At 43.4% G+C, this 62,121-nt stretch overlaps 1 protein-coding gene across 1 annotated transcript; it reads right to left on the reverse strand.

Moving 5' to 3' along the window:
- Positions 1-28,393: 28,393 nt before the first annotated feature.
- Positions 28,394-60,233, reverse strand: LOC100675237 (zinc finger protein 343-like). The gene is made up of 5 exons (XM_023538741.2): positions 59,912-60,233; positions 53,509-53,761; positions 53,269-53,327; positions 42,954-43,080; positions 28,394-32,731 (listed from the first exon to the last, which is right to left on the reverse strand). Exons 2-5 carry the CDS (start codon positions 53,621-53,623, stop codon positions 31,317-31,319), a joined length of 1,716 nt encoding a protein of 571 aa, XP_023394509.1. The 5' UTR covers positions 53,624-53,761; positions 59,912-60,233; the 3' UTR covers positions 28,394-31,316.
- Between the last annotated feature and the right edge of the window lie 1,888 nt (positions 60,234-62,121).

Here is a 62,121-nt window from a genome sequence, read left to right on the forward strand (position 1 = left end):
AAATTGTGGTATATTCACACAATGGAATACTACGCATCGATAAGGAACAGTGACGAATCTGTGAAACATTTCATAACATGGAGGAACCTGGAAGGCATTATGCTGAGCGAAATTAGTCAGAGGCAAAAGGACAAATATTGTATAAGACCACTATTATAAGATCTTGAGAAATAGTAAAAACTGAGAAGAACACATACTTTTGTGGTTACGAGGGGGGAGGGAGGGAGGGTGGGAGAGGGTTTTTTACTGATTAATTAGTAGATAAGAACTGCTTTAGGTGAAGGGAAGGACAATACTCAATACATGGAAGGTCAGCTCAACTGGACTGGACTGGACCAAAAGCAGTTTCCGGGATAAATTGAATACTTCAAAGGTCAGCGGAGCAAGGGCAGGGGTTTGGGGACTATGGCTTAAGGGGACTTCTAAGTCAATTGGCAAAATAATTCTATTATGAAAACATTCTGCATCCCACCTTGAAATGTGGCGTCTGGGGTCTTAAATGCTAACAAGCGTCCATCTAAGATGCATCAATTGGTCTCAACCCACCAGGATCAAAGGAGAGTGAAGAACACCAAGGTCACACGATAACTAAGAGCCCAAGAGACAGAAAGGGCCACATGAACCAGAGACTTACATCATCCTGAGACCAGAAGAACTAGTTGGTGCCCAGCCACAATCGATGACTGCCCTGGCAGGGAGCACAACAGAGAACTCCTGGGGGAGCAGGAGATCAGTGGAATGCAGACCCCAAATTCTCATAAAAAGACCATACTTAATGGTCTGACTGAGACTAGAGGAATCCCGGCGGTCATGGTCCCCAAACCTTCTGTTGACACAGGACAGGAACCATTCCCGAAGACAACTCAGCAGACATGAAAGGGACTGGACAGTGGGTAGGAGAGAGATGCTGATGAAGAGTGAGCTAATGATGTCAGGTGGACACTTGAGACTGTGTTGGCATCTCCTGTCTGGAGGGGGGATGGGAGGATAGAGAGAGTTGGAAGCTGGCAAAATTGTCATGAAAGGAGAGACTGGAAGGGCGGACTCGTTAGGGGGAGAGCAAGTGGGAGTAAGGAGTAAGATGTATATAAACTTATATGTGACAGACTGACTTGATTTGTAAACGTTCACTTGAAGCTCAACAAACGTTAATAAAAAAAGATTTATGTATTAATTACATATTAAAATGATAATATTTTTTATATATTGGGTTAAATAAAATATATTATTAAAAAAAAAAAACCTTGTAGCAGGTTCATTTACTGGTTGAGACAACCCTAACTGCCCACCAAAGGGTGTTTGCACTTGCTGCCCCCTCGGCCTGCACTCTAACACTGAATGCACAACACAGGAACACTCACGCTCACACACACTCACAGGCAACACCATTACACACACAACGCAGGCACACTCACGCTCACACACTCTCAAACATGCACACCATCACACACAACACAGGCACACACTCACACACCATCACATACACAACACAGGCACACTCACACACACAGAGTCAACATCATCACACTCAATGCAGGCACACTCATGCTCACACTTGCACAAAAACACAACATCCTCACAGCAAGCACACTGACATTCACACACACTCAGACACACACACCCTCACACACAACAGGCACACTCACGCTTGTGCACAAGCACGACAGCATCACATACAATACAGACACCCTTGCATACACTCACACACAAACAATACCCTCATGCACACAACTCTGGCACACACACACACACACTTCCAGATACAACATCCTCACACACAACACAGGCATATTCATGCTCACACTTGCACACAACACCCTCCCACACACAACACAGGCACACTTACACTTGCACACAAACACAACCACTCACACACAACACAGTCACACTCACGCATTTGAAGAACCTAACATCCTCACACACACAACACAGGCACACACAAGCTCGTGCTCTCTCACATACACCTCACACACACTCAACAAGTTATGTGCACTCACCTTTACACACACACATCCATGCACGCACACATGCTCACACTCACACACACTTTCCTACACACTCTCTCTCTCACACACACACCCATTCAAACACTCCTAGGCGCTCACACACACATAGCCTGTCCTCCTCCTGAGAGCTGGCTGTGCACCCCCCCAGGCATGCAGGAGTCAGTCAGACCTGCTGGCAGGTTGCTGGGCTCAGGACTCCATTTGGGCCCCGACCCGCGCTGCACATGTGAGCAGCTCCACAAGCCTCCCACCTCCGTGGACACCACCCCGTGATCTTCACAACCACTCCTGGAGCCGGGCTGTCACCGTCCCCACTTGCTGGTGTCATGAAAAGTGTAAGCCTCTGCCCAGAGCCTCGGGAGTTCGGTGTGCCGAAAACGGCACTGGGTAGAGGGCTAAGAACCTAACTCAGTCCTGCCTCCAGGGGCTGTGTGACCCAGGTAAGTCACCTCACCTCTCTGGACCACATTGCTCCTCTCTGCTTCCCTCCTTCTCGTTCTGTTCTGTTTTCCCATTGCTCAGGTTTGGGCTCCCCATCCCAGCCCCCAGCATCACCACACGATGGCACCTCCATTGGCCTGGGCCCTGAGTGACCACGATGAGCAAAGCCCCTCTGCCAGTCGTCAGTGAACGTGTGGTTCTTTCAGCCCCTGAGATGAGGGTTGTTTGTCACTGCAGCCTGCCAGCCCTGCCTGAGAGGAGCTGTGCCCTTCCACAGGGCCTTCGTGAGGGTGCACAGGAGACCACGGCTGGGTAACAGTGCCCTGGAATTTGCTGGAAGCAGGAAAAAAAAAAAAGCAGAAAAGCCCCCATAAAAATCCTCCGATCCCTCATATTCAGTTTCATGAACCCAAGGCCGGGTAATTTTGGAGAGCTGACAGGCTTCAATGTGCCTCCGGCCCCGTCCTGGTGGGTGGTCAGGAAGGGGGCTGCCAGGGCCAGCAGATGGCACATTTCCTCTGCCTGTGGTAGCAAGGTACTACTGAGTGAGTGTGCCATCCCCAAGACTGTCTGTGGGATGCCGCCCCTCCCCACGGGCTCTCTCAGTGAACTGGGGAGACAGGAGGGCAAAAACCCCTGGATCTCTGCTGACTCGACCTCCACACAGAGACCCTAATGGCCCTTGCCAAACTTCGTCAGCACCTGGCCTGGGCCACCTCCTTCTTTTCCCTCCACATCAAGTTCATCACACCATGTCCCCCCACCAGAATAAAAGTAACCATACTCCAGGTCCCCCCACCAGAATAAAAGACCCACTGCTTCAATCACATGACACATCTCACAACATGAATGAATCTAGAGCGCGTTATGCTAAGTGAATAAGTCAATCACAAAAGAACAAATATTGTATAAGATCACTGTTATAAATGAAAGAAAGGTCATTGATTGGAACCCATAAGCTACTCCATGGGAGAAAGATGTGGCAATCTGCTCCCATAAAGATTACAGCCTAGAAACCCCTGTGGGGCAGTCCTACTTTGTCCTATGGGGTCGCTATGAGTCAGAATCGACTCAACGGCACACAGCAACAACAGGATTGAAAGTGCCACAGCCTCTCTTCTGCCACGTTCTACTGCCAGCCACACAGCCAGTCCGTACTCAGGGGACGGAGTGGGCTCACCTCTGCCACATTCTACTGCCAGCCACACAGCCAGTCCGTACTCAGGGGACGGAGTGGACTCACCTCTGCCGCATCCTACTGCCAGCCACACAGCCAGTCCGTATCCAGGGGACGGAGTGGACTCACCTCTGCCGCATCCTACTGCCAGCCACACAGCCAGTCCGTACTCAGGGGACGGAGTGGGCTCACCTCTGCCGCATTCTACTGCCAGCCACACAGCCAGTCCGTACTCAGGGGACGGAGTGGACTCACCTCTGCCGCATCCTACTGCCAGCCACACAGCCAGTCCGTACTCAGGGGACGGAGTGGGCTCACCTCTGCCGCATCCTACTGCCAGCCACACAGCCAGTCCGTACTCAGGGGACGGAGTGGGCTCACCTCTGCCGCATCCTACTGCCAGCCACACAGCCAGTCCGTACTCAGGGGACGGAGTGGACTCACCTCTGCCGCATCCTACTGCCAGCCACACAGCCAGTCCGTACTCAGGGGACGGAGTGGGCTCACCTCTGCCACATCCTACTGCCAGCCACACAGCCAGTCCGTACTCAGGGGACGGAGTGGGCTCACCTCTGCCGCATCCTACTGCCAGCCACACAGCCAGTCCGTATCCAGGGGACGGAGTGGACTCACCTCTGCCGCATCCTACTGCCAGCCACACAGCCAGTCTGTATTCAGGGGACGGAGTGGGCTCACCTCTGCCACATTCTACTGCCAGCCACACAGCCAGTCCGTATTCAGGGGACGGAGTGGGCTCACCTCTGCCACATTCTACTGCCAGCCACACAGCCAGTCCGTACTCAGGGGACGGAGTGGGCTCACCTCTGCATGGGAGGAGCTCCAAGGTCATATGGGATGAGGGCACAGGGAGTGACAGAGAATGTGGCCATTTTTAAATCTACCCCAGGGCCCCCACCAGACTTGTCCGTTGCCACACTGAGGCTTCCGACAATGGGTGCCAGCAGGCTCCCAACTGCAAAGTTGCCCGAGGATTACTCTGCTTAGCTTGTTTTCTTCATCACCAAGTGATAGAAGCTTCCACGGAAACGGCCAGGAAAGCCCAGAGTGCCATTCCACGGGGCTGGTTTCTGCGTTGGCCTGGCCAGCGAGGATCCTCCCAGATTTGCAGTGGAACCTGACCTCTGGTTCAACTTGACTTAATGAGTACGGGAGACTGACAAAGGCCCAGCCGGTCCCCAGAGCTGCTTTGGGGTGAGGCCTCCAGCTATGGTGCCAGCCCTTCCCTGTAATGTCAGCTCCCCCCTCCCGCCAGTCCCCACAGAGCCAATGGGGGCAGCTGGGGGTGGGGGTAAGTGTTTGGGAAAGAGACTCCAGCACCCTCTGGAAGGTGGGAGTAGAAATGCTAAGGGCTGGGGGCAAACTCTGGTGGTGCAGTGGTTGAGTCTGGCTGCTAACCAAAACGTCGGCAGTTCGAATCCACCAAGTCCTCCTTGGAAACCCTATGGGGCAGTTCTACTCTGTCCTATAGGGTCACTATAAGTAGGAATTGACTCAACAGCAGTGGGTTTGGTTTGGGTTTTTTGGGGGCAAACTCGGCTAGGCTGGGACGTCCACACGGGGTCAGCCAGACTGCTGGGAGCCCATGGAGACTTGGATGGAGCTGGAGGGTCTCAGACTACTTCGATTGGTGCAGTACAGTGTGGCCGGTAACAGGGCTCAAATCCCAGCTCTGCCACCCACTAGCTCTGTGCCCCTGAGCAAGCGACTTAACCTCTCTGAGAGCACACTGGTCATCCTCAAAATGGGGTTAAGTTCCCCCACCACCCAGGGTCACAGTCAGGCTGAAAGCAGAGTTACATACTCGGTTAATATTAGTGCTGACTGTTGTGGCACCTGGGGCACACCTTGCTGAGAAGGCCATGTCGGGGCACCACACCCAGCCGCAAGGAGTGTGTCCCCATCTTCTCCCCTCAAAAGTCTCTGCGGGGAGACACACCATGGAAAGGAGGGCTCACCCCATCAGTAAGGAGAACACGCGAGAGAGGCCAAGGCTGTGCCCAGGGCCACCCAACTGCAGGGTGGAGCTGGATCTCAGAGTGCACACGGCACCTACTGCTCACCACTGGGCCCGGGCACTGTATTGGACACACCACCCAGTCATCTCATCCAGTCCCTTCACAACCTCTCCATCACAGATCAGAAGGTGAGCACAGCCAGGAAGCCCCAGGCTCCCCAGGCTCTGAAAGTCTGCAATGGCAGAACTAGGTGCTGAGCACTTAGAAAAACCAGTTGTCATCCAGACGACGGCAACTCACGGCGACCCCATGCATGTCAGAGAAGAACTGTGCGCCATACGGTTGTTTTTTAACAATATTTTATTGAGTTTTTGGTGAAGGTTTTTACAGGAAATCAGGTTCCCATTGGACAATTTCTACACAAATTGATCAGTGATATTAGTTATATTCTTCACAATGTATCAACATTCTCTTTAATTGTGCTCTGCTTGTTCTGTTCCTAGTACTCTAGTTTCCCTGCCCCCTTATCTTCTCATCTTTGCTTTAGAGTAATTGTTGACCTTTTGATTTCATAGGGTTTTTAATGACTGGTTTTTCAAAAGTAGATTGCCAGGCCTTTCTGCTCTGACACACATGTGGTCATGATGAGTTGGAGTCAACTTGACAGCTACTGTTTTTTTTTTTTTATTTTTATTTTATTTTTTTAACTTTTATTGAGCTTCAAGTGAACATTTACAAATCAAGTCAGTCTGTCACATATAAGTGTGTCACATATACACCTTACTCCATACTCCCACTTGCTCTCCCCCTAACGAATCAGCCCTTCCAGTCTCTCCTTTCATGACAATTTTGTCAGCTTTCAACTCTCTCTATCCTCCCATCCCCCCTCCAGAAAGAAGATGCCAACACAGTCTCAAGTGTCCACCTGATACAAATAGCTCACTCGTCATCACCATCTCTCTCCTATCCACTGTCCAGTCTCTTTCATGTCTGATAGGTTGTCTTCGGGAATGGTTCCTGTCCTGTGTCAACAGAAGGTTTGGGGACCATGACCGCCGGGATTCCTCTAGTCTCAGTCAGACCATTAAGTATGGTCTTTTTATGAGAATTTGGGGTCTGCATCCCACTGATCTCCTGTTCCCTCAGGGGTTCTCTGTTGTGCTCCCTGTCAGGGCAGTCATCGGTTGTGGCCGGGCACCAACTAGTTCTTCTGGTCTCAGGATGATGTAGGTCTCTGGTTCATGTGGCCCTTTCTGTCTCTTGGGCTCTTAGTTATCGTGTGACCTTGGTGTTCTTCATTCTCCTTTGCTCCAGGTGGGTTGAGACCAATTGATGCATCTTAGATGGACGCTTGTTAGCATTTAAGACCCCAGACACCACATTTCAAAGTGGGATGCAGAATGTTTTCATAATAGAATTATTTTGCCAATTGACTTAGAAGTCCCCTTAAACCATGGTCCCCAAACCCCTGCCCTTGCTCCGCTGACCTTTGAAGTATTCAGTTTATCCCGGAAACTTCTTTGCTTTTGGTCCAGTCCAGTCCAGTTGAGCTGACCTTCCATGTATTGAGTATTGTCCTTCCCTTCACCTAAAGTAGTTCTTATCTACTAACTAATCAGTAAAAAACCCTCTCCCACCCTCCCTCCCTACCCCCTCGTAACCACAAAAGTATGTGTTCTTCTCAGTTTTTACTATTTCTCAAGATCTTATAATAGTGGTCTTATACAATATTTGTCCTTTTGCCTCTGACTAATTTCGCTCAGCATAATGCCTTCCAGGTTCCTCCATGTTATGAAATGTTTCACAGATTCGTCACTGTTCCTTATCGATGCGTAGTATTCCATTGTGTGAATATATCACAATTTATTTACCCATTCATCCGTCGATGGACACCTTGGTTGCTTCCAGCTTTTTGCTATTGTAAACAGAGCTGCAATAAACATGGGTGTGCATATATCTGTTTGTGTGAAGGCTCTTGTATCTCTAGGGTATATTCTGAGGAGTGGGATTTCTCGGTTGTATGGTAGTTCTATTTCTAACTGTTTAAGATATCACCAGATAGATTTCCAAAGTGGTTGTACCATTTGACATTCCCACCGGCAGTGTATAAGAGTTCCAATCTCTCCGCAGCCTCTCCAACATTTATTATTTTGTGTTGTTTGGATTAATGCCAGCCTTGTTGGAGTGAGATGGAATCTCATCGTAGTTTTAATTTGCATTTCTCTAATGGCTAATGATCGAGAGAGAGCATTTTCTCACGTATCTGTTAGCTGCCTGAATATCTTCTTTAGTGAAGTGTGTGCCCACTTCTTGATTGGGTTGTTTGTCTTTTTGTGGTTGAGTTTTGACAGAATCATATAGATTTTAGAGATCAGGCGCTGGTCGGAGATGTCATAGCTGAAAATTCTTTCCCAGTCTGTAGGTGGTCTTTTAACTCTTTTGGTGAAGTCTTTAGATGAGCATAGGTGTTTGATTTTTGGGAGCTCCCAGTTGTCTGGGTTCTCTTCGTCATTTTTGGTAATGTTTTTTATTCTGTTTATGCCTTGTATTAGGGCTCCTAAGGTTGTCCCTATTTTTTCCTCCATGATCTTTATCGTTTTAGTCTTTATGTTTAGGTCTTTGATCCACTTGGAGTTAGTTTTTGTGCATGGTGTGAGGTATGGGTCCTGTTTCATTTTTTTGCAAATGGATATCCAGTTATGCCAGCACCCTTTGTTAAAAAGACTATCTTTTCCCCAATTAACTGACACTGGGCCTTTGTCAAATATCAGCTGCTCATATGTGGATGGATTTATATCTGGGTTCTCAATTCTGTTCCATTGGTCTATGTGCCTGTTGTTGTACCAGTACCAGACTGTTTTGACTACTGTGGCTGTATAATAGCTTCTGAAATCAGGTAGAGTGAGGCCTCCCACTTTCTTCTTCTTTTTCAGTAATGCTTTGCTTATCCAAGGCTTCTTTCTCTTCCATATGAAGTTGGTGATTTGTTTCTCTATCACATTAAAAAATGACATTGGAATTTGGATCGGAATTGCATTGTATGTATAGATGGCTTTTGGTAGAATAGGCATTTTTACTATGTTAAGTCTTCCTATCCACGAGCAAGGTATGTTTTTCCACTTAAGTAGGTCCTTTTTAATTTCTTGCAGTAGTACTTTGTAGTTTTCTTTGTATAGGTCTTTTACATCTTTGGTAAGATTTATTCCTAAGTATTTTATCTTCTTGGGGGTACTGTGAATGGTATTGATTTGGTTATTTCCTCTTCGACGTTCTTTTTGTTGATGTAGAGGAATCCAAGTGATTTTTGTATGTTTATCTTATAACCCGAGACTCTGCCAAACTCTTCTATTAGTTTCAGTAGTTTTCTGGAGGATTCCTTAGGGTTGTCTGTGTTTAAGATCATGTCATCTGCAAATAGAGATAATTTTACTTCCTCCTTGCCAATCCGGATGCCCTTTATTTCTTTGTCTAGCCTAATTGCCCTGGCTAGGACTTCTAGCACAATGTTGAATAAGAGTGGTGATAAAGGGCATCCTTGTCTGGTTCCCGTTCTCAAGGGGAATGCTTTCAGGCTCTCTCCATTTAGAGTGATGTTGGCTGTTGGCTTTGTATAGATGCCCTTTATTATGTTGAGGAATTTTCCTTCAATTCCTATCTTGCTGAGCGTTTTTATCATAAATGGGTATTAGACTTTGTCAAATGCCTTTTCTGCATCTATTGATAAGATCATGTGGTTTTTGTCTTTTGTTTTATTTATATGGTGGATTACATTAATGGTTCAGCCTTGCATACCTGGTATAAATCCCACTTGGTCATGGTGCATTAATTTTTTGATATGTTGTTGAATTCTATTGGCTAGAATTTTGTTGAGGATTTTTGCATCTATGTTCATGAGGAATATAGGTCTGTAATTTTCTTTTTTTGTGATGTCTTTACCTGGTTTTGGTATCAGGGAGATGGTGGCTTCATAGAATGAGTTAGGTAGTATTCCGTCATTTTCTATGCTTTGAAATACCTTTAGTAGTAGTGGTGTTAACTCTTCTCTGAAAGTTTGGTAGAACTCTGCAGTGAAGCCATCTGGGCCAGGGCTATTTTCTGTTGGGAGTTTTTTGATTACCGTTTCAATCTCTTTTTTTGTTATGGGTCTATTTAGTTGTTCTACTTCTGATTGTGTTAGTTTAGGTAGGTAGTGTTTTTCCAGGAATTCATCCATTTCTTCTAGGTTTACAAATTTGTTAGAGTACAATTTTTTGTAATAATCTGATATGATTCTTTTAATTTCAGTTGGGTCTGTTGTGATGTGGCCCTTCTCGTTTCTTATTCGGGTTATTTGTTTCCTGTATTTCTTTAGTCAATCTAGCCAATGGTTTATCAATGTTGTTAATTTTTTCGAAGAATCAACTTTTGGCTTTGTTAATTCTTTCAATTGTTTTTCTGTTCTCTAATTCATTTAGTTCAGCTCTAATTTTTATTATTTGTTTTCTTCTGGTGCCTGATGGATTCTTTTGTTGCTCACTTTCTATTTGTTCAAGTTGTAGAGACAGTTCTCTGATTTTGGCTCTTTCTTCTTCTTGTATGTGTGCATTTATCGATATAAACTGGCCTCTGAGCACTGCTTTTGCTGTGTCCCAGAGGTTTTGATAGGAAGTATTTTCATTCTCATTGCATTCTATGAATTTCCTTATTCCCTGCTTAATGTCTTCTATAACCTAGTCTTTTTTCAGGAGGGTATTGTTCAGTTTCCAAGTATTTGATTTCTTTTCCCTAATTTTTCTGTTATTGATTTCCACTTTTATGGCCTTGTGATCTGATAAGATGCTTTGTAATATTTTGATGTTTTGGATTCTGCAAAGGTTTGTTTTATGACCTAATATGTGGTCTATTCTAGAGAATGTTCCATGTGCGCTAGAAAAAAAAGTATACTTTGCAGCAGTTGGGTGGAGAGTTCTGTATAAGTCAATGAGGTCAAGTTGGTTGATTGTTGTAATGAGGTCTTCCGTGTCTGTATTGAGCTTCTTAACTGGATGTCCTGTCCTTCTCCGAAAGTGGTGTGTTGAAGTCTCCTACTATAATCGTGGAGGTGTCTATCTCACTTTTCAGTTCTGTTAAAATTTGATTTATGTATCTTGCAGCCCTGTCATTGGGTGCGTAAATATTTAATATGGTTATATCTTCCTGGTCAATTGTCCCTTTTATCATTATGTAGTGTCCTTTATCCTTTTTGGTGGATTTAAGTTTAAAGTCTATTTTGTCAGAAATTAATATTGCTACTCCTCTTCTTTTTTGCTTGGTATATTTTTTTCCATCCTTTGAGTTTTAGTTTGTTTGTGTCTCTAAGTCTAAAGTGTGTCTCTTGTAGGCAGCATATAGACGGATCGTGTTTCTTTATCCAGTCTGAGACTCTCTGTTTCTTTATTGGTGCATTTAGCCTATTTACATTCAGCGTAATTATAGATAAGTATGTGTTTAGTGTTGTCATTTTGATGCCTTTTTATGTGTGTTGTTGACAATTTCATTTTTCCACTTACTTTTTTGTGCTGAGACGTTTTTCTTTGTAAATTGTGTGTTCCTCATTTTCATAGTATTTGACTTTATGTTTGCTGAGTCGTTACGTTTTTCTTGGTTTTTATTTTGAGTTATGGAGTTGTTATACCTCTTTGTGGTTACCTTAATATTTACCCCTATTTTTCTAAGTAAAAACCTAACTTGTATTGTCCTATGTTGCCTTGTATCCCTCTCCATATGGCAGTTCTATGCCACCTGAATTTAGTCCCTCTTTTTGATTATTGTGATCTTTTACATATTGACTTCAATGATTCCCTGTTTTGAGCGTTTGTTGTTTTTTTTTTTTAATTAATCTTAATTTGTTTTTGTGATTTCCCTATTTGAGTTGATATCAGGATGTTCTGCTCTGTGACCTTGTGTTGTGCTGGTATCTGATATTATTGGTTTTCTGACCCAGCAATTTCCTTTAGTATTTCTTGTAGCCTTGGTTTGGTTTTTGCAAATTCTCTAAGCTTGTGTTTATCTGTAAATATCTTAATTTTGCCTTCATATTTCAGAGAGAGTTTTGCTGGATATATGAACCTTGGCTGGCAGTTTTTCTCCTTCAGTGCTCTGTATATGTCATCCCATTGCCTTCTTGCCTGCATGGTTTCTGCTGAGTAGTCTGAACTTATTCTTATTGATTCTCCCTTGAAGGAGACCTTTCTTTTATCCCTGGCTGCTTTTAAAATTTTCTCTTTATCTTTGGTTTTGGCAAGTTTGATGATAATAAGTCTTGGTGTTTTTCTTTTTGGATCAATCTTAAATGGGGTTCGATGAGCATCTTGGATAGATATCCTTTCGTCTTTCATGATGTCAGGGAAGTTTTCTGTCAGCAGATCTTCAACTATTCTCTCTGTGTTTTCTGTCATCCCTCCCTGTTCTGGGACTCCAATCACACGCAAGTTATCCTTCTTGATAGAGTCCCACATGATTCTTAGGGTTTCTTCATTTTTTTTGAATTCTTTTATCTGATTTTTTTTCAGCTATGTTGCTGTTAATTCCCTGGTCCTCCAGATGTCCCAGTCTGCAATCTAATTGCTTGAGTCTGCTCCTCTGACTTCCTATTGCGTTGTCTAATTCTGTAATTTTATTGTTAATCTTTTGGATTTCTGCATGCTGTCTCTCTATGGATTCTTGCAACTTATTAATTTTTCCACTATGTTCTTGAATAATCTTTTTGAGTTCTTCAACTGTTTTATCAGTGTGTTCCTTGGCTTTTTCTGCAGTTTGCCTTATTTCATTTCTGAGGTCATCCCTGATGTCTTGAAGCATTCTGTGAATTAGTTTTTTATATTCTGTATCTGATAATTCCAGGATTGTATCTTCATTTGGGAAAGATTTTGATTCTTTTGTTTGGGGGGTTGTAGAAGCTATCATGGTCTGCTTCTTTATGTGGTTTAATATCGAATGCTGTCTCCGAGCCATCACTAAGATATTGTAGTGATTTATTCTATATTTGCTCACTGAGTCTTATCTTGTTTTGTTTTCTTTCAATATACGTGGATGGGCTACTAGATTGTGCTGTCTTGATTGTTGTAGCCCTTGACTTACTTATGACCTATTACCAGCTGGTTTGGGCTGTTACCAGATATATATGCCTGAGTCCATTCACTATTCTTGAGTAGACTCTGATTTTGGGTCATCAAGTGTGTGATGCACCCTAACACCTATCCACCTTGAGAAGTAGTGGTGATAGTTGTGTGCACCAGATTCTATTTGCAGCTAGGGTTCACACTCCAGAGGGGGCTGGATGCTGACAGGCTTCCCCCAAGTGTCAGTGAGGTAGGTGTGTCTCTATTCCTAAAGCACCTTGGTGGAGGGCTCTGCAGCTGTACCTTAGGCCCCCAATGCAAGTACCTCTACAGATTGGTAGGTGCCACCCTCCTTAGACCCCTAAGGCAAGAGGCTAGGTGGTCTGGGGGAGCTTCAGCCCTCAGTTCCCTGTTGTGGGTCAGTGAGGGCTCTGTTGAATAAGCAGAGATATCAGACCTGGGAAACTTGTTTTTCCAGTAAATCCACTAAGAAGAAATGCAGTCAGATCCCCATCAGAAATGCCTTTGCTTTATAAATAGCCACCTTGTTCCCTGTAGGGATGAAAGCCCGAGATATGGATCACATATGCTTGGCTGGAGCTTGTTCTGTGTTTTTAGTCCAATTAGGGAAGGATTTTTGGTCCCCGGGGTTTTTTTGTGGTTGCTTCTCTCAGGCCAGAAGAATGGGTTAGGAAAAGATCAAAAAAAAAAAAGGGAAAAGAAAAGCCACGGAGCCATTCTCCCTCTGGCTCAGGAAATTCCAATGTTAATGAAGCAGCCTGGGAAGGGGAGGATTCAGAAAAACAGGAGAGAGTAGCACCCCGGAATATGGACAAAGTTACTTATCTTGCTTGGGATGACTATTTTATCTGAGATTCCCGAGGGGCATGTCGCCTATGTGTGCGCTGGCTGGGTAGAGATTGCCCCCGAGGATCAAGCCCACAGAAGCCGTAGTCAGTTCCTCTGCTGCCAGTCCCAAGCCCAGCGTTAAGGCTCCCCGGCTAGGATGCTGCACTCCTGGCTCCAAAACCAGTCACTGCCTCCCGGCGACTTCTCCTCCCACCAGCCGCGTGACCGTGCCACTCCCGTGGACTGGCTGGGCCCCCTCCCGGGGTCAGTTTAGGGGGGTAGGGCTGCAACCCGTGTTTGCGCCGTCACAAGATGTTGTGTTCAGCTCCCCTGCGCCCAGTTCTAAGCCCGGCGCCAAGGTTACCTGACTAGGACGCTGGCTCCAGGCTCCGAAAAAACAGTCGCTGCTTCCCCGTAGTTGTTCGTTCTCTGTCTCTGTCACTCAGGTCAACTCTTTAAATCTGTGTTTGTTGTTCAGGGTTCATAGATTGTCATGTATGTGATCGATTCACTTGTTTTTCCGAGTCTTTGTTGCAAGAGGGATCCAACGTAGCGTCTACATAGTCAGCCATCTTCACCCCCCCAACTGTTTTTTTTTTAATCACCCATTTGGTATCCATCTACCTACCTATCTAAATATATATGGATATGTATATATGTATATGTCCCTGGGTAGCTCAAATAGTTAAATTACCTATAGGACAGAGTAGAACTATCCCCATAGGATTTCCAAGTCTGTAAATCTTTTACGGAAACAGGCTGCCACATCTTTCTCACGTGGAGTGGCTGGTGGGTTTGTACCATCAACCTTTTGGTTAGCAGACAGGCATTTAACCACTGTACCACCAGGACTCCTTTATATATACATGCATACATATACACAAATACATATTTTTTACCTTAGTCCTCAAAGTGGACTAAGAGGACTAAGGTGCACCTGACCCATGCCATGGTATTTTCAATCACCTCCTGTGCATGTCAAACCTGGACAATGAATAAGGAAGCTCTAAGAATAATTGACTCCTTTAAATTATGGTGTAGGTGAAGAATATTGAATATACCATGGACTGCCAGAAGAACCAACAAATCTGTCTTGGAAGAAGTACAGCCAGAATGCTCCTTAGAAGGATGGCAAGACTGCGTCTCACATACTTAGGACGTGTTATCACGAGGGATCAGTCCCTGGAGAAGGACATCATGCTTGGTAAAGTAGAGGATCAACAAAAAAGAGCAAGTCCCTCAACAAGATGGACTCACACAGTGGCTGCAACAATGGATTCAAGCATAACAACGATTGTGAGGATGGTGCAGGACCAGGCATTGTTTGTTCTGTTGTATGAGGCCGCGATGAGTCGGAACCAACTCAACGGAACCTAATAATAAGAATAAACACTACAGGAGGACCCCTGGTGCTGCTCAGCGGGAGAAAGATGTGGCAGTCTGCTTCCTTAAAGATTACGGCCTTGGAAACCCTGTGGGGCAGTTCTACTATGTCCCATAGGGTCTCTGAGTCAGCATCAACTCCATGGCAACAGTATACACTATGTATTTTTGTTATTTTGTTTATTACCCCCCTTCCCACTAGGTAAGGATGTTTGCGTATTGTCCACAGCTGCAGTGCCCAGAACAATGCTTAGCACAAAATAAGGGCTCAATAAATGTTGGATGAATGAATGAATCTTATCCAGTCTCATGACATTAAAATACTACCTATGTGCTGAGAAAGGAGCCCTGGTGGTGCAGTGGTTAAAATGCTCAGCTGCTAACCAAAAGGTCGGTAATTTGAAACCACGAGCTGCTCCTCGGGAGAAAGACGTGGCAGGCAGCTTCTGTGAGGATTTACAGCCTTGCGAACTCTATGAGGCAGTTCTACTCTGTCCTCACAGGGTTGCTACAAGTCAGGATCAACTCGATGGCAATGGGAAGATGTGCTGAGAATTACCAAATTTATTTCTCTAATACTGGTTTCTCCATTCAACTTTTAACCTTTAATATCCAGTGGCCTGTTTGACACAGGTATCTAACTTAGTTGTTTTGTGCCATTGTGATGGTTAAGGTTGTGTGTCAACTTGGCTGGGCTATCATTCTTAGTGGTTTGGCAGTTACGTAATAATGCAGATTGGCAATTATATAATGATGTAATTTGGCAGTCATGTAATGATGTAGTTATCTTCCACTTTGTAATATAATGGAGTTTCCTCAAGGGTGTGGCCTGCATTCAATATATATGGACGTTCTGGCAAAGCTTGCTGGCTTTTGCTTGCCTGGATCCTGCATCCGGCTTGTCATGATCTGACCTTCAGTTCTTGGGACTTGAGCCAGTGGCCTGCCATTTTGTCTGCTGATCTTGGATTCATCAACCTCAACAGCCTGTGAGCTAGTGGCCTGCTGTCTGACCTGCAAATCTTGGGTTCATCAGATACAGCAGCTATGTGAGTCAGAATCCTCCAGCCTAACACCTGACCCACAGACTTGGGACTTGCTGGGCTCTACAGCTATATGAGCCATTTCCATGAGATAAATCTCTCTCTGTTTCTCTGTTTATATATATACACATACTTCATTGGTTTGCTCCTCAAAAGAACCTGGCCTAAGACAGCTGCTCAGTCGATTTTGACTCAAAGTGACCCCATGTGACAGAGCAGAACTGCCCCATAGGGTTTTCTAGGCTGTAATATTTACGGGAGCAGACTGTCGTCTTCTGTGGAGCTGCTGGATGGCTTTGAACCGATAATCTTTTAGTTAGCAGCCGAGTGCTTAACCATTGCACCACTAGGGTTCCTTATGAATGTTGTCTTAGTTACCTAGCGCTGCTGTAACAGAAATACCACAAGTGAGTGGCTTTAACAAACAGAAATGTAGTTCCCCACAGTTTAGGAGGCTAGACTTCCGACACCAGGGTGCTTGCTCTAGGGGAAGATTTTCTCTGTTGGCTCTGGGAAGAAGGTCCTTGTCTCTTCTACGCTTCTGCTCCTGGGCCATCTTTGTGTGGCTCTGCATCTCTCTTCCCCATCTCTGCTTGCTGTCTTGATTTTAATTTCTTTTATATCTCAAAAGAGATTGACTTGGAGGTGGAGCCAAGATGGTGAAATAGACAGACGCTTCCTTTGAGCCCTCTTTACAACAAAGACCTGAAAAAACAAGTGAAATTAGTATATTTGTGACAAGCTGGGAGCCCTGAGCATCAAAGGCAAGCTTAGACAATGAACTGAGGGGCAGGGGGAGAAAGAGGCCGTTCAGAAGTGGAGAGGACTTACCAGACCTGAATCTCAGGGAGCCCTCAGGCACCATTTCTGGAGCGGCTGCGGCGGGCTGGTACTAGCTTCAGCCGCATTTTCCTCAGGAAGAAGTAGAAGCCACACAGCCCACTCACACCTCCGGAACCCGAGGAGAACAGCGCTCTTGGCAAAAGCTAAGTACTTGCGTATATTTTACAGTGCCCCTCCCCCCGCAAGGCGGCTTCAGTGGCTGAATCCCTGGGCCTGAGATAGACCCTGGTGCGCATCGAGAGCCATTCTCTCGGCCTTGGGGAAGGAAAAAATTTGCAACTGGGGGGAAAAGATAATTTGCTAGCTCCATTAACTGAGGGAGCTCAGGACAGAAGCGCCTCCTGTCCAGGCATAAACTGTCCGTGGACCTTGAGCACCTTTCCCTTCTGCATGGACCTGTGTGGGCCTATTTCAGGAGAATAGGCCCTTGTTGGCAAACTCCAACCATTTCAGCTTTGTGGTGGAGAGGTGGGTGTTTGACATTTGACATAGCTTTGCCTATTAAACAAGGTCCTCACCTACCCACATCAGGGACCTAATGACTGGTAGCTCCACTCAGGTCACCAAGCCACCCATGACAGGGGTTCAAAGATAACTGGTACCTCCCAGTCCTTACAACCAAAAACTTTGGGTGCCCACGGTCCCTCTGCAGAACCCACCCACCAGCATGCTCTAGGGAACAGAGACGCATTTTCCTCAGAGACACTTGGGGGTGGGTTCTCAGCCCCCTGCCTTGTTCAGAGCGTGACCCCCTGCTGCAATCAGATACCAGTATATACACCAATCACCCCTGCCCCTCTAAGACTGTAGGACAGAGCCTATACCACACACTTCATATCAGCTACCTGGAAACCTGAGCTGAATTCATACAAGAAAACTGAATGGACTCCTCGACTGATATACCTCATAACAGCTCTAGCCAGCTGGGGACAGGACACCAGAGCTCCAAAGGCGAAAATAATCAAGGTAGCTCACTCAAACAACCCACAGGGGTATACCAAAACAAAACAAAGCAAGCAGCTACAACACAGTAAGCAAGCACAAACTAATACAATAACTTATAGATAGCTTGGAGACAACAGTCAATATCAAGTCACATAAAGAAACAGACCATGATCACCTCAACAGGCTCTCAAAACAAAGAATCCAGGGATCTTTTAGATGAAAGTGCATTCCTAGAATTACCAGATGCAGAATGCAAAAGTTTAACATACAGAACCTTCCAAGACATCAGGAAGGAAATGAGGCAATACGCAGAACAAGCCAAGGAACACACAGATAAAGCAACTGAAGAAATTAGAAAGTTTATTCAGGATTCAGGAACATAATGAAAAGTTTAATAAGCTGGAAAAATCCATAGACAGACAGCAATCACAAATTCAGAAGATTAACAATAAAATTACAGAATTAGATAACTCAATAGAAAGTCAGAGGAGCAGAATTCAGCAAGTAGAAGTTAGAATTTCTGAACTCGAAGATAAATCACTTGGCACTAATATATTTGAAGAAAAATCAGATAAAAGAATTAAAAAAAAATGAAGAAACCTTAAGAATCATGTGGGACTCTATCAAGAGAAATGATCTACGAGTGATTGGAGTACCAGAACAGGGAGGGATAACAGAAAATACAGAGAAAATTGTTAAAGATTTGTTGGCAGCAAACTTCCCTGATATTGTGAAAGATGAGAAGATATCTATCCAAGATGCTCATCGAATTCCACATAAGGTAGATCTTAAAAGAAAGTCACCAAGACACATTATAATCAAGCTTGCCAAAACCAAAGATAAAGAGACAATTATAAGAGCAGCGAGGGATAAAAGAAATGTCACCTACAAAGGACAGCCAATAAGAATAAGCTTGGACTACTCGGCAGAAACCACGCAGGCAAGAAGGCAATGGGATGACATATTTAAAAAATTGAAGGAAAAAAATTGCCTGCCAAGAATCATATATCCAGCAAAACTGTCTCTTAAATACGAAGGTGAAATTAAGACATTTCCAGATAAACTCAAGTTCAGGGAATTCGAAAAAACCAAACCAAAACTACAAGAAATACTAAAGGGAGTTCTTTGGTTAGAAAATCAATAATACCAGGTATCAACCCAAGACTAGCACACCAGGCAGAGCAACCAGAAGTCAACCCAGACAGGGAAATCCAAAAACACAAAGATTAAAAAAAAAAAAAAAAGCCTAACACAGGGTAATGGCAACGTTATATAAAAGAAGACAACATTAAAATAATAAAGAGGGACTAAGAAATGTAATCATACACCTTCCATATGGAGAGGAAGATATGGTGATACAAAGAAATAAAAGTTAGTTTTAAATTCAGAAAACTAGGGGTAAATAATAAGGTAACCACAAAGGAGACAAACTATCCTACTCATCAAAATAAAATACAAGGGAAAAATACAGGCTCAGCAGAAACAAAATCAACAACAAATATGAGGAAAGGACAATATATAAAGAAAATCTACTCAGCACATAAAATCAAGTGGGAAAAAGAAACTTTCAACACACAAAAAAAGACATCAAAAGGATAGCACTAAATTCATAAAAAAAATTCATACCTATCCATAATTACCCTGAATGTCAATGGACTAAATACACCAATAAAGAGACAGACAGTGGCAGAATGGATCAAAAAACAAGATCCGTCTATATGCTGCCTACAAGAGACACACCTTAGACATAGAGACACAAACTAAAACTCAAAGGATGGAAAAAAATATATCAAGCAAACAACAATCAAAAAAGACCAGGAGTGGCAATATTAATTTCTGACAAAATAGACTTTAAAGTTAAATCCATCAGAAAGGATAAGGAAGGACACTATATAATGATTAAAGGGACAATACACCAAGCAGATATAACCCTATTAAATATTTATGCACCCAATGACAGGGCTACAAGATACATAAAACAAATTCTATCAGCATTGAAAAGTGAGATAGACAGCTCCACAGTAATAGTAGGAGACTTTAACACACCACTTTCAGTGAAGGACAGGACATCCAGAAAGAAGCTCAATAAAGACACGGATGATCTAAATGCTACTATCAACCAACTTGACCTCGTAGACATATACGTAACACTCCACCCCACAGCAACCAACTATACTTTCTTTTCTAGCGCACATGGAACGTTCTTTAGAATAGACCACGCATAAGGTCATAAAGCAAGCCTTAACAGAATCCAAAACATTGAAATATTACAAAGCATCTTCTCTGACCATAAGGCCATAAAAGTGGAAATCAAAAACGGGAAAAGAAATCAAACACTTGGAAACTGAACAATACCCTGCTGAAAAAAGACATGGATTATAGAAGGCATTAAGGATGGAATAAAGGAATTCATAGAATCCAATGAGAATGGAAACATTTCGTATCAGAACCTTTGGGACACAGCAAAAATGGTGTGCAGAGGCCAATTTATATCAATAAATGCACACATCCAAAAAGAAGAAAGGGCCAAAATCAAAGAATTATCCCTACAACTTGAACAAATAGAAAGAGAGCAACCAAAGAAACCCACAGGCACCAGAAGAAAACAAACAATAAAAATTAGAGCTGAACTAAATGAAATAGAAAACAGAAAAACAATTGAAAGAATTAACAAGATCAAAAGCTGGTTTTTTGAAAAAATCAACAAAATTGATAAACCACTGGCCAAACTGACAAAAGAAAAACAGGACAGGAAGCAAATAACCCAAATAAGAAATGAGATGGGCGATATTACAACAGCCCCAACTGAAATTAAAAGGATCATATCAGATTACTATGAAAAGCTATACTCAAATTTGAAAACCTAGAAGAAATGGATGAATTCCTAGAAATACACTACCTACCTAAACTAACACAGAGGGAGAACAACTAAATAGGCCCATAACAAAAAAAGAGATTGAAAAGGTAATCAAAAAACTCCCAACAAAAAAAGCCCTGGTCCGGACGGCTTCACTGCAGAGTTCTACCAAACTTTCAGAGAAGAGTTAACACCACTACTACTAAAGGTATTTCAGAGCATATAAAATGACGGAATACTACCTAACTCATTCTATGAAGCCACCATATCCCTGATACCAAAACCAGGTAAAGACACCACAAGAAAAGAAAATTATAGACCTATATCCCTCATGAATGTAGATGCAAAAATCCTCAACAAAATTCTAGCCAATTGAATTCCACAACATATCAAAAAAATAATTCACCATGACCAAGTGGGATTCATACCAGGTATGCAGGGATGGTTCAACACTAGAAAAACAATTAATGTAATCCACCACATAAATAAAACAAAAGACAAGAATCACATGATTTTATCAATTGATGCAGAAAAGGCATTTGATAAAGTTCAACAATGATTCATGATAAAAGCTCTCAGCAAAATAGGAATAGAAGGAAATTTTCTCAACATAATAAAGAGCATTTATACAAAGCCAACAGCCAACATCACCCTAAATGGAGAGAGCCTGAAAACACTCCCCTTGAGAACGGGAACCAGACAAGGATGCCCTTTATCACCACTCTTATTCAACATTCTGCTGGAAGTCCTAGCCAGAGCAATTAGGTTAGATAAAGAAATAAAGGGCATCCAGATTGGCAAGGAAGAAGACAAAGTATCTCTATTTGCAGGTGGCATGATCTTATATACAGAAAACCCTAAGGAATCCTCCAGAAAAATACTGAAACTAATAGAAGAGTTCAGCCGAGTATCAGGATACAAGATAAACATACAAAAATCAGTTGGATTCCTCTACACCAACAAAAAGAACATCGAAGAGGAAATCACCAAATCAATGCCATTTACAGTAGCCCCCAAGAAGATAAAATACATAGGAATAAATCTTATCAGAGATGTAAAAGACTTATACAAAGAAAACTACAGTACACTTCTGCAGGAAACCAAAGGAGACTTACATAAGCAGAAGAACAGACGTTGCTCGTGGATAGGAAGACTTAACATTATAAAAATGTCTATTCTATCAAAAGCGATCTATACATTTAATGCAATTCTGATCCAAATCCTAAGGACATTCTTTAATGAGATGGAGAAACAAATCACCAATTTCATATGGAAGGGAAAGAGGTCCCAGATAAATAAGGCATTACTGAAAAAGAAGAACAAAGTGGGAGGCCTTACTTTACCTGATTTTAGAACCTATTATACCGCCACAGTAGTCAAAACAGCCTGGTACTGGTACAATAACAGATACATGGACCAATGGAACAGAACTGAGAATCCAGATATAAATCCATGCATATATGAGCACCTGATATTTGACAAAGGCCCAAAGTCAGTTAAATGGGGAAAAGACAGTCTTTTTAACAAATGGTGCTGGCATAACTGGATATCCATCCGGAAAAAAATGAAACAAGACCCATACGTCACTCCATGCACAAAAACTAACTCAAAATGGATCAAAGACCTAAATATAAAATCTGAAACGATAAAGATCATGGAACAAAAAATAGGGACAATGTTAGGAGCCCTAATACATGGCATAAACAGTACACAAAACATAAGGAATGTAAAAGAAAAACTAGGTAACTGGGAGCTCCTAAAAATCAAACACCTATGCTCATCCAAAGACTTCACCAAAAGAGTAAAAGACTACCTACAGACTGGGAGAAAGTTTTTAGCTATGACATTTCTGATCAGCGCCTGATCTCTAAAATCTACATGATACTGCAAAAAGACAAATAACCCAGTTAAAAAATGGGCAAAAGATATGAACAGACACTTGACTAAAGAAGACATTCAGGTAGCTAACAGATACATGAGGAAATGTTCACGATCATTACCCATTAGAGAAATGCAGATCAAAACTACAATGAGATTTCATCTCACTCCAGCAAGGCTGGCATTAATCCGAAAAACACAAAAGAATAAATGTTGGAGAGGCTGTGGAGAGATTGGAACACTTATACACTGCTGGTGGGAATATCAAATGGTACAATCACTTTGGAAATCATTTTGGCGCTTCCTTAAAAAGCTAGAAATAGAACTACCATACAATCCAGCAATCCCACTCCTTGGAATATATCCCAGAGAAATAAGAGCCTTTACACGAACAGATATATGCACACCCATGTTTATTGCAGCACTGTTTACAATAGCAAGAAGATGGAAGCAACCAAGGTGCCCATCAACGGATGAATGGATAAATAAATTATGGTATATTCACACAATGGAATACTACACATCGGTAAAGAACAGTGATGAATCTGTGAAACATTTCATAACGTGGAGGAACCTGGAAGGCACTATTCTGAGTGAAATTAGTCAGTTGCAAAAGAACAAATGTAGTATAAGACCACTATTATAAGAACTTGAGAAACAGTTTAAACTGAGAAGAAAACATTCTTTCCTGGTTATGAGAGGGTGGAGGGAGGAAGGGTGAGAAAGGGGCACTCACTATTTAGATAGTAGATAAGAACTACTTTAGGTGAAGGGAAAGACAGCACACAATACAGGGGAGGTCAGCATAATTGGACTAAACCAAAAGCAAAGAAGTTTCCTGAATAAACTGAATGCTTCAAAGGCCAGTGTAGCAGGGGCAGGCGTTTGGTGACCATGGTTTCAGGGGACATCTAAGTCAATTAGCATAATAAAATCTATTAAGAAAACATTCTGCATCCCACTTTGAAGAGTGCTGTCTGGGGTCTTAAACGCTAGCAAGCAGCCATCTAAGATGCATCAATTGGTCTCAACCCACCTGGATCAAAGGAGAATGAAGAACACCAAGGACACAAGGCGATGACGAGCCCAAGAGACAGAAAGGGCCACATGAACCAGAGACTATATCATCCTGAGACCAGAAGAACTAGATGGTGCCCGGCTACAACCGATGACTGCCCTGACAGGCAACACAACAGAGAACCCCTGAGGGAGCAGGAGAGCAGTGGGATGCAGACCCCAAATTCTCATAAGACCAGACTTAATGGTCTGACTGAGACTAGAAGGATCCTGGTGGTCATGACCCCCAGACCTTCTGTTGGCCCAGGACAGGAACCATTCCCGAAGCCAACTCTTCATATATGGATTCGACTGGACAAGGGGTTGGAGAGGGATGCTGGTGAGGAGTGAGCTTCTTGGATCAGGTGGACACTTGAGACTATGTTGGCATCTCCTGCCTGGAGGGGGGATGAGAGAGTGGAGGGGGTTAGAAGCTGCTGAAATGGACACGAAAAGAGAGTGGAGGGAGAGAGCGGGCTGTTTCATTAGCGGGAGAATAATTGGGAGTGTGTAAAAAATTGGGAGTGTGTAGTAAGGTATATATGGGTTTTTGTGTGAGAGACTGACTTGATTTGTAAACTTTCACTTAATTTCACTTAAAGCACAATAAAAATTACATAAAAAAAAAAGAGAGATTGACTCATAATTAAGCCCTACGCTAAACCTGCCTCATTAACGTAACAAAAAGCAACCCATTCCCAAATGGGATTATAACCACAGATACTGAGTTTAGGATTTAAGACACATACTCTGGGGGGGACACAATTCAATCCATAACAGATGTTCGATAGTAGATTCAATTTAACAGGTTGAAAACAGAATTCTTGATTCTATATACTCCTCTTCCTCCAACAACTTCTCCGCCAGTGTTCCCCATCTTGGAAGAGGGCAACAGCAGCATTCAGCAGTTACTCAGGTTAAAAAACAAAACGCCAAATTGGCAGCATCCTTCATTCCTCCCTTTCTTTCCCATCTCACAGTCAGTCTGGCAGCAGCTCCTCTGGGCCCTACTTTCAAAAGGTCTGCAATCTGACTGTTCCAACCCGATTCACTGTTACCACCCCAGTCCTAGCCACCATCTCTTGGATCACTGAAGGAGCCCCCAACTGGTGCGTTTCCACGTCTGCTCTCATAGCAGCCAGAGGGATCCTTCTATAATGTACTGGGATTATGTCAGCTGCTGTCCCTGTCCTGCCCCCACCCCCAATGACTGCCCAGCACACGTGGAATAAAATCCAGCCCTCCATGGTCGGGCTGCTGCCTCCTTCTCCAGCTTCATCTCTTCCAACTTTTCCCCTCATTCATCATGGTCCAGTCACACTGGTCTCCTTGATGTTCATCAAACCCAGTGAGGACAGCTCCCGCCCCAGGGCTTTACCCCCATGTCTACCCCGACATGCACCTCAGGGAGGCTTTCTCTGACCGTCTAGCAAAAATTGTACCCATCACTCTCAGTCCCCCTACCCTAGTTTTTTTTTTTTTTAACACTTATTACATTAATGTTATATTGTACACTTATTCATTTGGTTTTCTTGTTTGTCCTTCTCATTAGAACATAAGTTTCAGGAGGGAATGAGGAGCCCTGGTGGCACACTGGTTAAGCGCTCAGCTGCTAACCAAAAGGTCAGCCATTCGAACCTACCAGTCACTCCGTGGGAGAAAGATGTGGCAGCCTGCTTCCATAAAGAAGCCTGGGGAACCCTATGGGACAGTTCTACTCTGTCCTATAGGGTCAGAATGAGTCGGAATCGACTTGATGGCAATGCGTTTGCAGGAGGGAACTGAGCCTGGCCTTAACAGGTGCTAAATAAATATTTTCAAATGCATGTATGCAAGATGTGTTAGGAGGCAGGGTAACCAGAGAGCGAGAGAACAGTAGGGGAGCAGACGAACCCAGATTCCAGTTCTGGCTCTGCCGCTTAGTGGCTGTGTAGCCTTGGAGAAGACTAGTCATCTCTCTAAGCTCAGCCTCATCTAGAGGCTGACAGAAACAGGGCAACAGAACATGCCTGCCTGAGCTGGTGCGGGGTATGAGAAAGGGTGCTAAGTGTTTAGGATAGCGCCGGACAGTAGTAAGGATTCAGAAAAACAGCTGTTGATAATAACAGTAACTAGGAGATCCGTGTATTGGCACTGAAAGCTTCTGACATTTGTTTCTGGGTGTGTGTGTGTGTGTGTTCACGCGCGTGTGTGTGGCTTACCTTGGAGGTAGGATTCCCCTGTGATTTGACTTTTACACCACCGGTCCCTGGTACAGCCTCTGGCCCAGACCAGGCAGCAGCAAATCCTACTAATTGCAGGAGAATTCGTCAAACGGGGGCTACTGAGGAGATAGAAAGTTAAAATGACGGACTGCAATACAGCTGGGGACAAAGGGACGAGGTTTATAGGAAAAAACAATAGCACAGCAGTAACCCAGTGAGTGCGAGTCCCGTCTGGTGCAACCCCTGGAGCCAACTGAGAGACCCCAGGCCTTTAAGAAAATGGACTTTAACGCCAGCGGTCAAGCAAGGAGCTTGGAGACTAAGTCTCAAATCAAGCTCCCTGAGGTTGTGGATTCCACGGTAGTTATTAGCTTCGGGAAGTTATACCTAATTCATGACGCTTTTTTTTTTTTTTCTGAAAACAGCCGGGCAATTTCAGGAACTAACAAACGTGTGGGGGCGCAGTGTAACGGCGGCTGGGGGTGTGTTTTTCGGGGTGAGACGCATGCAGTTGATCTGCGAACACTTTGCGGCTTACTGCGCATGTCCGCATGGAGGGGCGCGTCGAAGTGGCCTTGCAGCCACGCAGGCCGCCTTATCAGGGACTAGCTGACCACGGACCCGGGGTGCGGTGGGTGGCGGGGAAACAGTGTAACGGTGTTGATTACACAGGGGTTAGAGCCTGGGCTTCGGTACTGGCTCCTCTCCTGACTCACTGGGCAACCTTAGCTGTGCTAGTTAAGTCTCTGCTTCAGATTCCTCATCTGTAAAAGGCAGAGAGTAACAGTACCACCTCGGTTAGGCTGCTGAGAGGATTAAACGAGACAATGCAATTAAGAACCCCAACGCTAGGGCTGCCATGTTGTAGGCCACCACTACAAAACTCATCTTTTTCTGAGTAGCAGCCCACCCCACCTTGCCAAGTTTGTTGGCTTACAGCAGTGACAAGGCACTGTTTTGTGGATTGGCTGGGGGAGTCTTCCCTTGTTCTCACCCAGGATCACTCCTGTGGTTATTCGGCAGATAGACCAGGGCTGGATAATCCAAGGGCCTCACTCATGTGTCTGCAGAGGCTGGCTATCATTCTTACCTACCTCTGCGCGTGGCCAGCCCAGGCCTCTTCACACTATGGTCTCAGGCCAGCAAGAATTGAAGCTGCAGGGTCTTGTGAGGCCTGGCTTCACAAGTGATGCAGCGTTGTTTCTGCCACATTCTGCTGTTGGGAAGCTGTGTTTGTGGGAGTTCTTAGGTTCTCGCCTTGTCTTCTACATCCAGTCACTCACCAACTGCTTTTAAGGCAAACCCTACAAACTCTTATCATCTTTCAGTCCATGGTGCTACCGCTATTGTTCAGGTGTAATTTTGCCAGGACAATTCCAACACTTCTCACTTCCTAAATTTATCCTCGTCTCTCCAGGCTGTTTCAGCCTTATCTTTCATTTCTCTTAAGTTTCCTCTCTTATTCCCCAAAGCATGTCTTCAACCCCCTAGAATTCCTCGACCAATATATTCAGCCGAAAATCTCATGTTTCAAAGTTTAGGCAGACAAACCTCCAATCTTGCAATGTTACTCTCTAAGATTGTCACAGGTTGGGCTCCTCACTTAGTGGCGGTGTTCACTAGATGAAGTAGGCCCTGCTACTGTTATCCTTCGTTATTAGCACAGACACAAAGGAGAAGCAGCTAACACAAAAACCATTCCGAGTAGCATTAAAACACTCCAAATCAAAATACAACCTTCTAGTTCCCAAAGGAAGTGATGACCAGCAGTAGAGGGCTGCTGAGGCAGCTCTGCCTTGGACAGCTCGGGGAGCAAGGTAAGCTGGGATTGGTTCTTGTGGTCTGCATCCTGATGAGTTGCTCCAATCCTCGGCTGTTGCCCCAACACTCAGAGGAGGAATGTATTTGTTCTTTTTTAGGACACTGGTGGATGGAACACTAGGTACCTAGTTTCATTTTCATGGGATTCCAGAATGTCATATTCCCCCTCTCCCAAACTTGTCTTTAATCAAACAGTAGTTGAGTGTTTGGCTATTTTCCAAAACAATTCCCGAAATTAAAATGAAAGAATGTGCCACAGGGCTGAACAAGAAATCTTTAGACAATGATTACATGAGAACATGGATTTTATCCTATGTTCACGCATATTGGAAAGAATAAAAAGCATGATATTTACCAATGGATGAGATCACACTGTCTTAGAGCCTCACATTTGCAGAGAATCCTCTGTCTGTTCTCTTTTAGAAAAGAAAGTTGTTACAAAACTTAAATGTGCTTATGTTGGGTATATGAGAAACACATGTTGAGTAGAAACGGTTGTTGTTAGTTGCTACTGAGTGGGTTCGGACTCACGGTGACTTCATATATGAATGAAATGTTGCCCGGTCCTGCACGCCATCGTCAGGATTGTGGTATGTTTGGGTCCATCGTAAATCACTGTACCTAACTTCACAACCAGGTGCTGTCAGGTTGCCAGGCACCCTGAATGTCCCCTCACCTACATCCTCTCTGTGGTGCCTTTCCCATGGACACAGTACACAGGCTGTCCACTTTGCTACCGAAGTAGCAGAGTCTCTACAAGCTCTTCAGTCAGATCACAAGAGAGAGACAGCTAAGAACCAGTAGGAACCAGTAAAGTTCCTAAAAGTAAGCTCTGTTTCTTCCAGTCAAAAACTAGCCTCCTAGTTCCCCAGGGAAGTGAAAAGAAGGGACAAGGTACAACCTGATAACCCATCACAATTACTGGGTCAAATATTTCCACATTGAAGTTGACATTCATTTTCCATAATCCACTACCACCTTTCAGAAAACTCAGCAAAAATCAACATGAAAAAGAGTTCTGAAGCTGGAGGTGAGGAATAATGGAGGGTTCTGAATTCAAGGTCATAGCTCAAAGAAGGGGCAGAGCTTTTGGACAATTAAAGGAAAAAGCCAAAAAGAGTTGGGGCTCCAGGCACTTTTTGGAGTGGGATCAAATGGTGAGGCCAGCAAGGATGCCAAGAACCGGCCTGAGTGTGAGCTTCCTGATTCTCCACAGTGTCCCTCACCCCCAATCTGGGTTTCATTCCCTCAGCAGGATTTGTCTGGGCTCTGCAGGTATTTGAGTTTGAGACCACTGACCTAATGTCAGGAATCAGCCATGGGCTCCTAACACAGAATCTAACCTCATCATCCTCCCTGGGCACCACAGCCAAAGTCTGGGATGGTGGGGCATTCGTGGGTCCCTTTCTAGAGCCTCCCCCTTGCTTTCTCCGCTGCAGACCTCAGCACACCTCAGTTCTGCTTCCCGCTGGGATGGAGTGATGGGGACCTGATTCCAGCAGACCTTCTAAGATACAAAGGAGGAAGCAAGCAGCAGTCTGGGGAGCCTCCTGCCAGGTCTGGAAAGATGACCCCTTTGCTTCCTCCCTCTGCTAGGCCAGGACTGACAGGCCATCCCTGGGCATGGCTGAGGTTGCTACAGGTTATGGGGGATTTTGGTAAGGTAAGTATGCACTGTTTTCTCTTATTTCCATCCCTTTTTCCCAAGAAAGGTGCTGGTTTTCTTGGTTGCATTTATCCCCAACAGCAGGGAAGAGGCCTTGGGGTTATCAGGAACGCTAACCCCTCGAACCCCTAGGGATTACATATCCATATCCCTTTCCCCATGGCTTCCAGTTCTGACCAGGGGGGAGTTCTGGCCAAGGGACATTAGGGCAAAGGTGGCAAAGAACAGGGGCCCACCACCCCAGGCGCTCCTACCCTACCTCCCCACCTGAGCAGAATCAGGATCCTCTCGAAAGCAGACTTCAAGGTGAGGGAAAGTGGGTAGAGGCTGGGGCCAGTGACTCATCTGACATTTTCCCATGCCCTGCTTTGATGGGGTGTCAGAAACACTCAGTGCTTTTTCTGATTCTCAAAGTCTGATACCCATTCTGTCGGCCTGGCAAACTCCAACTGGGCAAACAAATTTTCCAGAGCCTAACCAAGCCCTCTGCAGTGAATAGTTACTGACCAGGACACGGGATAAGAGCAGGACATGCCAAAAAAACCTAAACCCGCTGCCATTGAGCCAGTTCTGATTCATGGCAACGCTATAGGACGGGGTAGAACTGCCCCCATAGGGTTTCCAAGGAGTGGCTGGTGGATTCAAACTGCCAACCTTTTGGTCAACAGTCCAGCTCTTTACCGCGCCAAACTGGGAAATTTGGGCTCGGAAGGAAGAGCACTAGACAGGGCATGGCTACAGGGCCAGGTCCTCAGAGTGTAGAACAATGGAGGTAGTATGGCTAGGCTGTCTCAGAGTAGTTATTTGAATGATGTCAGAGTTGTCAGTAGCAGGACTGGGTCCTAGGATTGGAAGGCTGAGGGGACATACACCTAGTATTAGAAATGTGTTTAGGGGTCTTTAGACTGATAATTGTTGACCTGATGTACAGAGTGGCCAAGAGGCCCAAAGCAACAAGACTGGAGAACAGTCTGGATATGGTTAAAGGACCTGACCCTGGAATGTGGAAGGCTCTGGAAAGCTGACTTCAAAGTGAGGGACAGTGGGTGGTTAAAAGGACCTTGGAGTTAGGACTGGGAACTGAGCATTAGGGAACAGCAATACTTCCATGGGTGGAGAAAGATTCAGCAGACCAGAATAGAGACTAGAAAGCAAGAAGGAAAACCAGGGAAGGGAGCTTTCACAGAAGCCAAGAGAAGGTAGTGACAGAAAAAATTATCAGTTAGGGGAAGAGGTAATTGAGTCCCTGGAGATGTGGGACATTCTGTCCTGTCTCCTGGCATCTGTCTCCATAACCTAGATCAGGCCTCTCCCCATGTAAAGGATCAGATTCCCCAATAAACACATTTAGGACTTTTTTTTCTTAAGGGTTGAATTCATTCAAGAAACTTGGAGTGTGAATTTGAATTCCATGTGCCATTTAGAAGAGATGAGTGACAGAGCCTGAGTTACGGTTTATTAAAGAAAAATTTTATTACAGTAAAAAGACAACAAATCATGGGAAAGAACTGCTGTATCAAACAGCTCAACCATTCCAGGATTACTTAAGCTTTCTAATTTTCTATTCCATCTAGTTACCCAAAGTGGAAAATTAGTCTACTTAGTTACTACTGACACCATCACCTCAGAGTACAGGCAATCAGGAGACTTTTGAAACTCCTCAGAGGTGGGTGAAGCAGTAACAGGTGGTGGCAACATTCTGTACTAAGTTGAGTAGGGACAGGAGAATGAAGCTCCGCCCACAGGCCCTGCCCACACAGCTCCCTCCCTGTCTTCTGGTGCAAGAGGGGGTGTAACTTATTGCTACAGCACCTCCCATTCTCCCTCCCCACATAAGAATTCTCCCCACCCAAAAAAGACCCATTCTCTGACGTACACCGAAATGTGCTTTTCCCCCCAATTCTTGCCCATTTTCCCTGCACACACAGACCTTTTGTTGTGTGCTCTGGTGCGTGAAGAGTGATCTGCAGTTAAAGCACTGGCCACACTAACTGCAAACACAAGACTTCTTATCTGAGTGTGTCTTCTGATGTCTGCCGAGGCCTGGCTTCTGGCTAAAACCTCAGCCACACTCACTGCACACATATGGCTTCTACCCTGAGTGTGTCCTCTGGTGGAGAAGGAGGCCTGACTTCTGGCTAAAGCCTCGCCCACACTCCAAGCACACGTAAGGTTTCTCGCCTGAGTGTGTCCTCTGGTGTCTGATGAAATTTGTCTTCCGTTTAAAGCCTCGCTTACACTCCTTGCACACATGTGGTTTCTCTCCTGAGTGTGTCTTCTGGTGGAGAACGAGGTGAGACTTCTGGCTAAAGTCTCGACCACACTCCTTGCACCCATATGTCTCCTCTCCTGAGTGTGTCCTCTGGTGGAGAAGGAGGCCTGACTTCTGGCTAAAGCCTCGCCCACACTCCTTGCATACATATGGCTTCTCCCCTGAGTGTGTTCTCTGGTGTGTGATAAGATTTGACTTCCGGATAAAGCCTCGCCCACATACCTTGCACACATGTGGCTTCTCCCCTGAGTGTGTCCACTGGTGGAGAAGGAAGCGTGACTGCCGGCTAAAGCCTTGCCCACACTCCTTGCACACATATGGCTTCTCCCCCGAGTGTGTCCTCTGGTGCGTAAGGAGGACTGATTTCTGGGTAAAGCCTCGACCACATTCATTGCAAACATAAGGCTTCTCCCCTGAGTGTTTCCTCTGGTGTACAGTGAGGCTTGATTTATGGGTAAAGCCTTTGCCACACTCACTGCAAACATAAGGCTTCTTATCTGTGTGTTTCCATTGATGTCTGATGAGGCCTGACTTCTGGTTAAAGCCCTGCCCACACTCCAGGCACACGTAAGGTCTCTCCCCTGAGTGCGTCCTCTGGTGTGTGGTGAGAATTGACTTATAGCTAAACCCTCGCCCACACTCCTTGCACACATGTGGCTTCTCTCCTGTGTGTATCCTCTGATGCTTAAGGAGGGCTGACTTCTGGGTAAAGCCTCGTCCACACTCACTGCACACAAAGGGCTTCTCCTGTAAGAGGAACCTCTGGTATGTGATAAAGTCTGACTTCAGGCCACAATCTGGTTCATCCTCTCTATAGATGACTGCTCCTAATCTCGACAATTCTAATTCCTTCAGCCCTTTGCCTCTTTCCACAGACTCTACCCTTTGGCCTGAGCTGGGCTCTATCCCTACCTCTGTATTGCCTTCTCCAGGGCTTGCTGACTCTCTTCGGGGTGGGCTGGAGAACACCCTTGAAGTCTCTCCCTCCCCTGTCCTCCCACACAGGAGTCTGGAGACTTCTCTGTCTTGACCTTCTGTGTTTTCCCTCCAGCAGCTGAGATCAGAATCCTGCTGCTCTGGCTGCTTCTGATGCCCTAGGCTGGAACGCCCTGGATGGAAGTGATGTTGTGCACAGAAGACTGAGAAGATCTGAAGCACATGCTGGCTGAGGAATTGCTGACAGGAGACAGCCAGAAGGCAGGAGGAGCAGGGGTAGAGTTCTGGCTTCGGTTCTGCTGGAGAGAGAAAGGTTAAGTAGCCATAAGTGGGCAGCCTGGGCTGTTCGTCTCTCATGACAGACGGCATCTCATTGCTGGAGTCCCTGGGTGGCACAAACAGTTATGCACTTGACAACGGGCTAAAAGTCTAGTGGTTCAAAAGAGAGCCTGGTGATGTGCTTCTGAAAGGTCACAGCCTTGAGAACCTCATGGAGCAGTTCTACTTGGTAATGTGGGGTCACCACACATCAGAATTAACTCAAGGGCAACTAACAATCTTATTGCCACGCTTGTAATCGACAATTTATACAACACAATTTGTTTCCCACCAATAATTCACTTATATTCCATTTTTACAAATTACATATTCTATTGCAATCCAGAATGAGACCTGGTTGTGCAGTGGTTAAAGCTCACGGTTGCTAACCAACAAGTCTGCAATTCGAACCCACCAGCCGACACAGAAGGAAGATGGGCATTCTGCTTCAGTAAAGATTTACAGCCTTGGAAACCCTACGGGGCAGTTCTACTTTGTCCTATAAGGCCACTGAGTCAGAACTGACTTGACGGCAGTGCATTTAGGTATTTTAATTCAGATAATCCACACCAAAAACCTCTTCAACACGTCAGCCTGACTGGGAACTTCTCAAGTAACATCAGACATTGTTCTGCCTTGTAAACAGGTTCTATTATGGTTAGGCTTTTTCTGCTACTAAAAACCTCTAAGCCATGGAGACTTAACATTGATATATACTGCCCATAACACTTTGGAATTTCTTGGAAATAAGTTTCCTGTGTGGAAATCTCCTTCGTGACTTTTCTCATTGTAAAGGGCTGGTAAGACATAAAGTCACTCAGTCTGGTGGGCTTCCCAGTGCAGAAGGTGTATGTGTGGGGATGGCAGAGGAGTAGCACTTGAACCTGTCCAACTGCATGGGGGATCATGATCAGGATCAGCCCAAAGCGGGCTCCCTTGAGGTGGAAGTCAGACATACATCCACCCTCCAACCTTTTTACCAATTCTAACACCAGCCGTCCTCCTCACAATGCTTCCTGCTTCTCTTCTGGGTTCGATAATCTGTTGCAACAGCCACATAGAACTCACTGCCATACTTACAGTTAAGTGGTTTACTAAGGAACAACGTACAACTCAGGATCAGGAAGGCTGCAGGCAAAGTCTCCCTTCTTCAGAAGGGCAGGACAGCTCTCTCAGCTCCTCTCGGCTGTGCAGGCTCCTGAGGGCAGGCCTCCTCTCGGCCCCCTTATGACAGACCCCTCTTAGCTGTTCAGGACAGGCTCTTTTTGAAGCCACCACCAAGCCTTTCCCCACTCTGCCACAGTTCCCCCTGCTCAAAGCCCACCAAACCATTGGTGTCACCTCCTAATAAAATTTCTCTCTCTCTGTTCCAGGGCACGGACCCCAATCGGGTAACTTCTACAGTAGTGAGAAACCTGACTTCTAACATCAGTGTACTCATTTATTTAATCTTAAAATTCAAAGAAAGTGGTTTTAGTTCACCCATATTCATACAAAATGAACTGACAATGAATAAGACCAAAGAAAAATTGATGGCTTTGAACTATGGTGTTGGCAAAGAATACTGGCAATACCATGGACTGCCAGAAGAACAAACAAATCTGTCTTGGAAGAAGTACTGCCAGAATGCTCTTTAGAAGCAAAGATGGCAAGACTTCATCTCACATACTTTGGACATGTTACCAGGAGGGAACAGTCCCTGGAGAAGAACACCACACTTTGTAAAGCAAAAGGTCGGTGAAGAGGGGGAAGACCCTCTACAAGACGGACTAAGTGGCTGCAACAGTGGGCTCAACCGTGACAACAATTGTAATGATGGTGCAGGACTGGGCAGTGTTTTGTTCTGTTGTATATGGGGTCGCTATGAGTCGGAACTGACTTAATAGCACCTAACAACAACATCCATACAAAATACAAATACACAAAATATAGTTTAAGATTTATGTACAGGTTTGTTTTTTTTTTTTTGGTCAGTACACAAGGAGCTGGCCAACTTTTTCTGTAAAGGATCAAACAGTAAATATCTTAAGCTTGCAGACTACACAGTCTGTTCCACCTACTCAATTCTGCCATAAAAGAATGAAAGAGGCCACACACAGCACATAAACGAGTGGCTGTGCTGTGAACATTTTATTTACAAAAATAGGTGGTGGGCCAGATTTGACCTTTGGGCTGTAGTTTGCCAACCCTTGCTTTAGACTGAAGACATGGTCAAAGTTCTCTGTGTTCAAAGGTTAATCAGGTTGATTTCGCCCTGTTCACTGTGATCACATCATTCGTTTGAAATACAGTTATCTTTGTTTCATTTTGCATTCTATTTTGGGGTTTTCCTCCTATCTTTGTTGATTTAATTTTATTTCTTTGAATATGTCAAATGCTACTATGGTTCCAAACGTGGAAAACTATTCCAAAAGGTAACCTCGGAGAAATGTTCCTTCTTTCCAAGTCCTCCCAGCAAGATCTCACACATAACCCATAGGTAATCAAGCTCATTACTTTCTGGTTCATCCTGAAAAAAAGAATAGATGGGTAATTTTCTTTTCTTTTTTTAAAAAAATTTATTTTGTTGAGAATATACACAGCAGAACATACACTAATTTAACAGTTTCTACATGTACAACTGATTCAGTAACATTAATTCTTCAAGTTGTACAACTATTCTCACCCTACTTTTCTGAGTTGTTTCTCTCCTATTAACATAAACTAACTGCCCCCTAAGGTTCCTATTTAATCTTCTGAGTTGCCACTGTCAATTTAATCCCATATAGATAGTTCTTGAGAGAGAATAATGCTCAAGACATATATTTATTTTTTAATAGTTAAGCTAAACTATCGTATGGTTTTAAGAAGAGTTCAGGGGATATTTTTGGTTTATCTCAGGGCAACTTTCAGGGGTTCATGTAGCTTCCATGGCTGCAGAAAGTCTTAAGTCCATTAGAATTTTAAATTCTGTTCAGCATTATCCCCCTTTTGATAAGGATTCTTCCACAGACTCTGATCAAAATGTTCAGTAATGGTAGCCGGGCACCATCCAGCTCTTGTCTAACAGCAAAGGGACAGTTGTTCACAGAGGCAATCAGCCACACATTCCATATCCTCCTCCTATTCCTGACTCTCCTCCTTCCTCTGTTGCTCCAGGCAAATGGAGACCAATTGTCATTCCTTAGATGGCCACTTGCAAGCTTTTAAGACCCCAGACACTACTCCATGAAGAGAAGATAGAACAGAAGCACTGAACACATTCTTAAGCCAACTCACTGGGATTTCCTGTGAAACCATGACCCTGTATCTCCAAGTCAAGGAACCCAATCCCATGAGGTTTTTGGTTGTACACAAGCAGTCTCAGTGCTACTCTTTTTTTTTTAATCATTGTTGTAAATATATCTATCACACAACTTTTGCCAATTAAACTTTTTACAGGTGTACAACTTATTAACAGCACTTACAATAAAAAACTGCAACTTTACCCTAAATCAATGTGAATTTTCCATCACCATAAACTGAAACTCAGTACTCCATAAGCAATAACCTCCCTTTCCCCCTCCTTTCCCCCCGGAAACCACTAATAAACTTTGTCTCTATACATTTGAGTGTTCTTGTCTTTTTACATAAGTGAGGTGATACAATATTTGCCCTTTTGTGATTGACTTACTTCACTTGGCATATTGTGTTCAAGCTCCATCCATACTAAGACTTGATTTTTCCTATTGGCTGAGTAGTATTCCATTGTATGTATGTACCACATTTTTTTTTATCCATTCATCTGCTGATATGCATTTAGGTTGTTTCTACCTTTTGACTACTGTGAATAGTGCTGCAATGAGCATTGGTGTACAAGTGTCTGAGTTTTTGCCTTCAAGAGTATTGGGTACATACCTAGGAGTAGAATTGCTGGATCATATGTTATTTTTAGTTTTTTGAGGAATTGTAACAGTTTTCCACAACGGCTGTAATACTTTGCATTCCCATCAGCAATGGATAATGGTTCCAATTTCCCCACATCCCTTCCAACATTTGTTATTTTCTGTTTGATTTTTTCTCTTAGCCATCCTAGTGGGATTTTTTTTTTTTTTTTTTAATGTTCCTATCAGATGAGTATCTCCATTCTTGGGGAAGCCTAAGGATGGGGCAGGTGGAAATGGATAAAAGGGTGGGAGGTGGAACTTCCCTCTCCCACTGAATGATTCTGATAACCTCTTGGGACTCTGCTGTGAATCTTACCTCATTTTCCACGATGGTTTTTTTTTTTTTTTCTTTTATTTAGATTAATTTTGTTGGAGTAAGAAATGGGAACAAAGCAGCTATGGCACTTACACATGGCAAGTGTCTTTATCAAGCACACAATAAATTTGTTTGCCTAAGTACTGTGGGCAGTCAGAGGGCTGTGCACAGAGATCTCAGCATGGTGGCAGATGGACGAGTCTTCACTCCGATGGCTTTTCCTGTCCTTTTTCTTTTTCCTTTTTTATTTTGTTGTTGTTGTTGAGAATACACACAGCAAAACACACCAATTCAACAGTTTTTGCATGTACAATTCAGTGACACAGATTACATCCTTTAAGTTGTGCAACCATTCTCACCCTCCATTTCTGAGTTGTTCCTCTACCTTAACATAAACTCAATGTCCTCTAAGTTTCTTATCTAATCTTTCGAGTTGCTGTTGTCACTTTGATTCCATACAGATCTTAAAAGAGTACAATGCCCAAGGCAGACATTCTTTTTTTTTTTTTTTTAAAGGAATGAGTTTTATTGGGGAATAGAACAACCTGAGTTGGAGAGCATAAAGTGAAAGTATGAAATGCTCCGAAGTTCAGACGACATGAGGGGTTTTTATACAGGAGATTCAACATAGTCAGGATGACCGCGAACAATTAGAAATAGCTTGTTTTCAACTATTTTCTATGTATCAGCTAACCTACAGCTTCTTGGAGCCAGCCATATTTCTCAAGAACAGAGGACAATTTGCACCATCACTCTCTCCGAGAGCAGCCGTAGTTCCCACCTTCTCATCCTCCCCATGTCAGTGTGGATTAATCCATTACTGTGAGCCCAGCTCAAACAGCTCTTATTTTTTAGGTCTGCTAGCAAACAGTCATGCTAGCCCATATTTGTCCCATAAGAATTCATCAAAATTACAGATGTGTTCATCACATAGTGGTCACCTCCCACATTCTGCCAAGAGTAAAACAGTTTATACATCCTGTCTCTTCTTGGAGGAGCTGACCAACCTTATGACTTCAATTCACCAGAATGCCTTAGATCTCAGTTCTCTGATAGGCTCAAAGCAGTTTTTTAGACTATTCAGTTTGTTCTAATTGTTAGGATGGGAGAAACATTTATAAAGTAGGTTGTTTCTTACATTCTACCCAGAGCACGAACTCTTCATTCTTCAAAGTTATTTTCACAGAATAGAATTCTAATTTGATAGTTTTTTTTTTTTCTTTTTAAATCACCAAAAATATTTCCTTTTCTTCAAACTTCCATTATCTCTGTTGTAAATCTTTTGAGTTTCTTTTTAAGGGATTCTCTCTTTCTTTCTCTGGTTCTTTTTTTTCAAGACATTCTTTATCAGTTAAGCTAAACTACCATTTGTTTTTCAGAAGACTTCAGGGGATATTTTTGGTTGATGGTTTAAAGATGAACTCAGGGCAATAGTTTCAGGGTTGTCATGTCCTTATAACCGAGGATGTCTGCTCTGGGCAGAATGGGGGCTTCCACCTATCTGTCTGAGAGAAGCTTCCTTCTAGCCTGCAGAAAATCCTTGAGCACAAACATAAAACTTTTCAAAGCCCATTTTGAGAAATTACAATGTGACTTTTATCCTAGTTTTTCTTCTATACTTTCACTCAACATCTATTAGCTTCACTTGTCTGGATGAGAGCTATCAAAAGTATAAGTGAAAATTTTCTATCAGCAAAAGCCTGTGATTGTAATCAGTAGTCTTCAGGCTAGATGACATTACAAGTGGCAGAACAAAACAAAGTTTGCCCCAGATTTCCAGGGAGAACAGAATTCTGCTAGATCTTACATGCTTAGGCTGGGATCACTCAATTTATCTCAAATAAATAGATACTCATTGACCACCTATCAGCTATTATATCAGGTGTTTTATCCAGCATTATCATCCTTCAACATCTACTCAGCCTTCAAGACCCTGCTCAAATTCACCACCTCAGTGCAGTCTTCCCTGATTTTCTCTGGATGCCTCGTCTGTGTTCTTACCACATTTTATTCATATGTCTATCACAGCACTCATCAGTTTGTGTCTACAATAATAAGGTAACCCCATGGAAGATGTGTCCCATGGGGCAGTCTAAGACCTACTCCCCCAAGAGGTGATATATACAAGATACAGTGCTTGACAGCCAAAGCAACATTTTAAAGGCACCTCCACTTGCTACTATGAAAAGAACATAGAAGTAATGAATATTCGTCATTTTGGATTGACTGGTCACCCACCTCCCCTTCCTATCTGTTGCCATCGAGTTGATTCTGACTCACAGTGACCCTATTGGGCAGAGTAGAACTCAAGACACAATCTGATCTTGTAGATTCAGTTCTGGCTCATTAACATAACTGCCACTAATCCCATCTCATGAACATCATAGAGACAGGAGGAAATCACAGAGGGAAATCACATCAGATGACAAAATGGTGGACAATCACACGATACTGGGACTCATGATCTAGCCAAGTTGACACATATTTTGCGGGGGACTCAATTCAATCTATGACAGTAACCCTATAGGAAAGAGTAGAACTGCCCCACAGGGTTTCCGAGGCTGTAAATCTTTATGGAAGCAGGCTGCCATGTCTTTCTCCTGTAGAACGGCTGGTGAACGAGACTTTCGGTTAGAAGCTGAGTACTTCAACACTCTGCCACCAAGGCTCCTATGTCTACCTTGACCCTTATTAAATAAAAAAAAAAAACAAACCCCAAACCAGTTGCCATTAAGTCAATTCAGACATGTGGCAGCCCCGTGTAGGTGTCGAACTGTGCTCCATAGGGTTTTCGATGTCTAGTTTTTCAGAAGTGGATCACCAGGCCTCTTTTCTGAGGTCCCTCTGGGTGGACTTAAACCTCCAACCTTATGGTTAAAAAAAACAATGTTTAAACCATCTGCACCACTCAGGGACCTGAATCCTATTCCTTTGATAAGATTCAGCTCAAGTTTCCCCTCTTGTGGTAAACTGTATCGCTGTCAAACTATCTGTACCCCCTCCCCGCCACTGAGCCCATTCCTACAGAAGACTTATCTTTCCCACCACAATGACATTAGCCGTGGTTATGTGATCCGCCTGGCCAATGAAGGTTAGTGGAATTTAGTGCCACTTTAAAACAAGTTTTAGGAGCTACAGTGTGGTCCCATCATTGCTCTTTGTCCCTCTGCCTTGAGAATCCCACAACCCAGAGAGGCTGCTCTTTCTGCCTGGGTCCCAAAACCAATGAGCTGAGTCACACCTGAACTGTAGGCATGAGACAATATTTAAGTGAGAAATGATCACTTGCTGTTATCAGCCATTAAATTATTGGGGCTGTGTTATAAAATTACCTAGGCTACACTGACTTAAATATCCTTTTTATGAAGTCTTTAAAGATTATTTCAGGGAGAATTTGCCCATTTAGTTTTAACAGCGCACTTGAAGAAAAGACATCATAACACGAATATATGAAGAAATACAGAAAAAGAGACTGGTTTGAGAGGAAAAATAGCATGATCTTAAATTCTGTTAAGTTTGAGAATAAACTTTGATGTTTTGTAGACAAGTATAAATACAGGTGAGACAGTGACAGAGGAAATGTATTCATCATAATATGTGATGGTGAAAATATTACAGCTCACAAGTTGTTTATGGATATGAATATAGACACACAGTACATGATACCATGTTCTATGGAATACTATTGTCTGAAGGAAAAGAAAGAAAGAAGAGAGAAACTCAAAATAAGAGACTAGAAAACTCAGAATACTGCGGTGTTGGGGAAGAGAAAGGAAAACATGTTGAGAACTGCAACTATATCCAGGGATACAGGCTTTTAATATCAAGACTAATTTGAGCAAGGTAATTTTGGTATTTTCCTCTGATCCAGTTAAATGTATTAACATAGAGTGAGGGAATACTATGACCAGAGAAAACTACAAATAAAAACCAAATCTAGTAAGTTTAACTAGCTCTGGCCGAATCCAAACACACAAAACTAGACTGAAATGGATAAATCTATACAGGGAGGTCCCGATGTACAACTGGGCTCTGTTCCAATGATTCTGTCGAAAGTTGGTTCTTACATAGGTTGAACACATCATTTTTTTTTTTAAGTTTTCATTATTATTGCCTCTTATTATCAGTATTTTCATAAAGCTGATCTTTATTTGTTTTCGGGGGTTAGCATCAGAATGATAACATCAGCAAACTCTATGCTGTAAGACTGCACGTACTGATGATGCGATGTTAGAAAAAAAAGACGGTCCTGAAGTGCAGTTCCTCAGAACTTCAACACAAGTCAGGGATTACCTGCACTGTCGATGGAACCACCTCATGATGAGGCAGGTTCAAAGCAGATAAACTCAGACAAAAACATGTCAAAGGAGAAGAAAACAGAACAAACTAAATACCAGGAAAATAGCCATGCTATTTTAAGGAAACTCCTACCTGGGACTGGTTTGTGTCTCCAAAAATGTGCTTCTTCTCTACATGGCTGCTCTAGAGACATAAGAATATCTAGAAATGCAGTAACCAATATGGCAGCCACTCGCCATCTATGTTTACTGAGCACTCGAAATGTGGCTAGTCTGAAGTAAGGTGTGCTCTCAGTGTGAAATACACACCACATTTTAAAGACTTCATGCAAAAAAAAAGAGTAAAATACCTAATGAATACATTTTACATTGATTATATATGGAAGTGGTAATGTGACATACTGGGATAAATAAAACATATTATTAAAATTAACTTCACCTGTTTAGTTCTACCTTTTTTAATGTGGCTACAAGGGATGTTTACATTACCTATGTGGCTCACGATACATTTCTACTGGGCAGTGCTGATCTAGAAAAAGAGGGGAAAACGATGGTCCAGAGGCCAAATCCAGCCCTCTGCCTGTTTCTGCACAGCGTGCCATCTAAGAATATTTTTTTACATTTTGAAATGGTCAGGAAAAAAGTCAAAAGAATACTGTTATGGACTGACAAAGCTCTGTATCAATTTGACTAGGCCATGATTCCCAGTATTGCCTGAGTGTCCACCATTTTGTCTGATGTGATTTTCCTAAGTGTTGTAAATCCTACCTCTGTGATGTTAATGAGGCAGGATTGGCAACACTTATGTTAATGAGGCAGGATTCAATCCACAAGATTAGACTGTGTTGTAAATCAATCCCTTTTGAGATGCAAAAGACAGAATTGAGCAGACAGATATGTGAACCTCAAGCCACCAGGAAAGCAGCTAGTGGAGCAGAGCCTGTTTTTTTGGACCTGGGGTTCCTGCACTTAAAAGCTCCTAAATCAAGGGAAGAGTGATGACAAGGACCTTCCCCCAGAGCCAACAGAGAGAGAAAGCCTTCTCCTGAAGCTGGCACCCTAAATTTGGACTTCTAGTATCTTAGACTGTGAGAGAATAGACATGTTTGTTAAAGCCATCCACTTGTGGTATTTCTGTTATAGCAGTACAAGATAACAAAGACAAATGATAGTTTATATTATGTGCGGTGCCGTTGGATGAGAGCAAACCACTAAACCTTTAGGTTAATACCCACTGCCGTCAAGTAAATTCCAACTCATAGCAACCTACAGAACAGGGCAGAACTGCCCTATAGGGTTTCCAGGGAGTGGCTGGTGCATCTGAAGTGTCAATCTTTGGTTAGCAGCAATAGCTCCTAATCACTGTGCCACCAAGGCTCCTTTAGGTTAATAGTTTAGCACAAACTGTACCACCGAGGAGCATTTGGTGGGTGGAAAAAAGAAAAAACACCCGTTGCTGTTGAGTCGATTCCAACTCAAGGCCAACTATAGGACAGCCAGAACTGCCCCATAGGGTTTCCAAGGCTATAAATCTTTACAGAAGCAGACTGCCACATCTTTCTCCCACGGAGCGCCTGGTAGGTTCAAGCTGCTTACCTTTTGGTGAGCAGCCGAGTACTTAGCCACAGCTCACCAATAAATATCTACTGAATTAATGAAGGAAAAGAAAACAGCACACGCTCACCCAACGACAGCAGATTCCTGTAAATCTCCAGCATCACTTCTTCATATAGGTTCTTCTGCTCAGAGCTCAGTCTCTCCCATTCTGCCTCTGTGAAGACTACAGTGACATCCTCGAATGTAACCGGTTCCTACAATAAGCAATAAATCAATGCACAGCAAATCAGCAACCATTTTCCCAACGAGAAGAGTTTAACTGGTGGCCCTCAAGAGTCTGGGCCCGAAGAAGTTCATCTAAGTCTTTTCAGAGAGCACAGTTCCCCATATCAAGTTCTCCTGGACACAATTGGACACCTGACTTTGTGATAAAACCTGCAGGAGCACAAGTGATGCCCAAACCCCATCCCCGCCTTCACACACCTATGGCTTCACTGGAGAGATGCTGTGTGAATCAGTTTGAAGGCACTAAGCAGTATTCAGGGAAGTGACTGAGAATTCATAATGGAGGAATATAAAGACAGGAGGGTATGGGACGGGCTAGAAAAGAGCCAAAGGCGTCATGGAGGTAGGGCTTGTGCTGGGCATGAAGGGACGGTGAAGATTTAAAGGAGAAGATGGAAGGAAACTTCAACTACAGAGAAAAGTGGGAGTCAATAGATGGGGTCTGGACAGAGCATTTCTGAGGAGTTCAGGAACTAAATGGGATCTTTGTGTATGTATTTTAATATATTTTTTAAAATTTTTATTGTGCTTTAAGTGAAAGTTTACAAATCATGTCGGACTCTCATACAAAAATTTATATACACCTTGCTATATACTCCTAATTGCTCTCCCCCTAATAAGACTGCACAGTCCGTCCCTCTACTCTCTCTTTTCGTGTCCATTCAGCCAGCTTCTGACCCCCTCTGCTCTCTCATGTCCCCTTCAGATAGGAGATACCAACATAGTCTCATGTGTCTATTTGATCCAAGAAGCTCATTCTTTACCAGTATTATTGTCTATCCCATAGTCCAGTCTAATCCCTGCCTGAAGAGTTGGCTTTGGGTATGATTCCTGTCTTGGGCTAACAGAAGGTCTGGGGGCCATGACCTCCAGGGTCCTTCTAGTCTCAGTCAGACCATTAAGTCTGGTCTTTTTTACAAGAATTTGGGGTCTGCATCCCACTGCTCTCCTGCTTCCTCAGGGGTTCTCTGTTGTGTTCCCCGTCAGGACAGTCATCAGTTGTAGCTGGGCACCATCTAGTTCCTCTATTCTCAGGCTAATGTAGCCTCTGCTTTATGTGGCACTTTCTGCCTCTTGGGCTCATCATAACTGCCTTGTGTCCTTGGTGTTCTTCATTCTCCTTTGCTCCAGGTGGGTCGAGACCAATTGATGCATCTCAGATGGCTGCTTTAACGTTTAACATCCCAGACGCCACTCTCCAAAGTGGGGTGCAGAATGTTTTAATAGGTTTTATTATGTCAGTTGACTTAGATGTCTCCCTGAAACCATGGTCCCCCAACCCCCTTCCCTGCTACGCTGGCCTTCAAAGCATCCAGTTTATTCAGGAAACTTCTTTGCTTTTGGTTTAGTCTAGTTGTGCTGACCTCTCCTGTATTGTGTGTTGTCTTTCCCTTCACCTAAAGCAGTTCTTATCTGCTATATGATTAGTGAAAGCTCCTCTCCCTCCCTCCCTCCACCCTCTCGTAACCATCGAAGAATATTCTCTTCTCTGTTTAAACTACTTCTCTAGTTCTTATAATAGTGGTCTTATACAATATTTGCCTTTTTGCAGCTGACTAATTTCACTCAGCATAATGCCTTCCAGATTCCTCCATGTTACGAAATGTTTCACGGATTTATCATTGTTCTCTATCAATGCGTAATATTCCATTGCGTGAATATACCATAATTTATCCATTCATCCGTTGATGGGCACCTTGGTTGCTTCTATCTTTTTGCTATAGTAAACAGTGCTGCAACGAACACGGGCGTGCATGTATCTGTTTGTGTAAAGGCTCTTATTTCTCCAGGCTATATTCCAAGGAGTGGGATTGCAGGATCGTATGGTAGTTCTATTTCTAGTTTTTTAAGGAAGCGCCAAATTGATTTCCAAAGTGGCTGTACCATCTTACATTCCTAACAGCAGTGTGTAAGTGTTCCGGTCTCTCCACAGCCTCTCCAACATTTTTAATGTCCTTTTCTAATAAAGGCCTTAACACTTCACTCATCATGTAGAATAGTACCTTATCTACGCAAAACAGTTGGCAATATTCCAGAAAAAGGACATTTACACATAACTTAATCTTTAAAAACAAAAACCAATACTTGAACCCAATGCCATTTAGTCGATTCAGACTCACAGCGGCTCAATAGGACAGAGCAGAACTGCCCCACAAGGTTTCTAAGACTGTAATCTTTAAGGAAGCAGACCACCAGATCTTTCTCCTGCAGAGTGGCTAGTGGGTTCTAACTGCCGATCTTTTAGTTAGCAGCTGACCCCTTAATCACTGCACTACCATGGCTCCTACAAACATCTTACTGAGGCATAATTTAAAATCCATTTGCTTTATAACTCACCCAATTTAAATACAAGAACTCCTCACTTTTCACAGTTTCAACACACACAAATTTCAGTTACCATGGTTTAGTTAAATAACCCCACCACTGGTCTGTCAGTTTGTTGTACTGTGGTGGCTTGTGTGTTGCTGTGATGCTGGAAACTATGTCACTGGTATTTTGAATACGAACAGGGCGATCCATGAAGGAAAGGTTTCACTGGAGCGTCCACACTATGGAAGACTAGGAAGAAAGACCTGGCAACCCACATCTAAAAAAATTAGCCAGAGAGGCAGGGCTAAGATGGCAGAATAGACAGACACTTCCTGCCATTCCTCTCAACACACAGAGATGCAAAGAAAACAAGTGAATCAATTATCTATGACGATATAGAAACCCTAATCATCAAAGACAAAGCTGAAGAATCGGACTGAGCAGCAGGTGGAAGGACAGACAATATAAAAGTAGCAGAGAAGTACAGATCGTGAGATCGCCAGCGTCCTACTAGTTGAGTATGCGCAGTACACACGGGCTGAGGCATGCAGCATCATTCAAAGAGGAGCTCACTACACCGGGCACAGTGAAGCAGTAGCAAATCTCCACATACTCAGGACCAAGTAGGAGTGACACCAGACCTGTGAAAGTTAAGTGCAAGTTTCTGACCTTCTGGGTGGGGGCAAAATAACCCCTCTGCCTGCCACAGGTTCACAGCAGAGAAGAGCTTCCTTCTCTCACCTACCTCCCACCCCTCTCCGATCTGACACCAGTCCTGAAGTATTCAACAACTGCCATGCCCCCAAGCCAGTAACTCAGGGCTGGACAGAGGGCCCCCCTTCACCCAGCCATTGGCGTAAGGGGTCCGTGGACTTGCAGCACCCTTCACCCCTGCCCAGACCTGTGTGGGCTGATTCAACACCGCACACCCTCATTAGCATGAAACAGCAGGGCATACACTTGAAGCCCATCTTCAACTGCAGCAGCCAATGGGGAGCTGCAGATTTGTGATATCTCGCCATCCTGCCCCCTAAGCAGACGCCTCACCCGCACTGGGGGCCTAAGAGCTGACAGTACCACCCCACTACATCTAGCCACCCATGACAATGGTCTGAGAATCAGTGGCACTTCCCAGTCCCTCCAGCCAACAGCAGAAGATACCCAAGGACCAGATGCAACACCCGCCCCCCCTCCCCCCGCCTACTATGCACTCTAGGAGACAGGGATACACCCTACACTCAGACACCCAGGGGCCCTGACTTACTCCACACACAGCCCCCCACTGCAGCCAGATACCTGTGCCTGCTTCAAACATCGCTATGGAGCCCCGCCCACCTAAGACTGTAGGTGAGTCTGCACCATATACTCGGTGACCGACAATTCGGGCACCTGTGCGACACCCACACAAGGAAAGTGAACAGACTCCTGAGCTCACATACCTAGTAGCTGCTCTAACCACCGGGAGACAGGATGTGAGACCTTCAAAGATGCCAACAACCAAAGCAGCCCACGTGCCCAGCCTACATGGGCATATCAAAACAAAACAAAAAGTCAGGGCACAGTAAGCAATCATATAAGAACTTACTGATGTCTCAGGAACAACAGAGGATATCAAATCACTAAAGAGGCAGGTCAAGATGGCTCCATCAAGCAACCACAATAAAGAACTAGCAAACCTACTTCCAAATACAATGGCGAAATTAGGTCACTTCCAGATAAAGAGAAGTTAAGGGAATTTGTAAAACCAAGCCAAAATTACAAGAATGTTACAGGGGGTCCTACAGTTAGAGAACCAACAATACCAGACAACAATCCAAGATCAGGACACAAGACAGATCAACCAGTTATCAACCCAGACAGAAATTCACAAAAACAAATCGAAGCTAAAAGACTGAAAATAGGGAACCAAAGACGTCAATATATAAACAATGACAATGTCAAAACAAAAAAGAAGGAATAAACAGTGTAGTCATACAAATTCCATATGGAGAGGAAGTTAAGGTGATATCAAGAAATAAAAGATTGGTTTAAACTTAGAAAAATAAAGGTAAATTTCAAGATAACCACAAAGGAAGCTAACAAACCAACCCATCAAAATAAAAAAGAAAAACATAAAGATTCAGCAAACACAAAGTCAACAATATTGAAAAAGATGAAAAGAAAATATATAAAGAACTCAGCAGATAAAATTGAGAAGAACAAAGAAATGGTCAACACCACAAAAAAAAAAAAAATCAAAATGACAGCAGTAAACTCATATCTATCAATAATTACACTGCATGTAAATGGTCTAAAAGCACCAGTAAAGAGACAGAGTGGCAGAATGGATAAAAAAAAAAACCCACAATCTGTCTATATGCTGTCTACAAGACACACATCTTAGACAAAAAGACATGAACAAACTAGAACTCAAAGGATGGAAAAAAAATATATCAAGCAAACAACCAAAAAATATCAGAAGTAGCAATATTAATCTCCGACAAAATAGACTTTAAACCAAAATCCACCATAAAGGATAAAGAAGAACACTATATAACGATTAAACAGTCAATTAACCAGGGCGACATAACCATAATAAAAACATACACACAGGGCTTCAAAATACATAAAATAAACTCTAACAGCACAGAAAAGAGAAATAGACGGCTCCACCATAATAGTAGGACACTTCAACACACCACTTTCAGTGAAGGACAGAACATATAGAAAGAAGCTCAGTAAAGACACAGAAGATCTAGATGCCACAATCAATCAACATGACCTCATAGCATATACAGAACAATCCACCTAACAGCAGCAAGGTACACATTCTTTTCCAATGCACATGAAACATTATCCAGAAGAGACCATATTTTAGGTCACATAGTAAGCCTTAACAGAATCCAAAACATCAAAATAATACAAAGCATCTTTTCTGATCATAATGCCACAAAAGTAGAAATCAGTAACATAAACAGCAAGGAAAAAAAAATTCAAATACGAGGAAACTTAACAACACCTTACTTAAAGACGACTGGGTTATAGAAAAAATCAAGGATGGCATAAAGAAACTCATAGAATCAAATGAGAATGAAAACACATCTTACCAAAACCTTTCAGGCATAGCAAAAGCAGTGCTTAGAAATTAATTTATAGCAATAAATGCATACATTCACAAAGAAGAAAGGGCCAAAATCAAAACATTAACCCTACAACTCGAACAAATAGAGAGCAGCAAAAGAAGAACTTAGGCACCAGAAGAAATGAAACAATAAAGTTTAAAGTAGAAAAAAATGAAATAGAGAACAGAAAAACAATAAAACGAATCAACAAGACCAGAAGTTGGATCTTTGAAAGGATCAACAAAATCAATAAAAGTAAATGGCCAAATTGACAAAACAGGAGAGGAAGCAAATAACCCCAATAAGAAATTACATGGGCGATATCACAACAGGCTCAACTGAAATTGAAAGAACAGAATACTATGAAAGACTGTACTCCAACAAATTTGAAAGCCTAGACGAAATGGATGAATTTCTAGAAACACACTACCTACCTAAACTAACACAAACCAAGGTAGAAAAACTAAATAAACCTATAACAAAAGAAGAGATTGAAGAACTAATTAAAAAACTCCAAACATCTTAAATGCTAGTCAGTGGCCATCTAAGATGCATCAATTGGTCTCAACCCACCTGGAGCAAAGGACAATGAAGAACACCAAGGACACAAGGTAATTATGAGCCCAAGATAAAGAAAGGGCCACATAAACTAGAGACTGGATCAGCCTGAGACCAGAAGAACTAGATGGTGCCCGGCTACAACCGATGACTGCCCTGACAGAGAACACAGCAGAGAACCCTTGAGGGAGCAGGAGAGCAGTGGGATGCAGACCCCAAATTCTTGTAAAAAGACCAGGCTTAATGGTCTGACTGAGTCTAGAAGGACCCCAGACCTTCTGTTAGCCCAAGACAGGAACCACTCCCAAAGCCAACTTTTCAGACAAGGATTGGACTGGACTATGGGACAGAAAATGATACTGGTGAGGAGTGAGTGTCTTGGATTAAGTAGACACATGAGGCTATGTTGACATCTCCTGTCTGGAGGGGAGATGAGAGGGCAGGGGGGTTAGAAGCTGGCAGAATGGACGCGAAAAGAGAGACTAGAGGGAGGGAGCGGGCTGTCTCATTAGGAGGAGAGCAATTAGGAGTATATAGCAAGGTGTATATAAATTTTTATGAGAGACTGACTTGATTTATAAACTTTCACTTAAAGCACAATAAAAAAAAAAAAAACTCCCAACAAAAAAATGCCCTGGCCATGATGGCTTCACTGGAGAATTCTACCAAACTTTCAAAGAAGAGTTAACACCAGTACTACTAAAGATACTTCAGAGCATTCTATGAAGCCAGCATAACCCTGATAACCTAAGCCAGGCAAAAACACCACAAAAAACAGAAAATTACAGACCTACATCCCTCATGAACATAGATGCAAAAATCCTCAACAAAATTCTAGCCCGTAGAATTCAACAGCACGTCAAAAAAATAATACATCATGGCCACGGGGGATTCACATCAGGTATGCAGGGATGGTTTAACTTGAGAAAATCAATCAATATACTCCATCACATAAATAAAACAAAAGATATCAACCACAAGATTTTGTCAATTGATGCAGAAATGGCATTTGAAAAAGTCCAATACCCATTCCTACTAAAAACTCTCAGCAAAATAGGAAGAGAAGGGAAATTTCTCAACATAATAAAAGCCATTCATACAGAGCCAACAGCCAACATCATTCTAAAAGGAGAGAGTGAAAGCATTCCCCTTTGAGAACAGGGGCCAGACAAGGATGCCCTTTATCACCACTCTTACACAAAACTGTGGTAGAAATTCTAGCCAGAGCAATAAGGCAAGAAAAAGAAATAAAGAGCATCCAAATTGGTAAGGAAGAAGTAAAAGTATCTCTAGTCATAGGTGATATGATTTTACAGAAAACCCCAAAGAATCCACAAGAAAACTATGGAAACTAATAGAAAATTTCAGCAAAGCAGCAGGATACAAGACAAACATATAAAAATCTGTTAGATTTCTCTACACTAAGAAGATGGAAGGAACTGCACCAAAAAGAACTGGTGGACGTTCAACCTATTCAGGAGGTACCGTATGATCAAGAACTGATGGTAACGAAGGAAGAAGTCCGAGCTGCACTGAAGGCATTGGGAAAAAACCAGGTACCAGGATTTGACAGAATATCGACTGAGATGTGTCAACAAACGGATACAGCACTGGAGGTACTCATTCGTGCATGCCAAGGAATTTGGAAGACAGCTTCCTGGCCGACTGATGGGAAAAGATCCATATTCATGCCCATTCCCAGCAAATGTGATCCAATGGAATGCGGAAATTATCAAACAGTATCATTAATATCACACACAAATAAAATTTTGCTGAAGGTCATTTAAAAGCAGTTGCAGCAGTACATCGACAGGGAACTGCCAGAAATTCAAGCCAGATTGAGAAGAGGATGTGGAACAAGGCATATCATTGCTGATGTTAGCTGGATCTTGGCCAAAAGCAGAGAATACCAGAAAGATGTTTACTGTGTTTTATTGACTATGCAAAGGCATTCGACTGTGTGGATCAAAACCAATTATGGGTAACACTGTAACGAATGAGTATTCAATAACATTTAATTATGCTCCTGGGGAACCTCTACATAGACCAAAGGCAGGCATTCAAACAGATGCATAGTTTAAAATCAGGAAAGGTGTGTCTTAGGGTTGTACCCTTTAACCATACTTATTAAATCCATACACTAAGCTAACATCAGTGAAGCAGGACTATATGAAGAACAGGGCATCAGGATTGGAGGAAGACTCACTGACAGTCTGCGTTATGTAGATGACACATCCTTGCTTACTCAAAGTGAAGCACTTACTGATGAAGATCAAAGACCACAGCCTTCAGCATGGATTACACCACAAGATAAAGAAGACAAAAGCCCTCACAACCGGACCAATAATCAACATTATGACAAATGGAGAAAATATCGAAGTTGTCAAGGATTTCATCTTATTTGGATCCACAATCAACAACCATGGAAGCAGTGGTCAAGAAATCAAACAACATATTGCATTGGGCAAATCTGCTGCAAAAGATCTCTTTCAAGTGTTAAAAAGCAAACATGTCAACTTGAGGACTAAGGTGTGCCTGACCTAAGTCATGGCATTTTCAATCACCTCATATGCACGCTAAAGCCTAACAATGAATAACAAAGACCAAACTAGAACAGATGCCTCTGAATTATGGTGTTGGAGAAATGGTCATTGTATGACAAATGGTCATTGTAAGTGAGGACGGCAAGCCTTCGTCTGATGTATTTTGGACATGTTATCAGGAGGGACCAGTCCCTAGAGTAAGACATCATACTTCGTAAGTCAGATGGCCAGTGAAAAAGAGGAAGACCCTCAATGAGATGTCCTGTCACAATGATTTCAACGATGGGATCAAACATAGCAACGATTCTGAGGATGGCTCAGGACCAGGCAGTGTTTCATTCTGTTGTTCATAGGGCCACTATCAGTCAGAACCTATTCAATGGCACCTAACGACAACAACTGTTAAATAAATAACCCAAGTCCCCCAAGGAAATGATTCAAATTTCAGTTGCAATGGTACAGTAACTGTGAGTAAATGCATAATGTACACACTTTTCTGCTAGCTCTTCAGTTCACAGATCAGGACATAAATACAGATGCGCGTCAAGATCAGTCAGGAATCATACCACTTCTTTCAAAGTCCAGCTGACCTCAGGGGACGGAGGGGGGCTGATGCAATCAATCAGGGCTGTGTAAGGAAGTCAACGGAAGCTCCGACACAGACACTCCCTGGGCTTCCTGGTTGGCGAGAGACATCAGTGCACGTGGAATGGCAGCACATCCCTTTTTGGGACATGGAAGCTCTGCCCTGGGAACCCTCCCAGACTTTGCCCTGTGCATCTCTTTAATTATACCCTTTTTTGCTATAATAAAGCTGTAATTATACATATAGCCCTTTTTGTGAGGTCTGTGAGTCATTCCAGGTAATTATCAAACCCAAAGGAGTAGTGGGAGCCAACAGGGCAGAAGTAAGGGAGCCAGGGGGAGACTACCAAGCTTGCAGCTGTGACTCTGAAGGGGTAGAGGAAAACCTGGAATTTGTAGCCAGCAGGTCAGAATGAAGGGAGACCGGGGGGGGGGGGGGGGGAGGAGGGATGTCCCAATCTTGTAAGTGGCAACCCAAAGGAATAAGGGATACCCTAAATTTATAGCCAGCGGGTCAAAAGTGAGGATGGTGCATGGACTTTCAAACCTCTGTCTAAAATCAGCCCATCTGGCAGTGTGAAGAACAGTATCCTCTTAACTTGTGAGACTGACCTAGCTCCAGGTGGCCAGGGTCAGAGAAGGGATTGCTGTGTGGGCAGCTGGTGTCAGAACTGGACAGACAAGGGGAAAACTGGTTATTTTGATATTTGACATTTGACAGTTCCAGATTTACTGACACAATACCATATTTCTATAAATAAGACTGGCCATTATAGATGACTGTTGAAGTTACATAATGCTCTTCACTTCTGTATGTTAAAAAGTTCAATAATTAAAAAGTAAAAAATGCCCAGCATATAAGATGCTATCGTTAAATACTATGTATGTGGATGTGCAGTGAAGTTTAATAACACATTTCAAAGTGTTACTAATCTTACCTGGCTGAAAGCATGAAATGCTGAAAAGTTCATCACCTTCTCCCTTGGGAAGACAGAGAATATATGTCTATTCTCTGGGAAATGAGCTAGCATTTCAGAAAAATACAGTAATTCCAACTCACCAGTATTTGGGGCTTCCTCTTTTTCTCTTGGGACCAGACAATATCCTCAGAGGAGAGACCTAAGGGAGAAAGAGAAGCTGTGAGAAAGCAGACCTCCCAGAATGTTCCCAGAGTAGCTCTTCTCAGCCCTGGGATGGAAGGAAGCAGCCACTTCACTCAGCTGTGGCCACTGGAGCATTCTCACCTGAACCTGGAGCCTTGGTCCCTCCTTCACCTCTCCTGACCCTACACAATGCTTACCTTTAGCCTCATGTTTTGGGGTCAATTTCTTCATGGTCTCCATATCTTCCTTGTTCTCTGAAGACAAAATCTTCTCCCAGTCCTGCTCTCCCCGGGCTGAAGGATTAGGCAACATAATGGCCCCAGGGACTGCTCTGAAATTCTGTCACAGGGACGGAAGGAAGTTACTTCACCTCAGGATAGATTTCTGCTGCCTGGGGGACTTCTTCAAACCTCGGTTATGAAAACCCTCTCGTTTCCATGCATTCAGGACCTGTGGGGGGAGAAGCAACTAGATGCTACTGGATCCTTCACTGTGTGCTGAACCCATGCCCCCTCAGCAGGGATCCTGTCCTCTCTCACCTGCCTCACTCAACAATCACACAGTCTCAGTGTACTTGGCTTCTCTACCTTTATTCATTTCTGGCCTACAAGCCCTCAAGTCTATTCCCTGACACTCTCCCTTACCTGTCACAACTTACTGCACCCCTCTTGCCCCACACCTCAGATTCAAGCTGTATGTCCCAGATCAGTTTCTGCTACCTGAGTCAGAGAGAAGACAGAACACAGCCTAAGACCTGTGGAGAAACAGCCTCTAAGGTCTCCCTCCAGACCCATAAGGGCGAGCAGCAGCCAGCTTCTGACTGCCCTAGCCGAGTCGCTATGAGTCCAAATTGACTGGACAGCAACGGGTTTCGTACAGGTTTGGAAGAAAGGGGCAATTTCCCAGGAGAATACAAATTGTCTAAAATAGACTCAAAAAATGGGGAAGGAAAAAATATTAACCAAAGAAGAAAATGAAAAGGCAAAGATCCACTTCCCAAAAAGCCTCAGCCTAAGACAATTTTATTGGCCAGTTTTAGCAAAGGTTTGGGTAACAGGTAATTCCTGTATTAAATATTAAGTGTCCCAAAGCATTAAGTAGTGGATCAGCGAAAAAGAGGAAGACTCTCAACAAGATGGATTGACACCATGGCTGCAACAATGGGCTCAAGCGTGGCAGTGATTGTGAGGATGGCGCGTGACAGGGCAGTGTTGAGTTCTGTTGTACACAGGGTCGCTATGGGTTAGAACCAGCCTGATGGCACCTAATAACAATAATAAGGCATTAAAAAAGAAGAAGAAAGAAATGGTTCCTAGCTCATTCATCAAGGACACTAAAGGCAAACAAGAGCACTACAGAAAAAGAAAACAAGAGGTCAACTCCACTTACAAACACAGATGCAAAAGGCCTAAATGAATACAACTAACAAAATGAATACAGCTGTAGCTTAAAAAATTATAGGACATCATGACCAACATATTTTATTTCAAAAATGACAAGACAGTTTAATAACATCAGAAAATCTACTATGGGACTGATATAGGAGTTAAAATTGGAGCCATTATTCCTGTCCCTGAGTATAAAGAATGTAACCCAGCTGGAGCGACAAGGACACATCAACTGGGCCCTGAGGTACAAAAGCAATAGCTAGGACAATCCTGGAGAACATCCTTTAGGGAACCTGTCACATAAACAAATCTCAGAGCACAAAAGACCCACATATTTTCCACTCCTATCTTATTAAAGCATTTAGTAAATACTAAGATTTGTCTGTCATTACTGAAATCTGTACCAGTGACTATTAAGAAAGACAAATGAAAATATAGAATTACAGAAATTTTGGCAGTTTTTGGCCAATCTGTGAAAATGTGAAACTTTAAACAATTTAACCATTTATAATGTTAACATACACTAATGATTCTGTAACATTCCTTGGACTTGGGCAGACACGGCTCTGGCAGCATGCTTGTCTGTTTCCCACTTTTGCCTCTTGGAAAACACACTGAATAAAATCTTTCTTCTTGCTTTACTACAACTTTGTGGTGATTTTACCCTAGGACAGGAGGAGGAACCTCCTTTCTTCAGTAAACTGGTAATTTAGAAAACATTTATCTGAGAAAATCTTGTTCAACTCTGTGGAGGAACACTCTAACTGAGGCACTTGGCATAACTAGAATGGCTGACACAGGTCTGGATCAGAATCCATTTTGTTTTTGTTTGCTCTCTTCTGAATACACAACCCATGACTTCTATAAAAGAAGAATTTTAAAAGCAGAAAAACAGGAAAGAGAACAAACTGTGGTGAAGCTAAAGTATATACAAAGAAACGCTTGTGGTTAGACATATACAGACATGTTAGTAGTTCTCCTGTGTAAAAAACACTTCTCTCCTTCTGACCATCAGAGCACACCATAATTTACACTATGCTGCCCAGCTACAGCTGTTCTGTTCCTCAATAAAATTTATTTCTCCTAACAAAGTGCCAGGCTTTCTCCATTGACAACTGTGATCCAATTATTTACATTTTGCCCTATTTGCTTCATCACATATCTATCCACTCACATAGGTGGCATATACACATTCAGTGTAACATCTTGCAATTTTCTGTAAGCATGAAAAATGTCATAAGAAAACACTGAGAGGAAATAGTGCTTGAAGAGATTTTAATATTCATAAAGAATGTAACTCTAAAAGAGCAACTTTTATCTGTTTATTGTTACTTCTCAGATAAATGAACTGTCTCATTTTCATTCAAAAATACGTAATTCAATCTCTCACTACATTATAAAACACTTCATGGATGAAACACTATCTGTGCCTACAAAGTATAATATGAAATCTGCAGAAAATAAAACACTGTAAGCACAACTTGCGTCAAAAAATTCTGGATGTCAACGTGCCATGAATATGATCTTCTATTAAACCCAAAACGAAACCCACTGTTGTTGAGTCAATCTCAGCTCATAGCTACTATCTTAGTTACCCAATGTTGCTATAACAAACACCACAAGAGGATGCCTTTAACAAAACTTTATTCTCTCAGAATCTAGGAGGCTGAAACCTGAAATTAGGGCCCCCACGGCAGGGCAAGGCTTTTTATCTCTGCCAGTTCCGGGGGAAGGTCACTGTCATCATCTTCCTCAGTGCAGGACCCTGAATCCAAAGGACAGGCTCACTCCTGATGCTTCTTCCTTGGTGCTGTGAGGTCCTTCTTTCTCTCTTTTTATATCTTGTCAGATAAAAGGTGATGTAGGCCACACCCCAGTGAAGCTCCCTTTACATTGGATCAGGGCTGTGACCTGAGTAAGCGTGTTGCATCCCACCCATCCTATTTAACATAACCTATTCTTGCCTCATTAACTACAGGCAGAGATTAGGATTTACAACACACAGGATAATCACATCAAATCACAAAATGGTGGACAACCATGCAGTACTGGGAATCACAGCCTAGCCAAGTTTAAACACATTTTGGGAGACACAATTCAATCCATAACAGTGACCCTGTATTAGTTCCATTTAAAGAAATTCAGAGATGGCAAATGATATAATTCATATAGTGCACATCCAGATAAATCTCACTTTCCCCTTTTGTTTGCCAAGTCCATTGTGACGTATCTATTTTCCTTAGAAAAATGCAAATATTTCAAGGGCATAATCTTCTGTAAGCTACTATGGAATTACAGAAAAGTTTTGAGATAACACAGAACATTCCCTAAATTCTTGGTCAGTATTTTGTCTCAGGAGTCTCCAGATATTATACCATTTACTTGGTCCCAATATCATTAACACAGAGGTTTTAAACTGCATTGTCCTGACATAAAAGGAATTACTGTTGAATTTGTTGACTGCAATAATAGTATTGCAACTGTATTTTCAAAAACCAATCCTTATCTGTTAGAAACGCATACTATACTATTCACAGGTGAAGTGGTATGTCTCAGATTTGCTTCCGAATAGTCTATCAGGGAAAACGGGGGTTGGAGAGTACTGGATGAAACAGGAATAGCAGAATGTATATAACTGATGGAGTTCCCAATCCTAATCCCAGCCATGGTAAGCCATATTAACTTCTGTAATGTGCTACTAATTCTTCTGTAAAATGGGAATTTTGACTACTAGCTTTCAAATTGGCTCTTGCTGTTGCTGAGTGCCAGGGAGTTGGTTCCAACTCACAGCGACCCTATGTAAAACAGAGCAAAACACTGCCGAGTCCTGTGCCATCCTCACAATCATTGTTATGCTTGAGCCCATTGTTGCAGCCACTGTGTCCATCTCCTTGAGGGTCTTCCTCTTTTTCGCTGACCATCTACTTTACCAAACATGATGTACCTCTCCAGGGACTGATCTCCTCTGATAACATGTCCAAAGTACGTGAGACATAATCTTGCCATCTTTGCTTCTAAGGAGCATTCTGGTTGTATTTCTTCCAAAAAAGATTTGTTCGTTCTTTTGGCAATCTATGGTATATTCAATATTCTTTGCCAACACCACAATTCAAAGGCGTCAATTCTCCTTCAGTCTTCCTTATTCACCCTCCAACTTTCTCACACACATATGAGATGACTGAAAACACCAGGACTTTGGTCAGGTGCACCTTAGTCTTCAAGGTGATATTTTTGCCTTTCAACACTTTAAAGAGGTCTTTTGCAGCAGATTTGCCCAATTCAATGCATCTTTTCATTTCTTGACTGCTGCTTCCATGGGGGCTGATTGTGGATCCAAGCAAAATGAAATATTTGACAACTTCAATCTTTTCTCCTTTATCAAGATGGGTCACTTACTGGTCCAGTTGTGAGGAATTTTGTTTTATGTTGAGGTGTAATCCATATTGAAGACTGTGGTCTTTGATCTTCATCAGTAAGTGCTTCCAGTCCTCTTCACTTTCAGCAAGCAAGCCTGTGTCATCTGTGTATCACTGGTTGTTAATGAGTCTTCTTTCAATTCTGATGCCCTGTTCTGTATAGTCCAGCTTCTTGGATTAGAGAATCAAATACCGCAGTGGTTGTGAAGTTCAGCGTCTGGCACGGAACAGCTACTTAATAAATGACAGTAACTACTATTTTTGTCTTCACAGCAGTTGACATAGTTCTGGGAATCTACCTGCCAGGATGAAATGCTGCTAGGACAAGAATGGTGGGAATCTGAATTTAGTAACACTTACTAATCTCTTAGTACATACCGGGAACAATTCCAGGTCTTGTAATTAACTGAGGCACAGAGAGGTTATATACCCTGCTCAGGGTGACAAAACTAAAGGGCCTAAATCTGAACTCTAGCTGTGGAGCATCACATTTTTAGGCACAGAGGCCAGTGAGCATGTCAATAGAAACTGGCCCCCTGGGGTGCAACAATTCTCAAAGTGGATCTACACACAGGGTTGAGAGGATGTAGATGAAACAAGATTGGCCATGAATTAGTAAATGCTCAATTTGTTGATGTGTCCATCGGTTTCACTGTACTTATTCTAAGGATTAGGTTTAAAATCTTTCCTTCATAAAATATTAAAAATGAAAGTCCTGATACCTGGACCCCACCATGGATGCCGGAAGCGATCCGCATAGTCCGCAAACAGCCCTCAAAGGTTCCCGCCCTACCTAACCCCTCTACACCCACAAACCAGAGGTGGCCAGCTGAGCCCCAACACTCAAGGCAGAAACAGACAGGGGGAAGGAAAATCAGCCACATGGGCACCCACCCTACAACAGCTAGAGATCTCTGTCACAAAGCAGAGCGGATCCCTGTACCCAACAGACAAGCCGACCTGCCTCCACTTAGAAAACACTGCCTAGATGCAGGCCCCGACGGCGCAGCTCCCCACCACCGGAGAACACATCGCTGTCAGTCTCAGGCCAAAATCTCACTCACCCACTAAAAGCCCCAGGGACTCCAGGCCCCATAAAACTCTCCCACGACGCCCCGGGGATAACATACCAGTATCAAGCTCACCTCCAATCACCTAGCACCCCAACAACACACCAAGCCACAGCAGGCCCTGAGACACCGCCAACCCCCACCCTCCGCTCAACTACCACCTGGGACGGCCCCGGCCCCTCTGAAAACAAACTAACTTTGCCGAGTGCGCTAAGCCCTGGATGCCCATCACGACCCGGAAATGCAGGACCAAGGAGCGCTCCCCACAAAAACCCCGGGGTTTTATAGCCCTCGCCGCGCCCCCTCCAACAGGGGTCTCAGTCTCCTTGCCCCTGGCCGAACTCATCCCACAGCCCAAGTAACCCCGAGAATGCACGACCGGAGCAGCCCTCTCTACCCGGGAACTGTTTGTCCCTGACTAACCCCACCCGCTTCCAAAAAGAAACTCCAAGTTCCAGGTGTCTCTCGCCCCAGCAATAACCCGGAGACAGAAGGTCCGCGGAGCGCCCCGCAACTCAAGGATTAAAGATTGGGTCTCATTTACCCAACTTCCTCGCCCCTAAAGCGCGTCTAGAGCCGCGCCCCCTTCTCCTAAAATGGAGCGTCCGGAACCGAAGAAGCCGAACCGCCGAGCGCAGCCCCCGCCCGCCGCCGGGCCCTCTCCCCTCCCGCCGAGCTCCACCTCGGGCCCTAACGCTAGGCCCAACCCTTCCCGACCCTCCTTACCGCGGGGAAAAGACGCCCGGGGGTCGGGGACCCTGAGGGTCTCGCTCGGTCCCTCCACTCACCGGCTGCGGGACTCCCCCAGAACTACAGTCCCCAGAATCCTCGCGGCCTGCGGCTCCCATTGGCCGTCACAGGAGCGGCTTCTGAGCCACGCGGGTCACGGACCCGGACGACAGCCACTGGGGCGACAGCCTCTCTGGTCACTTCTTAAAATATCCACTCATCAAACCCTAGTGGTCCCCAGTGAAGTCTCCGTCTCCTCCACCGTAGCACGCTACACTAGGGAGAAGGGTCTTGGCGGCTTTCGATGACGACTTCCGGACCCGCCCCTCGGCGTGCGACACTACGTAAAAGGCGCTTCCGCTTGGTGCGGATGGCCCGCAGAGTGTGCTGGCCGGAGAGAAGGACTTTTGAGCTAGCATTTTCTCTTCAAGGAAGCCGACTTCCTGTGCTTAGGCTCCGTAAAAGACAGCCCACCACACTTGAGACTATGTTGGCATCTCCTGCCTGGAGGGGAGATGAGAGGGTGGTGGGGGTTAGAAGCTGGCGAAATGGCTAGGAAAAGAGAGAGGAGGGAGAGTGGGCTGTCTCATTAGAGGGAGAGTAATTGGGAGTGTGTAGCAAGGTGTATGTAAGTTTTTGTGTGAGAGACTGACTTGATTTGTAAACTTTCACTTAAAGCACAATAAAAATTTTATATATATATATAAAGACACCCCACCATCTATGATATGCCACGCCTATGTTCAGCTTCATTCTCCTTATAGAAAAAAACACACTGGGAAAGCAAAGAGGCTCCAAAAGTCTTACTAGAGCCCTTACCCTCAACTCCAGCGCTTTCCTCTATAGTCATTTCTTGTTGAAGTCATCAGTGTTAGCAGCCAACTCTCACCCTGGTCATGGAGAATGGAAGCCTCACTCACATGCTGGAGTCTGGCTCCTTGGCCTTTTTATCCAGGAGCATTACGAAGTCATCAGTAAAAAATTGGCAAAACCATTGAAAGCTTCACCTTTTCACAAATTGGTTAGAAACTCTGATCTTGCATTTTGAATTGTCTTTCTTAACAATCATTGGTACAGGTTTCAGTAAGGATAGTCAGGAGGATTTTCACTGGCCCAATAAATCTTACTATTCACTAAATCCTAGTGCCTTCGAGTCGATTCCGACTCATGGGTTTATTCACTAAATGCTAATAGTAAAAGAGTGGAAATTATGCAGGTTTTTTGTGCTGTGTTTATGATTGTTCATGTGAAGTCACCTAAAAAATGTTTTTTCAAGATTGTCCTAGCTGTTGTCTTTATACTTCAGGGCCCAGTTGATGTGTCCTTGTGAGTCCAGCTCCAGCTGGGTCACATCCTCTGCTCAAGGACAGGGGATAATGGCTCCAATATTGTCTCCAAAGTCAATTATAAGGGTAAATAAAAATTAAACTGAATTTTCCCTGTTGCCAAAAGGGAAAGATACCTTTTCCTCCATAGTCTCAGGAGAATACATATTGTATTAATCTATTTATAGAATATTCTCAGAGAGATGAAACTAAAGTGATGGAGAACAGATTTCTGGTTGCCAGGGAGGGTGGCCAGATATTACTACAAAGGGATTGAACAAGAAAGATCTTCGAGCTGATGTAAGTGTTCTGTATGCTGATTGTGGTCCAGGTTAAAATGAATGAAGTCGAACCCCCTAACTCACATCATATACAAATATCAACTCAAAATGAATCACAAAACTAAATGAAAGTGCTCAAATGGTAAACTGCTTAGAAGAAAATATATGGATAAAACGTCATGATCTAGATTAGGCAATGGATTTGCACATATGACTCTAATACATAAGCAACAAAAGAAAAAAACAGATAAATTAGACTTCATCAAATTAAATACTTTTGTGCTTCGAAGGACACCATCCAGAAAGTGCAAAGACAATCCATAGAATGTCAGAAAATATTTGAAAACCATATATCTGATAAGGGACTTGTATCTAGAATATATTAAGAAATATTAAAATTCAATGTTAAAAAGCAAATACCCCAGTTTAAAAAATAGGCCAAGAATTTGAATAGACATTTCTCCAAAGAAAAGAAAAAAATGACCAATAAGGATATGAAAAGACACTCAAAATCACAATGAGATAGCACTTCACACCCACTAGAATGTTTTCATTCAAAACGATAAACAATAACAAGTGTATGGAAACCTCATACATTGCT

The sequence above is a fragment of the Loxodonta africana genome, chromosome 24 (genome assembly GCF_030014295.1).
Source record: "Loxodonta africana isolate mLoxAfr1 chromosome 24, mLoxAfr1.hap2, whole genome shotgun sequence".
In the NCBI taxonomy this organism is placed as follows: domain Eukaryota; kingdom Metazoa; phylum Chordata; class Mammalia; order Proboscidea; family Elephantidae; genus Loxodonta; species Loxodonta africana.

What these genes read in the sequence shown, in the direction of transcription:
- LOC100675237 (XM_023538741.2), bottom strand. Translation starts at nt 53,623, where the DNA reads ATGTTGCCTAATCCTTCAGCCCGGGGAGAGCAGGACTGGGAGAAGATT. An exon ending in CCCAAAACATGAGGCTAAAG is followed by an intron (nt 53,328 to 53,508) that starts GTAAGCATTGTG and finishes TTTCTCCCTTAG; the next exon opens with GTCTCTCCTCTGAGGATATT. An exon ending in CAGGAATCTGCTGTCGTTGG is followed by an intron (nt 32,732 to 42,953) that starts GTGAGCGTGTGC and finishes TTCTCTCTCCAG; the next exon opens with CAGAACCGAAGCCAGAACTC.